Raw genomic sequence first — 72,089 nt, 5'->3', positions numbered from 1 at the left:
TTCTGGTTTTGTCCCTTTTTGTCCCTTTTACTCCTTTGCCTTTGGGGACGTTTGGGATCCCTTTACTGTGTACATAGTATTTTAACTGTGATATATGGAAAAATATATATTTTGATATAATTCGATTGGTTTTGGGTTCTTCAATTTTTATAGTTTTTTTTTTCCTTTGCCCTAAGGGAAGAAGGGAGGGGGAAGGGGTTGTTACTATGAGTTTGGGCATTTGGCAGGGAGCCAGGTCCAAACCATCACAATCTGTCTTTTAATAATTGGTATATATTGGGTCAAATTTTCATATTGGAATTGTTGCCTAAAATCAAAGTAAAAAATTCTCTGGACAGTTTGTTAAAGTAAGGTAGAGAGCAGTTTGAATTGAGAGGGGGTTCCATTTTCAAATGACTTAGGAAATCAGAAGCTTTAGTTTAGATAAAAATTGTATCTTAATCAACAAAGAATTTGCTTTTTGGCATAGTAGTTGACTTTTAGGACTACAATTAGTTTCAGGATGTAGAATGTAGATGAAACATGGGAACTAATAGAGAGTGAACTGTAAGTACACCTGCAAGAAATTAGTTTATTGTCATAGTTGTGATTTTGGCAAGGAATTTTTCTTTCCCTTCCCCCTGCCTTGTGTGTGTGCTCTGTATATGGGCAATCAGGTGAGCAAAGGAATCGGCCCAATCCACTAATGACCGAGATTAGTCTCCTTGACAACAAAGGGGGAGGAGTTGTGGGGGGTTGGTGTGTGGCTGGTGTGTGCCGGTGAGGGAAGGACCTGCTGCAAGCTGCAGAGCTGCCTGGTTTCTGCTTTCTTCCTGTCGGAGGGGAGTTTGATGATGTTCTCAGTTGTTGCTGGTTGCAGGCCCTGCTTAAAGCTAATCCTAATCTGCTGAAGTTCATGAGTTTTCTTCCATTGGGAGAACTTTCTGTTTTATTGCTGGTTTTTTTTTTTTCCTTCCCCCTTCCACCCCCCAGTCCCTCTCTCCTTTCCCAGTGAGGGAAGGGAAGGGGAACCGAGGTTTTTTTGGGTTTTGGTTTGGTTTTTTTTTCCTTCCCTCCGACATACCTGGAGAGTACTTTTTTTTCCCCATCCCACGGGGCGGTGACTAGGGATTCCATAGCGCCGCCTGGTGACGGGCACTGGACATTACAAGTTCTGCTCCTCCAGTGATCCAACAGCGCCACCTGGTGACTACAATAGGACATTACAAGTTCTGCACCTCCAGTGACCCGATGGCGCCACCTGGTGAATGGTACAGGACATTACAAATTTTGCATCTCCAGTGACCCGACGGCTCCCCCTGCTGACGGTGGTTGGAACTGCATCAAAGAGTGCAAAAAATTGAACTGTTTAATATTGCTTTTGCCAGTTTATCGGTTTTGTTCTTAAAGGGGATTATTGGTGGGTATAGGAGTATTGCTTAGTTATTTTACTTGGGTTTTTTTCCGTGTTCCTGTTAATACACACATACCTTTAAATAAAGAGCTGTTATTTTCCCTTTTCCATAATTTTTTTCCTTCAATCGAAACCTCTTAATTTTGGATTTATAATTGCTTAGAAAGAGAAGTTTGGGTCTTTTCCTCCTAATCCATCCTCAGCAAAAGACCCTTGTCTCATTTAAACTGGGACACTTATATACTTCAAAAAACTTAATCAATAAGAGATTGTTTTGCTAAGAAGTAAATTCAATTAAAGATTGTTTAAGTTAATGAGAAATTCTAGTTGTCTTTAACCAATGATGAATATATGTGCCCTAGTAGGTACTAAAACATTTAGTTTAGGGGTTAGGGGTCAACTGGATCAATCATAGATGCTAGGAAACCTGCCAAGTGGAAAGAAGACACAACTGACCCCCTCAGAAAAAATGAACACAAGATGGTGATCTTGCTTTATGAATGAACTCCAGGATGATATTTGACACCCGAATTATGACATAATTCGAGGTTGGACTTATGGGAAGGAGTTTCAATGAATACTGTATTTAGACCCCAAATTTGTACTGCTTCTTCAGTTCATGTATGGCAAATCAATTCCCCATGAACACCCAGCTGGCATATTAAAGAGATGTCTGATCCAATGATTTCTGGTCATTGGATTTAGTTCCTTTGTTTCAAGGTCTTTATTAAGGCCTTAAGGTGCATAAAATACATTTAGCACAAGCATGCAGAATAGCTGTCACAATTTTATAATACTGGCTAATTATCATATCTAACCATTACATCATGGTCCAAAAACTGTCCATCCCCCAGAATGCCCTCATGTCCTCCCCTAGACATGCCTCCCCAAATTGGATTGCTGGTCCCAAAAAAGCAATACTTCGTCCAACCTTCATCTTCATCATTCCTCTCTGTCCTACTTGCCCTCTTTCAAGGATTCTGGGACTTCTTTGATAGTTTAGTCTAAACTTATAACAAACAATGCATATATATTATGTTCTATTAGTGTTTAACATCCTGCTTTCCAGACGTTGCTGAGCTTTTGGGGTTGGAAATCAGTTTGAAGAAAACAGAAATTTTCTATCAACCTGCACCTCAGGAAGTCTTCCATCATCCCCATATCACCATTGGGGAAACAGAGCTCAAATCAGTCCAGCAGTTTAATTATCTGGGAAGCACCATCTCCTCGGACAATAAGATTTATGCAGAAATAGACAACAGGTTAGCAAAGGTGTACAGAGCTTTTCGTAAACTCCACAAAAGAGTTTGGTGAAGCAAACACCTGAAGAAAAGCACAAAGATCCACCTTTACAGAGTCATTGTACTGTCTACTCTTTTATATGGGTCTGAATCGTGGGTCATTTACCGCCACCACTTACAACTCTTAGAACACTTCCATCAGCGCTGCCTCCATACAATCCTAAACATCCACTGGATGGATTATGTGACCAATGCGTCTGTCCTTGAACAGGCAGCAGTCACGAGCATTGAGGTCATGCTGCTGAGAACACAGCTGCTCTGGGCAGGGCACATCTCTAGGATGAAGGACTATCGCCTCCCTAAGACTGTGCTCTATGGGGAACTTGCCACTGACTGGCCCAAGAGAGGAGCCCTGAAGAGGCGATACAAGGACTCCCTGAAACAATATCTCAGCCTTGGTCATATTGATCATCATCATTGGTCTACCCTGGTCTCCAATCGGGAGGCCTGGAGACACACTATCTATAACGCTGCTACTTCTTTTGAGAACACATGCAGGATCACTCTTGAGGAGAAAAGACAACGCAGAAAGAATCACATCTTGTCAATATCTACTAGGGAGTCTTTGCTGTACCTTCTGCACTTTATCTCACATTGGTCTTTTTAACCATCAGCGCACTTGTAACAAGCTTGGGTAGAGCCCTTCTCAAATCTTTGTTCGCGAAGCCTAACCATGATGATTAGGTACATCTACAGATTGGATGGTTTTGCTAAAATCTTTCCTTGAAAAGGACATTAAACAGAATTTCAAGAATTTGGCACAAAGGGTGAGAAAGGGTAGTTAAGGTGTTAAAAGCTTCATTAAAATTCTTTATACTAAGATCTAAGGATCTTAAGGATCTTAAGGTATCAGAGAACGACTGAAACAGTTTAACAGAGCTATACTAAATAGAGAGATTTTGTCTGTGTGCTTCCATTGTTTTCGGAAGGGAGGGGTAGTTTTCAACAAGATTCCTTGAAAGAGACCACAGTTCCCCTTTTGAAGACTGGGGACAGCAGCAAGAGCAGGCATGTCAGTTACCTCTGCCTTTGTTTGCTGTGGGAAGAACCAGTCTGCATGTGTTGTGCTGGAGGAAAGTGGTATTAAGTTCACAATAATTTCAACATTAGGGCCTTACCTATTTACAGGTTTAGCTTAGGGAAAAAGAGAGCAAAATAAAAGAGTAAGTAATAAAAGACTGTCCCAGTTTAAATGAGACAAGGGTCTTTTGCTGAGGATGGATTAGGAGGAAAAGACCCAAACTTCTCTTTTTAAGCAATTATAAATCTTTGATTGAAGGAAAACAAATTATGGAAAAGGGAAAATAACAGCTCTTTATTAAAGGTATGTGTGTACTAACAGGAACACGAAAAAAACCCGAGTAAAATAACTAAGCAATACTCCTATACCCACCAATAATCCCCTTTAAGAACAAAACCGATAAACTGGCAAGAAGAAAATCAAACAGTTCAATTTTTTTGCACCCTTTGATGCAGTTCCAACCACAGTCAGCAGGGGGCGCCATCGGGTCACTGGAGATGCAAAATTTGTAATGTCCTGTATCATTCACCAGGTGGCGCTGTTGGGTCACTGAAGGTGCAAAAAACTTGTAGTGTCCTATTGTAGTCACCAGGTGGCGCTGTTGGATCACTGGAGGAAGGAGAACTTGTAATGTCGGGTGTCCATCACCAGGCGGCGCTATGGAATCCCTAGTCACTGCCCTGTGGGATGGGGAAAAAAATCCAAAACAGTACTCTCCAGGTACAAACCAAAAACCAAAAAAAACCTCGGTTCCCCTTCCCTTCCCACACTGGGGAAGGAGAGAGAGAGAGGGACTGGGGGGTGGAAGGGGGAAGGAAAAGAAAAAAAACAGCAATAAAACAGAAAGTTCTCCCAATGGAAGAAAACTCACGAACTTCAGCTGATTAGGATTAGTGTTAAGCACGGCCTGCAGCCAGCAACAGCTGAGAAGAGAACAGCAACAAACTCCACTCCAACAGGAAGAAAAGAAGCAAACCAGGCAGCTCTGCAACTTACAGCAGGTCCTCGCCTCACTGGCCCACACACACCAGCCACACCTCCCTTCCCCACCTCCTTCCAGCCCCACACACCAGCTCCCCCTCAACTCTTCCCCCTTCGTTGTCAAGGAGACTAATCTCTCGGCTATTACTGGGCCAGGCCGATTCTTTTGTTCACCTAATGGGCAATATACAGAGCGCGCGCGAGCACACACACACACACACACACACACACACACTGCAGGGGGAAGGGGAAGAAAAAATTCTTTGCTAAAATCAGAACTATGACACTGTGTTAACCCTTGTGTATCCCAGGTCATACTCTGGGTAATTAAAGAGCAAGTTTTTGTAGGTTTATTGAGTATTGCAATTACACCTATTGTGAGAAATTAACTAACAGTTAAGATCAGGATATATTTGTTCATTCTTGAGCTATAAGTTTCATTTATTAGTTCATTATTTATCCCAGTCGCTGCTTAGAAATAATGCCATGAAATATATATTTTTGGAACTGTTCACAGGAGTTTAAGATGAGTGAACAGAATGAAAGAAATTGTAGATCAATTATCAGAACTTTTCTATACTCCACTCCTTGAGACTCATGGGGTGGGGCGGTGGCTCATGAAGATAAATGTCACGGTTGGGGTGGAACACGACACGGTTTCAGGCAATCAGGAACCAGGAACAGGAACCTTTTATTACAGTAGTACAGCTACATTTATACAGTTTTAGGTGACACATGTACACACACAATTGGTTTATTAGAAACATAAATAACCCACAATTGGACATACATCTGCGCATGTCTGAAAGCAATGACTCAGCATTCTTGACAGGAAATCCATTCTGTGTCACAGTCCTTTCTGTCTGTGGCTGACATCTTGCCAGGTGTAGACGTTCCATCTTCAATTCCTCAGCTTACACTGAGACCCCAGAACCAGCTGGGCTCTCCCATAGATAAAGTCAATGATTGCAATCAAGTTTAGATTCTTGACGGTTGGGATACAATGTTTAAGCCAGGACATGATGTGGGAATTGTCATTATCATAACAAACAGACTTCTCGAGGCAATTGGACAATATTAATCAAGGGTGACCTGTGTGGGAGGGGTTGTAGCAACCACTGTTATATTAATCATCATTGTGTATTGTACCTCATATGGTGCAAATCACTGTTTGTCACCTCCATGTTTTTGTCCTCAACATTAGCTAACAATGTGCCAGAACATGACTGTTTTCAGATTATCGAGGAGACTTATTCCAGCAGACCAGATCTAAAGGACATGCCTCTGGAGAATCCAGATTGGGATTGGAGCAGTTTCATACAAGACAGTAAACAAATGACGAGATATGCCATAACAACTATAAATGTGGTAATCAAGGTGAGGGCCTTACCATCTGATGCATCAAGGCAGAAAGCTTTTGGACTGTGGTAAGAATTCCTGAGATGAGATCTAAGGTCAGAGGAGAAGTAAAAAAGGCTCAGGGAAGAAGAACAGAGCAGTAAACTCACTGCAGATAAAATCCTAATGGAATCAGAAATGAACAACATTAAATGATTTATCATTTCTATTTGCAGAATATAGGTTCTAGTATTGTAACATGGCCATTTGAACCATCCTAAGCAGGACCTTGGTTATAATAGCAAACACAACTCCAAATACCTGAGGGGTAAGTGAACAAGAAGGAAAACCAGCTCAAAACACAGAGCTATAAGTTTGTGAGAGGGGTCCTATTATGGTTAGGAGTACCTGAATTAGAAAAAAAAGTCAAAATGAAATTTCCAACCTTCCAAAGGCAGTCAAACAGAACTGAATGGGGGCTCTAGATCATCTTGTGGCTTCCAATTTGCTGTGTATATATGAATCAGACTTTGAGAATCCAAAGTGAGATAGAAAAATTATAAAAAACTCATACTGGTTTTTGCTGCATTGATTGCTTATATAATTTGCAATGCAGGGTCGCGTGAAGAGGGGTATGGGAGTGGGAGAGGGTTCTTTTTAAAACTGTCCCACACCATGCATCAGGGTCTTTGTTTATGGGTCTTCCTGCCCATTGCCCAACAGAACCAGTAGCCACCTTTTCGTTCTCCTGTTCAACACCCCGAAGAGAAACCTTTCCCCTGCCTGGCACTGCTGTCAGGGATCAGCCCGAGTGTGGTGGTTTTCCCCAACTGGCCTGGGGGATTCTGGAAGAGTTAAAGCTAAGTAGGAACCTTTGTTCAGGGGAGAATTACGCCCGGACCCGGAAGATGCAACAATATGGTTTTCAGGTAAAATGTGCTGAGTCATAGTTGACTGACATGCGCAGTGAGCAGAGTTATATAACGTTGTTAACGGTCAATGGAGGGATATTTATGTAACTTGGGGACCAATACAGAGTTAACATGTGTAGCCTAAAAGTGTATAAAAATAGCAGACATCGTGCAATAAAGTGTTCCAGCCTCTGGATCCATAAGGGTTTGTGTCGTATCCCGCCTCGACCTACGACATCTGGTGACCCTGCCGACGCAATCAACGGAGGAAGAGTGAAGAGAAGAAGCAACAAAAAAAGATCTGGACTTTGCCGCCGAGCGAGCCCTGATCAGTGATTCGCAGAAGATGAAACGGAGAAGTAGCGAGGTAGACCCGGGGGCCCGCGCAGCCTGTTGCGGTAGCTTCTGCCTCTGTTCGCCTGCTGAACTGAAGAGGAAAGGTCTCTGCCTTGCCTCTGCCTCCAGTTTTGTTACGGAGTAGCCAGGCTTTTTGCAATAGTCTGCCGTAGCAGCTTAGCTTGCTAGCTTGGAGCCGAGGAGATCGAACTTGGAGTCTGCGTGCCGTTGTCACTTGCTTTTTGAAAACTCCGCCTCTGTTACTGTTGCTGGGTTTCTTTGATCATCTGCTGCGGAGCTTCCCCTCCTCCCTGTCGTCGCCGCTTTTGTCAGCCGAGCTGAGGAGTTTGAGCTGAGCTGCGCCTGCTGGGTTGTTGCTAGGTAACAACAATTGCTGAGTAACAGAGTTGTAGCTCGGGTTTTTAACCCCTGCAGCTGCGAGCTTTAGTTGTTATATTGCCATTCTACTGTTTTGTATTCTGTTTTTGCCGCTGCTTAGTTTTTCCTTTGCTAAACTGCCTTACAGTGTAAAGTAATTTTTGTAAGTCAGTCCTCTAACTTGGTCAAGTAAATAGTTACACGTCCCAAATGAGGACGGAGAAAGACAGCTTCGAGATAGCTGTTGGAGACGGGAAAACTCCGGTGCAGCTAATAAGAATGACAGGGGAGTCGTTCAAAGGCCGACCAAAAATATTTTTGAGACACCTGTTTAAAAAACAGGTGAGCCACCGGAGCATAAATGGGTTCCATGTTGTCCAAAGAGGATGAATCTATCATCCAAATGTGGTAGCTCCTGTTGGAGGAACATGGGATCAAGATGAGTGCCTTGTTCCTACAAAAAATGTTGAAGTGGAGCAAAGACCAGGGTTTTCAGGCAACGTCTGAGGTTGCCTTTAGTGAATCTGTGTGGGATGATTTAGGCCGTCGGCTATTTGAAGCATTCACACACGGAGATGAGAAAGCAGTAGAGTTACTAACTACATGGTGTGTGTTAAAAGAAACACTGCAAGAACATAAAAAATCAGGAGGTTCTGGGACAGTGTCGGTTACTGTCCCTGGAGAAGCTTCTACAGGAGCTTCCACAGAAACTCCTAGGGAGACCTCTGGGAATGCTCAAGGGGAAAGTTCTGGGAACTCTGTAACTCCTGATATCACAAATCCTCCCCCTATAAATCCTGCTGTTGCCAGCTCTTCTGCTGTGACTCCCTCGGCCCCTCCGCTCGAACCTTGTGAGAGCGAAACTCCCTTAGTTTCGCCTCCTCCCCCTTTTGCGGGGAGGCAAAACTTTCAAAAGGAAAAGGGTTTTTTTCAGCAAAAAGGGGAATGTTATGGGATGATTCGGATGAGATATATGGACCTAGATCCCCTGCGGTCAAGGGTAGGTCCTATAAATCTCCGCAAGAATTGGCAAAAACTTCTCCTGCAAAAATCAGCCAGGCCAAAGGTAAAAAGGCTCATAAGCAATACCTCCTAGAGCCTTCCGATCCTCCTATGTATCCTTCTCTACCATCAGAATCTGATAGCCATTCTGATGAAAGTGAGGAGGAGACATCTGAGGAGGACGCTTTCGTGCCTGTACAATCAAAAAAGGTACAAAGCAGTATCGTCCATCATAAGCCTTCTAGAAAATGGAAGTTGCCCCCTGCTCAAGTTACCGTCCGACCCCGTGATCCTTTAACATTCTGGCAAAATGTTAAAGCTCAGGTGATGGAAGAGGGAAATTGGGAGTTAGCAGATCAGATTGATGCCCCGTGGGAGGGCGCTTCTCATCAGATAGCCTCCTTACCAAGTGGGGAGGCCGGGGCTTTCCCGGTGGTGAGGGGGGATCCAGCTAGTGGACAGCCTGATGAGTACCATCCGTTTTCATGGAAGGTGATTCAGGAGTTACAAAAAACATCAGTGCAGTATGGGTCCAACTCGGCCCCTACCATGCGCATGCTTAGGCTATTGGCTATGGAGGAAATGACCCCGTATGATATACAGGTGCTTGCCCAGATTATATTTCCCCCGGTGCAATTCTCAGTATTCCAGTCAGTCTGGTTTAAAAGGGCTGCAGCACAGGGACTAAGAAATTTGCAATGGCCTCAAGATGACCCCTGATATGGAAATGGTGGTGATGTCCTTACTGGTAGGGGACAGTTTTCTAACCCTCAGCATCAGGCACAATGTCCTCCTTTAGTATTAGAGCAAGTTAAAGCTGTAGGCATGGAGGTAATTTTCTGTACTCTTGAGCTATCAGCTCCTAAGCCCAGATATGCCTCTATTAGGCAAGATGCTAAAGAGCCATATTTGCCATTTGTTGAGAGACTGCTGGCTTCTGTGGAGAAGTAGGTTTATGATGCTAATCTGCATGACGCCCTAGTGAAACAGTTAGCAAGAGACAATGCCAATGCAGACTGTCGGAAGATCCTTGATACTTTACCAGATGATTCCTCGCTTGATGATATGATTCAAGTATGTTCAAAAATAGGATCAGTGGACTACCAGATGGCTGCATTGGCTAAGGCTATGGCTGCGGTTAGTACCACAAGCCATTGATGTGCCTCTTGCGGTAAAAAGAGCTCCCGGAAATCAAAAAAGAATTCACCCACACAGTCAGTAATAACAACTTGCCTTAGATGTGGGAAAGTAGGGCATTTTGCTAAGAACTGTCGGTCAACTCATCACGCTGATGGACATGTGCTGTTGGGAAACGGGAAGACAAGTGCGCTCTGACACAAGTACCTGCTCTGATTGATCAGCTAACCCAGCACGTCCAGAGACCACAGGCCTATGCGACTGATTGTCAAAAGAGACGAGGGGAACGGCCGGGATGGATGTATCCACAGCTTCAACAGTAACCATTTCCACGATGGGGGTTCATAAAGTCCCTCTGGATGTTTGGGGACCTATTGGGAGGGGTTTAAGTGCATTGCTAATTAGTAGGTCGAGTGCTACCATCCAGGGGATCATGGTGCATGTCGGAGTAATCGATGCCAATTACACATTAATAGAACAGAAGAAAAACTAGAAAGATTTCATATGATGTTTAATTAAATAGCGTATTTGCCTCGTGAATAATACTGAGGACAAAGTTATTGTGGCCCAGAAGAAATAGGAAAAAAAAATGGATTTAAGGAAATGGCAGCAAATTGTTATTACTCATAAGCATAAAACCTTCAACAACCTGATCCAAGTTGATTTTGCTTTGAATTGGGGATTGGACCACCAACTTCAGAGATCCTTTCCAACCTAAATTATTCTATGATTCTAATGATTTAGAGTTTATGAAGCCAAAGGATAAAAGCTAACATGCCTCTAACTTGCTAAATATTCTATTTCTCTAAAGGAAATCAAATTTTACTGGGTAATTTCAAATAGCCCGGTAAAAGTTTTGTACAACAAAGTTAAATTATTTTGGTCCACAGAATTATGACATTATTGTGCAACAACTGCAGCTTAGTCACACAGAGCAAAACTAGTATCTCTTCAAACAACCTGTTTGAAAACTCTCCAGCCAAGTTGCAGGGGATACAATTGCTGTAGCTAGTAAAAGAAGCTGCTCTTTCTGAAAGCCATTAGGTTGTTATGAGATCCTCATTTAATAGAGAGGAAGGTATATTCCTCTCATCCTCACCTGATAAAAATTCAAATTTGGAAGAAAACGTCCCTGTTCTGTAAGGGGCTCCAATCCCATTTGGTATAGTGGTGTCCCCATATTCATACTCCTGGTCCCATTTTGTAATTAAAAGGCTAACCACAGAGGCTAAACTCAGCACCACATTCATCTACCTATACTAAATATGCAACTTCAAAGGTAGTCTAGGTTTTAGTAACTATGCCAGGGAACAGAACAAATGGGAGAGAAAAAAAAAATTCAAACATTATTATATGTTGTATATTGCTAAATTAGGAACACTTGACACATAAAAAACTAATTAGATTTAGTCCAGTAACTTCTAGACATAAACCACTCGTTTCACACTGGCAGATTTTAAGCTTTAACAGAGGAGATAGCACCATGTATTCTATCAAGGGAAAGTAAAGGAAATTCCTCTTGATTATAAACAGCAGTTTGCTAACAGAAGGCTATAAGTTCACACATTCATTACAAATTTATGTTTCAAAGCCATGAAAATCAACTAGAAAATTTCCAATAATCTCAATGATTTCTCAGTCAAGCCAACATTGTCTAATCCTTCGCCTTTATGTTTGATAGCTATTAGATGGGATCCTGGATTATTCACAACAGAAACACAAGAGTCACTAACTTATAGATAACAGATTTGCCTCTCTTCTACTAAGAATCAGTTCATGAGTTTAAAGACAAAACAATAAAAAGGCTAAGTAGGTACTGAAGTCCCTGATTTACTTAAAGTTAAAACCAGAAAGTCTATGGAAAAGATCCATGAGCCAAATTTGCTCTCTCAGTACATGTGCGAATTAGAACTTTCCTATACCTGAAAAGTATTCACAACATCTCCACTTAGGAACTTAGTCACCAATAATTTATTATTAATCTGTGTCGTAGTTTTGCTCTGGGTCAATTTGCTCTTACACCCCACACAATTACTGTAAGTTGAGAGAAGGTTTATGCAGATAAAAGAGACTTGATTGGGGAAAAAAGTAATATTAACATTTATTACTAATAAGACAAAAACTAAAGTATATTTACAATAATTTTACTGGTGAGGAAAAAAAACCTTCAAAATTCCAAACCATCATGTTTAGCATTCAAATCAAGTATTTTCCCTTAAGTTATTCAAAATATATTTGTTTCAGTATAACTGTTTATTATCATTTGATTGTGTTTGTAATAGCAATAGTTCCCACCTACTTATATATAGTAACAGTTTGTATCCCTGCAAAACAAAAAGATATTCCAAGAATTCACATAGTTCTTTCCTAGGGTAAAATTACTGTAGCAATAATATGGAAGACAAGGAGAGTAGAAAATAACAAGTACCAACTTTTATTATGTGATGTACAATATGGATCTGAGATTATCCTTAGTCTGGCTGCAAATATATTTCATGTTAGGTATGCTGCTAGGAATGAGCCCAAACCTACTTTTTTGCCCTCTAGTGATACAGTATCCATGAAGGAATTAAAACACACATGATGGTACATGAAATTAAGTAGTCATGGAAAATCATACCCATGGCACAGTAAATTTAGGAAAGGTAAAGCCTGTGCTTAAAAAAGCTAAAGTTCAAGCTTTCTCCTGCACTTGCTTCAAAACCCCATGATATCTGAATAAAAGCACAGTTAAGCTTTTAATTGAAATGCAGTGCAGAGGTAACTATAACAGATGTAGTTGTCAAAAAGACAGCTTACTCTGATGCTGGGTGCAATCAATAAGGAATGGGGTTATCTGCAGCAAACTTCAGCAAAATACTAAAGGGTCTCACACAGCATAACATTCACTCATCACTTAACCTCCAGAGACACAGTCAGAAAGTTATCATTCAAATTTTTGAAATCTCTTCAGTAAATGCAGCATTCAAGTTATCTGATACACAAGATCACAAGAAACATTGTAAAACTGAATATAAGTAAATTGGCAAATATAGAGAAGACAAACACTCACTGGAAAGTTCTGGTTATATCCTGATGGATAAAACTCAGGTGCTTTAACGGACAACTTTGATGTTATTACAGGAGCCACAGCCACCTGAGATTCAGCCATTTCCAGTCCAGAATCAGGAACTGAAACTTTCCCTTGTGATCCAGATGGAATTCTTGCCTGTTGCAGGGTGTTCTGAAAAGTTTTTGATAAATAGTTTCTGTTAATGGTTTTTCTTAGAAACTGCTAAATTAGTATGTATTCACACAGAGTATACACACAGAATACATCACTTTTTGGACTTTAAATATACTTTTACTTATACTATAAATATACTTTCCTCCAAGTTCAGAAGGGATGCATCCCAATGCAGAGGAAGTCAGGAAAAAATGCCAGAAGGCCTGTGCAGATGAACAAGGAGCTCCTGGACAAACTCAAACACAAAAAGGAAGCTTACAGAAGGTTGTAGCAGGGACAGGTAGTCTGGGAGGAATACAAAGAGATGGTCTGAGGAGCCAGGGATCAGGTTAGGAGAGCCAAAGCCCTGACAGAATTAAACCTGGCCAGGGACATCAAGAGCAACAAGAAAAGCTTCTATAGGTATACTGTACCTGACAAATTTGGTGGCCTTCTATGATGGGGTTACAGCGGTGGTAGATGAGGGAAGAGCAACTGATGTCATCTACCTGGACTTGTGCAAAGTGTTTCACACTGTCCCACACAATATCCTTGTCTCTAAACTGGAGAGGCATGGATTTGATGGATGAACCACTCAGTGGATAAGGAATCAGCTAGATAGTCATGCTCAAAGAGTTGTGGTCAATGGCTCAATGTCTAAGTGGAGAGCAGTAATAAGTGGAGTCCTCAGGGGTTGGTGTTGGGACCAGCGGTATTTAACATCTTTGTCGGTGATGTGGACAGTGGGATTGAGGGCACCCTCAGCAAGTTTGCTGATGATACCAAGCTATGTGGTGCAGTCGACACGCTGGAGGGAAGGGATGGGCCATTCAGAGGGACCTGGACAGGATGGAGAGGTGGGCCAGTGCGAACCTCATGAAATTCAACAAGGCCAAATGCAAGGTCCTACACCTGGGTTGGGGCAAACCCAAGCACTAATACAGGCTGGAGAATGGAACCCATTCAACGAGAGCAGCCCTGGGGAGAAAGACTTGGAGGTATCGGTTGACAAGAAGCTCACCATGCTCCAGTCATGTGGGGTTGCAGCCCAGAAAGCCAACCATGTCCTGGGCTGCATTAAAAGCACTGTGGGCAGCAGGTGAGGGGAGGGATTCTGCCCCTCTGCTTTCACTCTGGTGAAACCCCACCTGCAGTGCTGCCTCCAGCTCCGGGGCCCTAAACACAAGAAAGATGTGGATCTGCTGGAACAAGTCCAGGGGAGGGTCATGAAGATGATCACAGGGCAGGAGCACCTCTGCTATGGAGACGGGTTGAAAGAGTTGTGGTTGTTCAGTCTGGAGAAGAGAAGGCTCCAGAGAGACCTTGTAACAACCTTCCAGTACCTGAAGGGGGCCTACAAGTGAGCTGGACAGGAACTTTTTACAAAGGCATGGAGGGACAACACAAGGGGAAATGGCTTCAAACTGAAAGAGAGTAGGTTTAGATTAGTATTAGGAAGAAATTCCTCCCTGTGAGGGTGGTGAGGCCCTGGCACAGGTTGCCCAGAGAAGCTGTGGATACCCCATCCCTGAAAGTGTTCAAGGCCAGGTTGGACTGGGCTTGGAGCAACCTGGTCTAGTGGAAGGTGTCCCTGCCCATAGCAGGGGATGGAACTAAATGGTCTTTAAGGTCCCTTCCAACCCAAACCATTCTATTATCCTATACTTCAAAAATATATATTTAATATGGATAAAGCTTTCACTTGAGCAAACTCTAGGTACCTTTCTACATGACAGAAAGTGAACACAATCAATGTTCATGTGAAGGTGACCAAAAAAAAATAAAAGGGGGAAGAGCACCCTCTCTTTCCCCATGAAAAACTAGTAAATCTTCTTATTATATGCTTTCTGCTTTTTGGTTTTTTTCTCATAGATTTTATATGTAATGTCAAGACTTTAAAGGTCAAAAAATAGAAAACATGACTATTTTTTACATAATCCTTTAATACACTTAACTGTCATTATTTTTGTACACAATTTGCAAAAAAATCCCATGAAACAGTATTTTTTAAACCACATTTTCCAAATCCATGTTTATAGATTAGCTCCTACATTTATTGAAAACAGAATCTGATATCTATCTGAAAAAGGTAACCAACAAACAGTGTTTTATATTAGTGTTGGGTTTATTTTTTGGTCTAACCTTTAGTCCAGAGTTAGAGAGTTCTTCAATAAGGGAAAGAATGAGAACATCTGCGGGCAGATTAACAAATGGATAAAACACTTACATACAGATATGTGGACACAGAAAGGGACGGACAGACAGAGAAACGTTGCAAGCATGTTGCAATGCCACACCGTACCTTTACTTGGGCACAGGTCCATAGCCCAAAAACATGACTGCTCATTTAAAAAAAAGTGCATTTGCCAGGCAGCTCATCTCCATGCGGTGCCAAGAGGAGCCGGTCCTCAGGCTATGGTGGCCTCTAAGCCCCTAGGTACGTGGGGTGGGAGAAAGGACGTCTCCCCGTGACTAGGCCGAAGGGAGGTGTGTGGGGGAAGCCCCCAAGGCTTCACTCAGTGGAACGGTGACGGGAATGGGTGTGAGGGGTGCAGGAGTAGCAAGTAAAGCAGGAGCAGGGCAGTATGCGCAAAGAAGGGGAGCACAGCGGACTTTAGGGGAGCCCTCCTCGACACCTTCGACACCGGGGGCCTCTAGAAGGGTGGCCAGTACCTGCGTTTCCGGTGCCCAGCGGCGCTGTCTTTGGAGGTCGCAAAGGTTCCTGCTGCAGGAAGGGGCCGCCTGTTTTGTGCTGCTTTTCGACCGAGACTGAACTGTGGGAACTGCTGCCCCCAAGACAGACCCCACCTCCACGCTCCGACGCGCCCACGCCGTTAAGAGCATCTCCTCGACCCCGGCCCCGGCCAGTACCTGGAAATCGATCGAAACTATCTGACAAACTCGGGGCGAGGTGGCTCAGGCGCTCACGGAAAGGAGCCAGCAACTCAGCCCCACTTCGCCGCGGCCCGAGCACTTCAGTTTCAGTTTCACCCCCCCACACCCCGCCACGATGGTCGCAACCCAAAACAGCTCACAACGCCCCCTCACGACCTCTCATTACCCGACGCTATAGCAACCTTGGTGCCACCGGGACCTACCACCGCCCGCCGCCGGGAAGGGGAGGAGCACGGCCTGCTAGGAGACCGCGGATCTGTCCCATCCCCTGCCATTGCCTCCCGCAGGCGTGGGCTAGACGCGGTGTTTGTGAGTGTTGTCCTTGTTAATGAGGCCACCTCGGCTTCTAGGGGTTAAAGGCTCTCGCCCGGATATCGGGCTGCGTAGCCAACCTTACCTATTCAGAACTGATGAGTCAGCTTTCCCTTTCCCCCACAACGTGGCCTCGACTTCCAACAACAAACAAGCGTGGGGTTTGTTTGTATCAGCAGCAGGTTCTGGGACCGCGGAATCTATCTGAATCACAAAATATGCCGAGTTGGAAGGGACCCACAAGGATCATTGAGTCCAACTCCTGGCCCTGTACAGGACCATCCCAAAGAGTCAAACCATGTGGCCAAGGCTATAATCCAAATGCTTCTTGAACTCTGACAGGCTTGGTGCTGTGACCGCTGCCCTGGGGAACCTATTCCAGTGCCAAACCACCCTCTGGGGGAAGAACCTTTTTCTAATATCCAACCTAAACTTCCCCTGACACAACTTCAGGCCATTCCCTTGAGTCCTGTCACTGGTCCCCACAGAGAAGAGATCAGTGCCTGCCCCTCCTCTTCCCCTCCTGAGGAAGTTGCAGACTGTAATGAGGTCTCCCCTCCGTCTCCTCTTCTCCAGCTGAACAGACCAAGTGCCCTCAGCTGCTCCTCATATGGCTTCCCCTCAAGACCCTTAAAATCCTTGTGGCCTCCTTTGGACACTCTCTAATAGTTTAATATCTTTCTTTTATTGTGGTGACCAAAACTGCCACAGTATTCAAGGTGAGGCCGCTCCAGTGCAGAGCAGAGGGGGACAATCCCCTCCCTCGACCAGCTGGTGATGCTGTGCCTGATGCCCCCCAGGACATGGTTGGCCCTCCTGACTGCCAGGGCACTGCTGACTCATGTCCAACTGACCATCAACCAGGACCCCCAGGTCCCTTTCCGTGGCACTGCTTTCCAGCATCTCATTCCCCAGTCTGTCCAAACATCCAGGGTTGCCCCATCCCAGCTGCAGAATCTTGAACTTGCCCTTGTTGAACTTCATATGGTTGGTGATTGCCCAGCCCTCTAATTTGTCAAGGTCTCTCTACAGGGTCTCCCTACCTTTGAGGGAGCCAATAGCTTCTCCCAGTTTTGTGTCATCTGCAAACTTGCTTAGTATACCTTCCAGTCCTGCGTCCAAGTAATTTATGAAGATGTTGAAGAGCACAGGGCCTAAGATGGATGCCTGCGGAACCCCACTAGTGATGGGTCACCAGTCTGATGTTACCCCCTTCACTATTACCCTTTGTGCTTGACCCATGAGCAAATTGCTCACACACCACATGATGTGTTTATCCAGCTATGGGCTGGATAGTTTGTCCAGAAGGATCCTAGGAGAGACAGTATCAAAAGTTTTACTGAAATCCAAAAAGATTATATCAACTGGCTTCCCTTGATCAATTAGGTGGGTTACCTTGTTCTAAAAGGAAATCAGGTTTGATAAGCAGGACTTTCCCCTTATGAAGCTAATCTGGCTGCAACCAATGACTGTGTTGTCTTTCAAGTGTTTTTCAATACCTCCCAGAATAATCTTCTCTATAGCTTTACCAGGCACTGAAATGAAACTGACAGGCCTATAGTTTCCAGGGTCCTCCTTCTTGCCCTTCTTGAAAATCAAGATGTTTTCCAGCTTCCAAACAGCTTGGACCAGTTATGGAATTTTTAAGACCACTCCAAAATCATCAAGAGAAGTTTTGCAATGATATCAGCGGCTCTTTGAGGATTCTGGGATGAATCCCATCAGGACCCAGAGATTTGTAGGGATACAGCTGGAGCAGCAGATCCTGCACAATTTCAGGGTCACCTGGGAGCTGATCATTCTCACAGTCATGGTCCTCCAGCTCAGGGCATGGGGACCCCCTTGGTCCGTCATCCATGTTGAAGACAGAGGCAAAGAAAGCATTAAACACCTGCCTTGTCTTTGTCTCTGTTTGGGAGGTGACCATCCTCATCCTTGAAGGGGCTGATGATATTTCTATTCTGCCTATTGCCATTAATGTATTTGAAAAAACTCTTTTTATTGTCCCCTACATTTCTGCCCAGCTTCAACTCCAATTGAGCTTTGGCTGCATTAATTTTCTCCCTGCAGTGACAAGCAGCATCTCTGAATTCTTCCCATATCACCTGACCTTGCTTCCACTGGGCACACACGTTCCTTTTTTGCCGTATCTCCAAGAGAAGATCCATGCTCTGCCAAGCCGGCATTCTGCCTCACCTGTTTGACTTCTGACATCTGGGAATTGCTGCTCCTGTGCCCTTCAGAGGTGATGTTTGAAAAGTGACCAGCACTGATGGACCCCAGCACCTACAAAAACTTTTTCCTGGGGGACCTCATTCCCTGAGCAGCCTGAAGTCTGCTCTCCTCATGGCCAGAGTTGAGATTTTGCTGGCACTATTCCTCCTGTCAACAGAGATTTTAAACTCAATTGCCTCGTGGTCGCTGTGGCCAAGACAGCCACCGGTCTCCACTTTGCTCATGAGATCCACTCTGTTGAGAAGCAGCAGATCAAGGAGGGCATCTTTTCGAGTCGGCTCCCTCAGGACCTGTTCCATGAAGCTGTCATCCAGGTTTTTTAGGAATCTTCTGGCCCAGGTTGTACCAGCTATGTGATGCTCCCAGTTTATTTCTGGCAAGTTGAAGTGCCCCATGAGGACAAGGGCAGTTGACTTGGAAGTGTCCCTTAGTTCCTCAAAGAATAATTTGCCGGTGTCATTGTCCTGGCTGGGAGGTCTATATCAGACTCCCACAATTATATCTGCATTATTTGTTTGCCTCTTGATTCTTACCCAGAGACTCTCAACTGTGCCATGGCCAACTGTGAGCTCCAGACATTCTAATCCTTCTATTACATATAGTGCCACCCCTCTGCCTCTTCTGCCCTACCTATCTCTCCTGAAGAGCCTGTAACCATCCAACAGGGCACTCCAGTTACAGGACTCATCCCACCTGGGTTCACTTATGCCAGTGATGTCAAATCCCTGGGACTGGGCCAAAGCTTCAAGCTCCTCTTGTTTGTTCCTCATGTTGCAGCATTGGTGTGGAAACATTTCAGGTGTGGTACCTTGTAGCAAACACCTCGTGGGGCAGATTGAGGGATCCCATGAGTGTTCATTTCCTCAAGTTTTGGCACACCATCCCATCACTCATCACTGGCAATCCTGGTTTTGTCCCTTTTCCCCTTCCAAGCCAGTTTAAAGCTCTGTCAACGAGCCCCACTAGGTCCTGCACTAGAACTCTTTTTCTCCTTTGAGAACTTTGGAGAGTTTTCCAGTAATGTCCCTTACCCTAGCTCTTGGGAGACAGCAGACTTCCCTGTGAATTGGGTCCAGTCTGCATACTGGGCCCTCTGTTCCCCTTAGAAAGGAGTCTCCTATTACAACTACCCTTCTTTTCCTCTTAACAGAGGAGGTCTTGATGAGGGGTATGGGTGGCATTGCTTTAAGAGGCCACTCTATCCCAGAAGGACCTTTGCCCACCTCATCAGTTGTCTGGCCTTCTAGTTCCAGAGCCTCATACCTGTTGTAGAAGGTACCAGTCCTACTTGTCAAATTCTGAGAAGGAGGAGGAACCTTCCTCCTGGTATGGGCAGCGACCTGCTTCCAGCTTTCATCTTTAACAGACCCTTGACTAACAGTCCTTTGACTAATTACCCTGCAGGATTCTGAGTCCACCTGCTCCTCCACTGCAATGGAGATTTGAGACTCCTGAGAGTCTTGAGACTGTAGTGTCTCTGGAAATAATCAGTCTCTCTTGCTCATTCACTTTAATATTATGAAGTCTGTTTACTTCCTCCTGTAGCTCCTTCATCTGGCAACACAGCTCTTCAACCATGGCATACCTTCTGCAAAATAACTGTTCGTTGGCCCCAACCTTGCAAACTCCTGCAGCTACAGAGGACTGAGTTTTACAGCATGTTGAAACCATAACTGAGGAAGCTTAAACTAATATGCTAATAAGACTTGGGCTGAAAGGATCTCTTTGTTCTTCCTTACCAGCTACTGAGTCTGCTGCCTCTATTGGCTGCTCACGGATGGTCAAAGAGGACCCCTTCCTGCTTGCCCTACCTGCACAACCTGCCTTGCAAACTGACGTGCCACACCCTCACTGACATGTTGTGCCCCTGTTTGCCTGCTGCTGTTGTGCAAACTGCTGAGCCACACCCTCAGTGACATTCCACACCCCTGTTTGCCCACTCCTGGTCGCTGTGCCCCGGGTCGCTCCCTAGAGCCATTTAAATCTCCCGTGGATGCTCCCAGCACTGCCCCCTCCTTACCTGGTTGGCTGCCGAGGGCTTCTGGGTCCCGACAAGGTTCGAGGCTGCTGCTCAGGTGTCCCTGATCTCGGGAACTTCCCTGTACAGCCTGATCTAACCCTCACTCCCGGACTTATCACAATCACTGCCACTGCCGCCTTGACGACGATATGCTAAGATCAGAGCAGCCAGGTCACCTGGGGCTCACACTACTGGCAGCTGTAATCTTTTTGCATATCTCGCAGCTCACCCGGGGATAGGGATTGGGTGATTATCTCTGGCCCTTCCTCTTCCTCTTCCTCTTGTTCTGAGGGCCCCGCTACATCTTCATCCCTCACTAAGCAAACTGATTTGATCTTGGATTTCTTCTTCTCTGTAGGTGTTACGACCCACCCCAGAAGGGGAGGGTAACCCAGATGTGGTGGGTTACCCTTGGCTGGATGCCCTGTGCCCATCCAGTCACTCTATCACTCCCCTTCCCAGCTGGACAGGGGACAGAGTAAGATGGAAAACAACTCGTGGGTTGGGATTAGGCAGTTTATTTAAAGCAAAAGCAAAGTGAAAGCTTGTGCAAGCAAAAGCAAAGCGAAAGATAACACGATGTGGGAACAAGCTGAGTCACTCTGCACCTACATTTAGTTAATTGGAATCAAAAGGGAGTATCAACCTTGGCTAAGTGCTTTGAGAGAGAGAATGTTATGCCTCAAAGTGGAAAACCACTTTAACCAGCCTGCATGATAAGCGTGTGTTTTTCTCTAGTGGCTGAACACAGCCACCACATGATGTGAGTGTGAATGTGTGGGATCAAGGCACTGGTTTGGGACAATCCTGGGAATTCTGGTTAACTAAAAGAAAAACACCGGGTACTGTTTATGAGAGAATATGAATAAAAGGGGAATGCTGAAAAGGGTTGGTGGACAAGTTGTTGGGGTTTCGACCCTGGCCAGATTTTAAACACTTACTGAAAATTGCTTTTCCCCCCTTGACTTTTCTCAGAGGAGAGAAAAAAACAGTCAGAGAATTCTTGAGTAAAGACCTGGGAGACTCGCTTACTAACTAATTTTCATGGGCAAACAGACTCAAAGTGAATAGAACTTAATTTTTTTGCTAACAAACTTAAACTAAAAGCTAAATTATTGCTAACAAAATAAGAATTAAAAAGAATAAACCAGTCTTAAAACACAACACCTTCCCTCCACTCCCCCCTTCCCTCCATGTTCTCAGTCCTCGCCCCAACAGCACAGGGAGATGGGAAGGGGGGGGTGGTGGTAAAGTCACAGCCAGTGTCTGTTTCTGCCTCTGTTAAAATCCATCTCTTAGACAGGAACTCTTCTTAATTCACTGTCCTGGGGGGTCACTCTTCCATCGGGCACAGAGGTCTCTCTCTCTCTGCATTCTGATTTTCTCCATGGGCTGCAAGGGGACAACTTGCTTCACCATGGTCATTACCACAATTACAGGGAATAATGGCTTTGAGTCCTTCCCCTGTTTCTTGTGGAGTCCCTCCCCACAGGAGACAGTCCTCAATAGACCTCTCTGGCACATAGTTCTATGTGCCCTCAGGCCATAGTTCTTCCATAATCTGCTGTCCCTTGGGTCATGAATGAGCTGCATCAGCATGGATTCCCCCACAGGGTCACAAGTCCTACCCGGGACAACTTACTCCAGTGTAGGTTTCTCTCTCCATGGGCCACAGGTCTCCAGCAGGACTGTTTCATCTTAGGCCTCCCACGGAGTCTCAGCTTCCTCGTGCATCCACTTATTCCGGTATAGGCTCCTCCATGAGCTGCAGAGGGGGATGTCCGCTCCCCAGCAGTCTTCCACAGGTGGCAGGGGTCTCGGCTTTCAGTCTTTCCCCTGCTGGAGGGGGACAGGGAGGCCTCTGGGCCTCTTCCTCTCCCCTCTTGCTATACTGACCTTGGAGTCTACATTGCTATCTCATGTTTTCCTCTGCTCTCCTCTGGGCTGAAATTTCTTCTGCGACACAGGCTTCTCTTCCTGTCTTCTTAAATATGTTATCACAGAAGTGAATATCATTGGCTAGTAGTAGGAAGTCTGTCCTGGAGCTGGCTATCAGTGGCTTTTTCATAGAACAGCCAAAGCTTCTAGTAGCTTCTAATCAAAATCATCTCTGTGGCCTCCTATTACCAAAAATTCAGCCACTTGAACCCATGACACAAGTCCTGAAATCAAACTCTGTGTGTGCAGCCTCATTTTCTCCTTCAGTGCCCATACATGGTTTATTCTCTACTTCCCATCAGCAGCAATGGTCAGCCACTTCCGAGAAGCAGGGCTTCAGTACACATAACGGTTCCTCAGCAGGCAGCCATTGGAGACAATGAATGCCTGCCTTCCTGCTCTTTGTCTTTTCTTTTACATCTGAGATGACGTCATATGGTATGGAATATCTCTTTTGTTAGTTTGGGTCAGCTGGCCTACTTGGGTCCCCTCCCAGGATCTTGCCCTTAACTGAGAATGTTACAGTACTGATGCTGTGCTCAGCAGTAGCCAAAACATGGATGTGTTATCAACACCCTTCTAGCTACCAATGCAAAGCACAGCACTGTGAGGGCTACTGTGGAGAAATGAACTCCAGCTCAGTCAGACCCAATACACTCAGGTTCTTGTTAATAATCCCTTGGGATGGATTAGAGTGAAACAACACTGAATAATCAGTGTTTGTAAACATATATATGTAGGGTTTATTATAGAACAATTTTGTTTCAAAGGTAAACAGGTATGTTGCCGTTTTGGGTTTTATCATCTATAGTAATACAGCAATATTAAAGCATAAAGATAACGCTTAAGGAAATGTATAAGGAAAGGAAGAGGAAAAAAAGGATAAAAGTGGAAAGATATATATAGTCACCACCCACTGTATCCAGTGATGAAACTTGATATTTGCAGCTTCCATGTCTATTGGTTGAAGTGGTGGTCGCAGTCCTGTCAAAGTGATGGTCTTGATCCATTGGGGCTGGAGGAAGGCCCCTCCCCAACTCAAAAACTCCATGAGTTATTATACACTTCAAGCTCAGCTGGGAAGGCCTAGTACCTCCCCTGGGGTGGGGACTTTACAGTGGATGATGTCACGGGACATGTCACAAGTCTTCAGATGCTCCCCAGAGAGGTCTTCACAACAGAGCCATCATGCAAGGAAGGATATTGGCATAATAAGAAGGATTATCCCACTTGGAAGGATTTGTCTCTTCCCTCATCTGGCAATCCAGTTTGTAGCTTCAGATATGCGTACCCTTTGGCACCTGGGATAGTTGGACAATAGCACCCATTTATCTGATCTGAAAGTCCTTTCCCAGTAGGCATATTCAGGGAGGGGTAGGCTTTGCTGAGTGAGCAACTGTTTCTTTTCAGTTTACTATGGCAGTCAAAAGTCTTTTGGTGATCTTACAATGTTTAAACCATTAACTATTTCAGTCTCAGACAATAGGGGTGACTGCTACCAGCATGGGTTGATCCTCTGGTTCAGCTGCAGTTTGAGTGGCCACAGTGCCTGTTGGTCTGCTTTCCTCCTCCCCCTCCTGAGGGTTCTGTTTAGTGATGTGCAGTGTCTGATAAATGGTAGCCAGGGCACAGCACACCTACATAAATTGCTTCTCTCTGGAGTTGCCAAATCATTCTTCTTGCAAATATTCTGTCACTTTATCAGGGTCCTGTAGTTGTTCAGGGCTGAACTTCCAAGCCATTGGAGAATTTCCCCCAAAACTTGCCCATGTTCTCCCACATTCCATGCCACTCATGACTATCCACCCTTGGGCCAGATCTCTGAATGACCTCCCTAGAAATCTCTTTCTTGACATGGTGTGGACCATACTGAGGAGACCTGGCAGACTTTGCAACAAGAACATGCTGTCCTTAACATCCAAAGGGAATTCTAAATTTTCAAAAGCTGTTGTAAGAGGCCTGAGGGGGAAAAAGGGGGTGAAAGGCTGGAAAAAAATCATACTCCCCTGTTCCCCCCACAGGCTGGGTATGATTATTAATGAATTCCCAGAGGTAGTACCCAAGGCCAGGGCAGGAGAACAACACTGAATACACATCCCAAATGATGTTCATTGCCCTTTATATTATCATGTCAAACTGATATCCCACAGTACAACAACAAAGCCATCCCAATCCCTCTCCCTACTATGAAAAAGAGCACCGCAAGGAGCACACATGGGAATATATACTGTGTTAGGGACCACACCCACATGAACAGACCAAGCAACATTGTGACCAGTGGCTCTATCCCTAATACACAAATGCTTAGATCAAATTTGTTTCCAACCCTCTCTAAGCAGATCTGTTGTTATCTCAGCCCCTCTAGTCCACCACTGGGCACCAAATAAGGCTGCTGTAGTTTAGGAATGGTATTCTCCAGTTTAGTACTCCCACTAAAACTACGCACCACTCTCCCTTCCCCCTGCCTCCAATTGTAGGCCCAAAAGGCAAAGATCACAGGTCAAGATAAAAACAATTTACTGGAAACAGCAATGAGATATGAAACAAACAGTAACAGCAACAATACTAATGACAGAGGGGATAAGAAAAGAAATGATTCATACAGAAAAAAACCCCTATGATAGACAATACTAGACAGTTCCCTCTGCCATGTCCCTTTCCCCAGCCCCCAACAATCATGTGAGGTGGTATAGAATAACCTCTGGGTCCTGGCCACACCCCCTCCAGGCTACTGCAAAAATTAACTCTGTCCTGGCCAGAAATAGGACAGTAACTTTCCAAGTACAGTAGTTAGTAGTTTCCATGGAAGCTATGCAATCACAGTTAACTTGTATGCACATTTTGCAACACAACCAAACACAACTGCTCTCATCCAAACTTTAATAGTGTATCTGTAATGAAACAATTGATATGGAATCACCTTCTACTCTACACAGTAAGTAGTTCCCAAGCAGTCATTAAATTAAGATAATGAAGAATGTCTGTTAAGTGAAAAGAATTCACACTTATGACCAAAGGTGAAAAGTTGTCTATTTTAATAACGATAACCCAGGGCATTTAATTCCACATAGGTATATAACAATGAATGAGATTTTCCTTCTTGAAATATTGGCATATTAAACAGTGATGCCAGTATATAATGATAATTTTCTTAAAGCCTCAGGATCTTGAGACCATTGATCGAGAACCTCAACTTTCTTTTCCACATTAACATAAGACTTTCTTTCTGTTGCAGAATGTGGAATATGTAAAATTTTCTTAAGAAAGGATGTTCTTTGATGTTTGTATATTTCAAGCCAAATCAACAAGAAGAGAGATTTATTCTGTGAAACAGAGAGCAGCCAACAAGCTTAAGCAATGTCCAGGTTCTAGAAAGACAAATTACTTGTTGGTAGAATTACCTTGTTAAGGTTTAGGACTGGACATGCTTCAATTACCTCAGACCTCCTAGGGGGAGGTTAACAAAACTTGGGAAGAAGGATGTAATACTGATAGTGGACACAAAGAATGTAGAATTTACAGGCCATGAGGACATTTGGTAGAATTCCCAAGCCATGAGGACATTTGGTAGAATTCCCAAGATAAGGAAGAAACTAATAAAGCCAACTCAGCAACTGTGCTGAAATAAGCTCCAACTAGGAAAAAGGTGATGCTAACAGGGCTGACTCATGGCCCACTAACCCAAGAAACCCACCGACCCAAAAGAGGAGAAAGACTGAGTATGGGACTGATTAGTATGACAAGGAAGAGAATCATTAACCAATAGAAGATAGAATACTAATTAATAAGAGAACTATGTAACTTGTAGCTAATGAACACTAATTATATAAATAGTAAAAAGGTTTGTATAAATAGTAAAAAGGTTTAATAGTTGGTGTACTTGATTTGTGGAATACCACCGAGCACCCAGGTTTGCACAACTCTGATATAAATAATCAATGTCTCTCTCGAGTGCCTAATTATTGGCTTGTTGCACACCAGGTAATGAATCCAATTTTTGTAAACAACATTCCCGGTAACATAAAGTCTAGAAATGTGACCAGATGTCACAATATAGGCTTTAAAATCATAACTGAAATAACAAAAAAACACTGAATAATCTTTATTTAGTTATTTTAGTAACTAATTTGTAATTGTTAAAAGCTTGGTAATACTGCTTAAATCTAGTTTTGACAATTGCTTACACAAAGGAAGTCTTTGAAAACTCATCAAAATCTCTTACAATCGCTCATTTCAGTTACAGATTGTAGACTTGTTAGTTTATCAGTCTTCACTTTCAGTAATAGTTGCCTAGGAACAGATTTCCCATGGACCTAAATATATCTGTGTCACTTTTACTATCTGGCCAACTTTGTCTCTCACCAAAAATCAGTCTGATTCATGCCTTGGGGAAGTAACAAATATTTTACCCCCCTCTTTTAATAATTAAAAATAGTAAAATTTAATAATAAACTAAACAGGAACATAACTTCTAAAGGAACCATTTTAGAACAAAATCATATTTTTTTAAAATATGAGACAGGGCTATTCTGATTTTTATAATGTTTCATACTGTCAGACACAAGTGTTTTGCTGAGGATGAGTTATGAGGAAGTCCCAAACTCCTCCCTCTAAGCAACTCTAAATCTGAAATTAAGATGTTCCGACTGAGAAAAATGTGGAAAAAGGAAAAATAACAGCCCTTTATTAAAAGATATATATGTATTGGCAGAACAACGAAAGAACACAAAATAAAACAACGAAACAATTATCCTATACCCCAAAATAATCCCCTTCAAAACAAGCAAACAAACAACAACAACAAAAAAGTAAACAGTTCCATTTGTGCCCTTTGGTGCAATTCTAACCACAGTCAGGAGGGGGCACTGTTGGATCACTGGAGATGCAGAGCCTGCAGTGCTGTGAGTCAGTCAGCAGGGGGTGCTGTTGGATCACTGGTGGTCACCACGTGGGGGAGGAGAGGCCTCCCTATCAGTTCCTCACTGATGAAAAATCCAAGCAAATTCCCAGCTGGCAGCCAGGCCGAGAACAAAAAACCACCTCGAAGCTCCTGCCACCCAGACCCCGTCCCAGCTCAGGCAACAACAGAGTCACCACTGTTTTTCAGGAGAGGAGGAAAAAAAAAAAAAGTAAAAAAAAAGAACTCACCCCTCCCCACAGACAAGATCTTGAGGGTCATCAAATTGGATTGTGGTTTTACCAGCCACTTCTTTTATGTTCATTAATGGCCCAAGCCACAGCCAACTCGCTTATTCAACATCCCTTGAATGTTGGGGGAAGGGAAAAATTCCTGCTTAGTTTCCCAGAACAAACAAAACTATGACATATACATACTTGCATATTTTTTATACCCTTATGAGTCAAGAACAGAGTTTGAAGCAACACCACAAGCCTTTGACTTTGGCTGTGGAAGTAACAGGTGGAAAGGTCAGAAAGGGCCAAACTGTTCAGGGAGACAAACATCAACTGAGGTGTATTCTGGGCACCCCACTTCTCAGTTATCTTCCTAATCTTGAAAGGAGATTGTGATCTAGAGTTCCCAAAGCAAGTAGAGCAAGACTCTGGACTGAAATTGAACATAAACAGCTGAATTAAATTGTCAATGGACATGTGAATTGAATAGTTTGCAGTTAATGTGATAATATTAACAAAATGCACTACATTGTGTTGGAAATTATATAACTTTCTTAATTACTTTTCTAATTAATAGTTTTAATTAACTTTTTAATTATTGTTTTAATTAATCATAAGCAGTGTATTAGTCTTAAGTAGTGTAATTTTCCACTTTAACCAGCACATAGCTACGTTTCTTTTCACAGACTGTTATTGTTAATTTGATTATTAATCACTGAAACTTTAAGTTTTGCTAAACTAACCCTGATAAGCTTCAGTGAACAAAGCCTGAGGGAGTTAAAGGCTGGACACCTGGACTCTCGAATGTATAGCCCTCCAAAGTCATATTGGATATGATAAGATAAAGAAGAGACTAACAAAGATGATCCAACATATGCTGGAGACTCTGTCTGAAAAAAGGTGATAAAAGGGACTGAAAAACGTGGACTAATTAGCATGAAAAGTGAGAAATCAATAACTAGTAGAGGATAGAATACTAATTAATGAAGAGAATTATGTCACTTAGAACCAATGAACGCTAATTTCTTTGTTTGCTAAAAATGTATAGATAAGTGAGAAGTTTTAGAAGTGGTGTGTGTGGCTGGAGTCATCCGCTATGCACCCTGTCCGGAATAAAGTAATGCCTACTCCCTAATATTAAAAAAAATAGCATTAAAGAGTTTCATTCATCCTGTCTCCTTCAGTTTGTTCCTGTGAGCATGGAAGTTATTAAAAATTAAATCAATAGAGCATTTATTATCATGTAATGTATAAATTCTACATAAAATACATTATTCTGAACAGTCATATCAAGTAGACCTAACAGTGCAACAATATTGTCACATTGGAGGGTTAACTTTGTTGGCTTAAATTTACAATTTCAACTGCAGATTTTCCACAGAAACCCCTTTCTTGTGGAAAACAGCTGTATATGCACAGTGTGGTGTGATGCTTTTAAAAGCAGTCACCTGTATCTACAGGTTTCTGTCCCAGTTTAAATGAGACAAGGGTCTTTTGCTGAGGATGAGTTAGGAGAAAAGACCCAAACTTCTCTCTCTAAGCAATTATAAATCCAAAATTAAGAGGCTACGATTGAAGGAAAACAAATTATGGAAAAGGGAAAATAACAGCCCTTTATTAAAAGGTATGTGTGTATTAACAGAAACACAGAAAAAAAACCAAGTAAAACAACCAAGCAATACTCTTATACCCACCAATAATCCCCTTCAAGAACAAACCAATAAACCAACAAAAGGAAGAGTAAACAGTTCAATTTTTGCACCCCTTGATGCAATTCCAACCGCAGTCAATAGGAGGTGCTGTTGGGTCACTAGAGATGCAAAACTTGTAATGTCCTGTATCATTCACCAGGTGGCGCTGTTGGGTCACTGAAGATGCAGAACTTGTAGTGTCCTATAGTAACCACCAGGTGGCGCTGTTGGATCACTGGAGGTGCAAAACTTGTAATGTCCAGTAAAAAAACAACAACAAAACAACAACAAAAACAACCCCTTGGTTTCCCTTCCCACACTGGGACAGGAGAGAGGGAGTGGGGCGTGGGGGGGGAGGGAAGGGAAAGGAAGGGAAAACAGCAATCAAACAGAAAGTTCTCCCAATGGAAGAAAACTCACGATCTTCAGCTGGTTAGAGTTCGCTTTAAGCAGAGCCTGCAGCCAGCAACAACTGAGCAGAGAACAGCAGCAAACTCCCCTCCGACAGGAAAAGAAAACCAGGCAGCATCTGCAGCTCACAGCAGGTCCCAAGCCCACTGGCACACCAGGCTCTCCTCCCAACCTGTGTGCCAGCCACACCCCCAGCCCACCAAAATTCCTCCCCCCTGTTGCCCAGGAGACGAGAGAAAAAAGTAGACTTTAGATCCTTCATCTGCCTGTTTCCTAGGAGACTGATCTCTCAACCATTAGTGGACCGGCCAATTCTTTTGTTCACCTGATAGCTACCTAATGACCTATACACAGGGCACACACGGCAGGGTTAAGGCAAAGAAAAATTCCTTGCTAAAATCGGAACTATGACAGTTTCCTACAATGTGCAGCTGCAATCTTGGTCATGTTATGGTTACAGCATGCCACTAGTTCCTGTAGGGAAGCAATTACAAGAGAATATTGTCTTTTTGAAAATGTTGTTTCCAATCTTTTCTGATTTCTGAGGAAGGTGTGATGGGTCAAGCACAAAGGGTAATAGTGAAGGGGGTAACATCAGACTGGTGACTCATCACTAGTGGGGTTCCGCAGGCATCCATCTTAGGCCCTGTGCTCTTCAACATCTTCATAAATTACTTGGACGCAGGACTGGAAGGTATACTAAGCAAGTTTGCAGATGACACAAAACTGGGAGAAGCTATTGGCTCCCTCAAAGGTAGGGAGACCCTGTAGAGAGACCTTGACAAATTAGAGGGCTGGGCAATCACCAACCATATGAAGTTCAACAAGGGCAAGTTCAAGATTCTGCAGCTGGGATGGGGCAACCCTGGATGTTTGGACAGACTGGGGAATGAGATGTTGGAAAGCAGTGCCACGGAAAGGGACCTGGGGGTCCTGGTTGATGGTCAGTTGGACATGAGTCAGCAGTGCCCTGGCAGTCAGGAGGGCCAACCATGTCCTGGGGGGCATCAGGCACAGCATCACCAGCTGGTCGAGGAGGGTTGTCCCCCTCTGCTCTGCACTGGAGCGGCCTCACCTTGAATACTGTGGCAGTTTTGGTCACCACAATAAAAGAAAGATATTAAACTATTAGAGAGTGTCCAAAGGAGGCCACAAGGATTTTAAGGGTCTTGAGGGGAAGCCATATGAGGAGCAGCTGAGGGCACTTGGTCTGTTCAGCTGGAGAAGAGGAGACGGAGGGGAGACCTCATTACAGTCTACAACTTCCTCAGGAGGGGAAGAGGAGGGGCAGGCACTGATCTCTTCTCTGTGGGGACCAGTGACAGGACTCAAGGGAATGGCCTGAAGTTGTGTCAGGGGAAGTTTAGGTTGGATATTAGAAAAAGGTTCTTCCCCCAGAGGGTGGTTTGGCACTGGAATAGGTTCCCCAGGGCAGCGGTCACAGCACCAAGCCTGTCAGAGTTCAAGAAGCATTTGGATTATAGTCTTGGCCACATGGTTTGACTCTTTGGGATGGTCCTGTACAGGGCCAGGAGTTGGACTCAATGATCCTTGTGGGTCCCTTCCAACTCGGCATATTTTGTGATTCAGATAGATTCCGCGGTCCCAGAACCTGCTGCTGATACAAACAAACCCCACGCTTGTTTGTTGTTGGAAGTCGAGGCCACGTTGTGGGGGAAAGGGAAAGCTGACTCATCAGTTCTGAATAGGTAAGGTTGGCTACGCAGCCCGATATCCGGGCGAGAGCCTTTAACCCCTAGAAGCCGAGGTGGCCTCATTAACAAGGACAACACTCACAAACACCGCGTCTAGCCCACGCCTGTGGGAGGCAATGGCAGGGGGTGGGACAGATCCGCAGCCTCCTAGTAGACTGTACTCCTCCCCTTCCCGGCGGGTACCAATCGCTACCAAAACAGTGCACCCTCAACAATACCGCACGAACTGGGACTCTGTGATCTCCATCCATGAGATGATTTGTGAACTGGAGAGCTTATGAAGGGGTTTGAGCTGCTTCAGAAGTGATTTGCACCAAAACATAGCTCCTCCTGGCACCCCAAGTGCCAGAACTGGGCTGAATGTTCAAAGTTCCTTCTAAACATCGTGCCACTGATGCCACATGGAGTAAGTGGATCGCTCTAATCACACAGCAAACTCAAATAGGAAACCCCAATCTCCCTGGGATCTTGGAAGTCATCACAAATTGTCCCAAAGGCAAAAATTTCATGCTATCATCATCAGAGAAGGCCAAAATATCAATTGGATGATGAGGAAGTATGACCAGAAATGGGAGCATTAAATTATAATACCATGTTGGAACTTAGGTTGTTTTGCAGAAGATGGGATAAGTGGGATGAAGTCCCATATGAGGATTTATTTTTCTTGTTAAAAAATGATCATGAAACAAGAAAGAATTGCAGATTATTGGTGTCTGATTCAAATGTGTTAATGATGATGAAAGAGAAAAAGAAATTATCTCGGTGCTGTTCTGCTTGTAGTATTGGGAAAAGATATCTGAAACCAGATAATGAGCAAGAGGATGTGTAATTGTTGATTTCTTTGAGAAGGGATCAGGATATTGATGGCAGGGACCAGGAAAGTATTGATGGGAGGGCTGGAGAAGGTGCAACATTTGGTCCAGTTGCAGGTAGAACTCGAGCACACCAAAACTGTTACAGGCCCCCTTGTTACAGGCTGTGGGACCAGATAGAGAGCCTGTATATATAAAGGTTCCTTTTTCAACCACTGATGTGATGCATTGGAAGGAGTCTGCTGGGTTGTACTGAAAAAATCCGAAAATGTATGGATCCTTTAAAATAATAATTAAAATTCATAATCCAGATTGGCAAGATTTACAAGTTGTCTCAGTTTAATGAGACACAAGTGTTTTGCCGAGGATGAGTTATGAGGAAGACCCAAACTCCTCCCTCTAAGCAATTGTAAATCCGAAATTAAGAGGCTCCAATTGAGAAAGTGTGGAAAAAGGAAAAAAACCCAGCCCTTTATTAAAAGATATATGTGTATTGGCAGAACAACAAAAAACCACAAATAAAACCAAGCAATACTCCTATACCCAAAAATAATCCCCTTCAAAAAAACAAAAAAAAAAAGTAAACAGTTCCATTTGTGTTATTTGGTGCAATTCTAACTAGTCAGCAGGGGGTGCTGTTGTATAACTGGAAATGCAGAACCTGCAGTGTTCTGTGCCAAAGTCAGCAGGGGGCACTGTTGGATCCCTGGTAGTAGCCACGTGGAGGGGAGGGCCCCCAGGTGTACTGGAGAAGCCAAAAATGGAAGTCTTCCCTCCCCATCAGCAGGAAAGGGGAAAAAGGAGGAAAAGTTCTTCCCAACTGAAACTCACTCTCTGCGGCTAGAACACGTGGCATGGCTTCCCCTCTCCTTCGATGAGCACAAGAACCACTGCCAAAAAAAAAAAAAAAAAAAAATGGGAACAGAGGAGGGGAAGGAGGTGACCTCCTTCCCACATAGTTCCTCTCCAATGAAAATCCAAGCAGGATCTGGACTGGGTAAAACTGAGCTAGCCGGGCAGCCAGTCTGAGAATAAAACTACCTCGAAGCTCCTGCCACCCAGACCTTGTCCCAACTCAGGTAACAATGAAGTCCGTGCCATTTCCCAGGAGAAGAAAAAAAAGTAAAGAACACTCCTCACCCCTCCCCAAAGACTCTTGAGGGACATCAACTTGGAATGTGGCTCTGCCAACCACTTCTTTTGTGTTAGTCCATTGTCCAAGGCACAGTCAACCTGCCCATTGAACATCCCTTTCACATAGTGGGAAGGGGGAAGGGAAAATTCCTGCTTAGTTTCCCAGAACAAGCAAAATTATGACATTATCCACCCCTAATTTTTCCTTTCCCATGCCACCACACTCTATCAAATTAACTTTTTGAACTCCATACATATATGCATTATTCTAAACTATATACACATTCACAAATATGTAGGTACAGATACAGATACAGAGTTATGGTCTGTTCACCCGAAGATAATATTCCCTTGAGGTATGCACCGGGTTTCTCCATCTTCCTGCATCCCCCACCATGTGCAACCGGGTCCTTGGGCAAAAACAAAGCCATGAATGGATTTGCCTTTGCTTGAGGCAGGGTTAACCCAAACTGTTTTACCTAACATACCCCTCATGTGAATCACTGGGACTTTGTCTACAGCTAAAGTGTGAAGGGACTCTGATTGGGCAGGGCCAGCTCAATTGACGGAACCTCTAGTGTTGACTAACCATGTAGCCTTTGCTAGGTGCTGATCCCAGTGTTTGAAAGTCCCTCCACCCAATGCCTTCAGGGTAGTCTTCAACAGTCCATTACACTGTTCAACCTTCCCGGCAGCTGTTGCATGGTATGGGATGTGATACACCCACTCAATGCCATGCTCCTTCACCCAGGTGGTAACTAAACTATTCTTGAAGTGTGTCCCATTATCTGACTCAATTCGCTCTGGGGTGCCATGTCGCCACAGGACATGTTTTTCAAGTCCCAGGACGGTATTTCTGGCGGTGGCGTTGGGCACCGGATGCATGTCCAGTCATCCGGTGGTGGCTTCCACCATGGTGAGCACATAGCGCTTACCTTGATGGGTCTGTGGCATTGTGATGTAATCAACCTGTCAAGCCTCCCCATATCTGTATTTACTCCAATGTCCACCATACCACAGGGGCTTCAGTCTCTTAGCCTGTTTAATGGCAGCGCATGTCTAACAGTCATGGATAACCTGAGAAATAGTGTCCATGGTTACATACACCCCTCGATCTCATGCCCATCTGTAGGTGGCATCTCTGCCATGATGGTCGGAGGCATCCTGGACCCATTGTGCTAAGACCAACTCTCCTTTGTGCTGCCAGTCCAGATCCACCTGTGACACCTCGACTTGTGCAGCTCGGTCTACCTGTTCATTGTTGCGATGCTCTTCACTGGTTTGATTTTTGGGCATATGGGCATCTATGTGATGGACTCTCACAATCAACTTCTCTACCCAGGTAGCAATGTCTTGCCATATATCAACGGCCCAGATGGGTTTCCCTCTAAGTTTCCAATTGACCTTCTTCCATCTGTCCAACCACCAGAGCATTGGTCACCATCCACGAATCCACGTAGAGGTAAGGCTTTGACCACTTCTCTCGTTCAGAAATGTCCAACGCCAACTAGACATCTTTGAGCTCTGCGAATTGGCTCGATTCACCTTCTCCTTCCTTAGCTTCTGCAACTTGTTTTGTGGGGCTCCATACAGCTGCTTTCCATTTACATTTCATCCCTACAGTGCAACAGGAACCATCAATAAAGAGTGCATAGCGTATTTATTCTTCTGATAGTTGATTGTATGCTGGGCCTTCCTCAACTTGTACCACCTGCTCCCCTTCTTCATCTGCTAGAATAAAATTCTCACCCGCCGGCCAGTTTGTGATGATATCTAGGATCCCAGAGTGATTTGGATTTCCAATGAGGGCGTGCTGCGTGATCAGGGTGATCCATTTACTCCATGTAGCGTCAGAGGCATGATGCGTAGAGGGTGTCTTCCCTTTTAACATCCAACTCAACACCTGTAGTTGAGGTGCCAGGAGGAGCTGTTCTTCTGTGGCAATCACCTCTGAGGCAACTTGTACTCCTTCATAAGCTGCTAGGATCTCCTTTTCTGTTGGAGCGTATTTGGCTTCCGGCCCTCTGTAGCTTCAGCTCCAGAATACAAGTGGGCAGCCTCAGGTCTTGCCAGGCACCTTCTGCCAGAGGCTCCAGGAAAGGCCTTTATCCCCAGCTGCATAGTAGAGTACATTCTTCACATGGTCCTGTCATGACTGGTCCAAGGGCTACAGCATGGGCAATCTCCTGTTTAATCTGTTCAAATGCTTGCTGTTGTTCAGGACCCCAATGGAAAACATTCTTCTTGCAGGTTACCAGATAGAGAGGGTTTACGATTTGGCTGTACTCGGGGATATGCATCCTCCAAAAACCTATGGGACTCAGAAAAGCTTGTGTTTTCTTCTTGCTGGTGGGTGAGGCCATTGTTGTGATCTTATCAATGACTTCAGTTGGGATCTGTTGACGTCCATCTTGCCACTTTACTCCCAGGAGCTGGATCTCTCAGGCAGGTCCCTTGACCGTACTCTTTTTGATGGCAAACCCAGGTCCCAGGAGAATCTGGATGAACTTCTTTCCTTTCTCAGAAACCTCTTCTGCTGTGTCCCCCCATATGATGATGTCATCAATGTACTGCAGGTGTTCTGGGGCTTCACCCTTTCTCTAGTGTAGCCTGGATCAATCCTTGCAGGTGGTGGGACTGTGTTTCCACCTCTGGGGCAGTCAGTTCCACGTGTACTGCACGCCCCTCCACATGAAAGCAAACTGAGGCCTGCACTCTGCTACCAAGTGAATGGAGAAGAATGCATTTGCAATGTCAGTAGTGGCATACCACCTCACTGCCTTAGACTCCAGCTCGTACTGGAGCTCCAACATGTCCGGCACAGCGGCACTCAGCTGCGGGGTGGCTTCATTCAGGCCACGATAGTTCACAGTCAATCTCCATTCTCCGTCAGACTTACACACAGGTCAGATAGGGCTGTTGAAGGGGGAGTGGATTTTGCTGATCAGTCCTTGACCCTCCAGCTCACGGATCATCTTATGGATGGGGATCACAGAGTCTCTGTTTGTTCGGTACTGCCGATGGTGCACTATTGTAGTGGTAATTGGCACTCGCTGTTCCTCAACCTTCAACAATCCCACAGCAGAAGGGTTCTCCGAGAGGCCTGGTAACGAATTCAACTGCTTAACCGCCTTTATCTCCACAGTAGCTATTCCAAAAACCCATCTATGTCCCTTGGGGTCTTTGAAATACCCCTTCCTAACGTAGTCAATGCCCAGGATACATGGGGCATCTGGACCAGTCACAATGGGGTGTTTCTACCACTCCTTCCTGGTCAAGTTCACTTCAGCTTCCAACATGGTCAACTCTTGAGATCCTCCTGTCATCCCAGAAATGGATATACTCTGGTCCCACATGTCCTGAGGGCATTAACATGCACTGAGTGCCAGTGTCAACCAAAGCCCAGTATTCCTCAGGGTCTGACATGCCAGGCCATTGGATCCACACCGTCCAATAGACACGGTTGTCCAGTGCCTCTACCTGGCTAGAAACAGGAGCCCTCTAATAGTGGTCTTAGTCCTGCTTGTCACAGTTTTCCGTCTGTGAATACTGGCAGGAGGTACCTTCTAGCAGGTCAGATCCCTGCCCACGGGATACCGGTACTGCACTCACTTTCACAGACTTTCCTTTTTTGCTCTCTTTCAACCCTTTTATTCAGGTTGCCAGGGCATGGGTAGGTTTCCTGTCCCACTGTCCCATGTCTTCTCCATGGTCAGATAGGAAATACCACAACTCAGGTCTGTCTACCCTCTCTAGTTGGGGGGCATCTGATTCTCACTGGTACCTTATGGGAACTGTTTCTCTCAATCCTCTCACTTTCTCCTGTTTATCTTTCATTTCTGTAGTTTGGGTCTTGAGGTCATTTAGCAATGTCTCTACAGTGGAAATGCAGGCTTGTAATGGTCCTTGGATCATACTGTTATACAACCAAAGTTTGTTATAGACACCACTGGTTCTTGCTTCTCCCCAGTCTGAAATGATGTCAGGTAACTGATGTGTGCAGATGACCCCATACGTGTGAAGCTCCACCACATCTGTGGTGTACATTTAACCTTGTCAGGATCGTTGGTGGGTTGCCCATCCCTTCCAAACAATACCTCCAACAGTGCCATTTCCCTCAGGCATAGGATCCCCTCCTCCATGGTATTCCAGCCCTTTGCATAAGGGTGTGCCTGCAAGGAATCTCTGTAAATGAACCTCTTCCTCACACTGTCAAGCAGTCATGCCCAGAGAGACAGGGGCTTTGATTCTCTTACAAACACCTCCTCAATGCCCACATCCTGGGCAATAGACCTCAAGAACCTTGCTTCACCATCCTCAAGGTTTATGGCATCACCCGTGGAGTCCTAAACTCAGACCATCCAGGCCAGTATCAGCTAATTTGGATGACGAATAACGTCCGCCCATAAACTCTGGAGGTTGTTATACGATAAGGACTCAGTGATGATTTCTGACTTTGGGCTAACTGCCTATGAGGGTCCTACCTCCCTGTCATCATCAAGTGGGTGGGTTGATTTGGTCTTATATTTCCTCTTTTGGATAGGGGCAAATTCCATTGACATGTTCTGTCTCTTGGAATTGGCCTTATCTGGAGTCACCCTGATATCAGGCATCTTGTTTTTGTCTTTTCCTGTTCCCTGGAAGTGCAGCTTCCGGTAGGCAAAGGCCAAACCCCTACTTGCAACTGCCAGCTGCCTCTCCATGGGTCTATCACAACCTCTCTCCCTCATGGCTTTCATTATCTTTGTAGGGTTTTGGAGTTGTTCTAGAGTGAGCCTCCATGTTGTAGGAGCTGAACAACTTTCTAGGAATTTACCCATATCCTCCCATAACCCATGCCATTCGAGGTTTTTCACCCCTGGGGCAGGCTTCTGGGCATGTTCTCGATAATTCTTGTCCCTAGTTTCATATATTAGGTATACCATAATGGCACAAACTTGCACGAAAAGCCCAAAAAGTAAAATGTCTCCGACATCTAGGAAGAATTTAAACTTCCCAGAGGCCATTGTATTGGATCCAAAGGGAAAATGGATGAAGGGTTGGGCAAATATACCCCCCTGCATTTCTCCATAGGGATGGGTGCCATTATCCTTAAACCCCCAGAGGACATAGTGTAGGCTAGAGCAGTAGTGTATCCTTGAGGACATATCCTGGACGAAAATCACAGGTGCTGAGTGTCTCAGTTTAAATGAGACAAAGGTCTTTTGCTGAGGATGGATTAGGAGGAAAAGACCCAGACTTCTCTTTCTAAGCAATTATAAATCCAAAATTAAGAGGCTCCGATTGAAGGAAAACAAATTATGGAAAAGGGAAAATAACAACCCTTTATTTAAAGGTATGTGTGTATTAACAGGAACACGAAAAAACACAAGTAAAACAACCAAGCAATACTCCTATACCCACCAATAATTCCCTTCAAGAACAAAACCGATAAACAGGTAAAAGGAAAATTAAAGAGTTCAATTTTTGCACCCTTTGATGCAGTTCCAACCACAGTCAGCAGGGGGTGCCATCAAGTCACTGGAGATGCAAAATTTGTAATGTCCGATTGTAGTCACCAGGTGGCGCTGTTGGATCACTGGAGGAGCAGAACTTTTTAATGTCCAGTGCCCGGCACCAGGCGGCGCTGTGGAATCCCTAGTCACCGCCCCATGGGATGGGGAAAAAAAAAAAACAATACTCTCCAGGCATGTCAGAGGGAGGGAAAAAAAAAAAATCCAAACCAAAAACCAAAAAAAAACTCGGTTCCCCTTCCCTTCTCACACTGGGAAAGGAGAGAGGGAATGGGGGGGGAAGGGGGAAGGAAAAAAAACCCAATAAAACAGAAAGTTCTCCCAATGGAAGAAAACTCACAATTTCCAACTAATTAGAATCCACCTCAGGCAAAAAAAAACCTGCAGCTGGCAATGGCACAGGGCAAAAAGAGACAGTAGGAGCTTCTCTGACTACGATGTGTCCCGCCATCCCAGCCCCAGCCCCCACACCGTAGCCTCCCCCCAACTCCTCCCACTTTGTTGCCCAGGAGACAAGAGAAAAAAGTAAAGTGCAAGTCCTTATCTGCCTTGTTTCCTAGGAAACTAATGTCTGGTCATTAGCCATGAGGTTAGGTCTTTTGTACTCTGAAGTGCTTATCTTGATAACCAGGGGGGAAGGGAGAAAATTCTTCACTTGGCTTATGAGAGTTAGCTAAAACCACGACACTGAGTTTGCCGTGTCATAAACCCAATCCAAAAACTCAAAGGTACTTATTGCAAAGAGGGTCTTAATATCCAAGCTGAAATGCATCAACAGGTGGGACAGATATCTTGGCATGGTTATATGCCAGAGGAAAGCAATGACCCCAAACCTCACGGTGCCTACAGGTTCAAAACCACTTACAAATCACACAAGGGCAGTTATTCCTTTTCCACTTTTCTTCTCTTGAGGCCCACATTGGGTCCCAAAAATGTCTCAGTATAATGAGACACAAGTGTTTTGCTGAGGATGAGCTATGAAGGAAGACCCAAACTCCTCCCTCTAAGCAATTGTAAATCCGAAATTAAGAGGCTCCAATCGAGAAAGTGTGGAAAAAGGAAAAAATAACAACCCTTCTTTCTGTAACATTTAAGCAGATTGTAATATCTTCCTTTTACAGTTCACCTGTTGCAGCCTCTTATGTAAACTAGATCTTTTGTGTTGTTTTGTTCATGCATCCACAACCAGTCCTTCACTAGGAAGTGAACTGGGGGGGAGGGGGACTGAACATGAGTCTTGAAGGTGGAGGCCAGTGACGAGGGATGTCTTTCAGGGATCTGTCTTGGGACCGGAGTTCTTCAATATCTTCATCAATGACATAGTGAGATCGAACACACCCTCAGCAAGTTTGCAGATGACACCAAGTTGAACTGTGCAGGTGACAGAACAGACCTGGACAAGCTTGAGAAGTGGGCCCAGGAGAAGCTCATGAAGTTCAACAAGTCCAAGTGCAAGGTGCTGCACCGGGGTCAGGGCAATCCCAGACATTAAAAGCAGCCCTGTGGAGAAGAACTTGGGGGTTCTGGTGGATGAAAAACTGGATATGAGCCAACAGGGTGTACTCGCAGACTAGAAGGCCAATTGCATCCTGGGCTGCATCAAAAGGGCCTTGAGGGGAAGCCATATGAGGAGCAGCTGAGGGCACTTGGTCTGTTCAGCTGGAGAAGAGGAGACGGAGGGGAGACCTCATTACAGTCTACAACTTCCTCAGGAGGGGAAGAGGAGGGGCAGGCACTGATCTCTTCTCTGTGGGGACCAGTGACAGGACTCAAGGGAATGGCCTGAAGTTGTGTCAGGGGAAGTTTAGGTTGGATATTAGAAAAAGGTTCTTCCCCCAGAGGGTGGTTTGGCACTGGAATAGGTTCCCCAGGGCAGCGGTCACAGCACCAAGCCTGTCAGAGTTCAAGAAGCATTTGGATTATAGCCTTGGCCACATGGTTTGACTCTTTGGGATGGTCCTGTACAGGGCCAGGAGTTGGACTCAATGATCCTTGTGGGTCCCTTCCAACTCGGCATATTTTGTGATTCAGATAGATTCCGCGGTCCCAGAACCTGCTGCTGATACAAACAAACCCCACGCTTGTTTGTTGTTGGAAGTCGAGGCCACGTTGTGGGGGAAAGGGAAAGCTGACTCATCAGTTCTGAATAGGTAAGGTTGGCTACGCAGCCCGATATCCGGGCGAGAGCCTTTAACCCCTAGAAGCCGAGGTGGCCTCATTAACAAGGACAACACTCACAAACACCGCGTCTAGCCCACGCCTGCGGGAGGCAATGGCAGGGGATGGGACAGATCCGCGGTCTCCTAGCAGGCCGTGCTCCTCCCCTTCCCGGCGGCGGGCGGTGGTAGGTCCCGGTGGCACCAAGGTTGCTATAGCGTCGGGTAATGAGAGGTCGTGAGGGGGCGTTGTGAGCTGTTTTGGGTTGCGACCATCGTGGCGGGGTGTGTGGGGGTGAAACTGAAACTGAAGTGCTCGGGCCGCGGCGGAGTGGGGCTGAGTTGCTGGCTCCTTTCCGTGAGCGCCTGAGCCACCTCGCCCGAGTTTGTCAGATAGTTTCGATCGATTTCCAGGTACTGGCCGGGGCCGGGGTCGAGGAGATGCTCTTAACGGCGTGGGCGCGTCGGAGCGTGGAGGTGGGGTCTGTCTTGGGGGCAGCAGTTCCCACAGTTCAGTCTCGGTCGAAAAGCAGCACAAAACAGGCGGCCCCTTCCTGCAGCAGGAACCTTTGCGACCTCCAAAGACAGCGCCGCTGGGCACCGGAAACGCAGGTACTGGCCACCCTTCTAGAGGCCCCCGGTGTCGAAGGTGTCGAGGAGGGCTCCCCTAAAGTCCGCTGTGCTCCCCTTCTTTGCGCATACTGCCCTGCTCCTGCTTTACTTGCTACTCCTGCACCCCTCACACCCATTCCCGTCACCGTTCCACTGAGTGAAGCCTTGGGGGCTTCCCCCACACACCTCCCTTCGGCCTAGTCACGGGGAGACGTCCTTTCTCCCACCCCACGTACCTAGGGGCTTAGAGGCCACCATAGCCTGAGGACCAGCTCCTCTTGGCACCGCATGGAGATGAGCTGCCTGGCAAATGCACTTTTTTTAAATGAGCAGTCATGTTTTTGGGCTATGGACCTGTGCCCAAGTAAAGGTACGGTGTGGCATTGCAACATGCTTGCAACGTTTCTCTGTCTGTCCGTCCCTTTCTGTGTCCACATATCTGTATGTAAGTGTTTTATCCATTTGTTAATCTGCCCGCAGATGTTCTCATTCTTTCCCTTATTGAAGAACTCTCTAACTCTGGACTAAAGGTTAGACCAAAAAATAAACCCAACACTAATATAAAACACTGTTTGTTGGTTACCTTTTTCAGATAGATATCAGATTCTGTTTTCAATAAATGTAGGAGCTAATCTATAAACATGGATTTGGAAAATGTGGTTTAAAAAAATACTGTTTCATGGGATTTTTTTGCAAATTGTGTACAAAAATAATGACAGTTAAGTGTATTAAAGGATTATGTAAAAAATAGTCATGTTTTCTATTTTTTGACCTTTAAAGTCTTGACATTACATATAAAATCTATGAGAAAAAACCAAAAAGCAGAAAGCATATAATAAGAAGATTTACTAGTTTTCATGGGGAAAGAGAGGGTGCTCTTCCCCTTTTATTTTTTTTGGTCACCTTCACATGAACATTGATTGTGTTCACTTTCTGTCATGTAGAAAGGTACCTAGAGTTTGCTCAAGTGAAAGCTTTATCCATATTAAATATATATTTTTTGAAGTATAGGATAATAGAATGGTTTGGGTTGGAAGGGACCTTAAAGACCATTTAGTTCCATCCCCTGCTATGGGCAGGGACACCTTCCACTAGACCAGGTTGCTCCAAGCCCAGTCCAACCTGGCCTTGAACACTTTCAGGGATGGGGTATCCACAGCTTCTCTGGGCAACCTGTGCCAGGGCCTCACCACCCTCACAGGGAGGAATTTCTTCCTAATACTAATCTAAACCTACTCTCTTTCAGTTTGAAGCCATTTCCCCTTGTGTTGTCCCTCCATGCCTTTGTAAAAGTTCCTGTCCAGCTCACTTGTAGGCCCCCTTCAGGTACTGGAAGGTTGTTACAAGGTCTCTCTGGAGCCTTCTCTTCTCCAGACTGAACAACCACAACTCTTTCAACCCGTCTCCATAGCAGAGGTGCTCCTGCCCTGTGATCATCTTCATGACCCTCCCTGGACTTGTTCCAGCAGATCCACATCTTTCTTGTGTTTAGGGCCCCGGAGCTGGAGGCAGCACTGCAGGTGGGGTTTCACCAGAGTGAAAGCAGAGGGGCAGAATCCCTCCCCTCACCTGCTGCCCACAGTGCTTTTAATGCAGCCCAGGACATGGTTGGCTTTCTGGGCTGCAACCCCCATGACTGGAGCATGGTGAGCTTCTTGTCAACCGATACCTCCAAGTCTTTCTCCCCAGGGCTGCTCTCGTTGAATGGGTTCCATTCTCCAGCCTGTATTAGTGCTTGGGTTTGCCCCAGCCAGGTGTAGGACCTTGCATTTGGCCTTGTTGAATTTCATGAGGTTCGCACTGGCCCACCTCTCCATCCTGTCCAGGTCCCTCTGAATGGCCCATCCCTTCCCTCCAGCGTGTCGACTGCACCACATAGCTTGGTATCATCAGCAAACTTGCTGAGGGTGCCCTCAATCCCACTGTCCACATCACCGACAAAGATGTTAAATACCGCTGGTCCCAACACCAACCCCTGAGGACTCCACTTATTACTGCTCTCCACTTAGACATTGAGCCATTGACCACAACTCTTTGAGCATGACTATCTAGCTGATTCCTTATCCACTGAGTGGTTCATCCATCAAATCCATGCCTCTCCAGTTTAGAGACAAGGATATTGTGTGGGACAGTGTGAAACACTTTGCACAAGTCCAGGTAGATGACATCAGTTGCTCTTCCCTCATCTACCACCGCTGTAACCCCATCATAGAAGGCCACCAAATTTGTCAGGTACAGTATACCTATAGAAGCTTTTCTTGTTGCTCTTGATGTCCCTGGCCAGGTTTAATTCTGTCAGGGCTTTGGCTCTCCTAACCTGATCCCTGGCTCCTCAGACCATCTCTTTGTATTCCTCCCAAGACTACCTGTCCCTGCTACAACCTTCTGTAAGCTTCCTTTTTGTGTTTGAGTTTGTCCAGGAGCTCCTTGTTCATCTGCACAGGCCTTCTGGCATTTTTCCTGACTTCCTCTGCATTGGGATGCATCCCTTCTGAACTTGGAGGAAAGTATATTTATAGTATAAGTAAAAGTATATTTAAAGTCCAAAAAGTGATGTATTCTGTGTTGTATACTCTGTGTGAATACATACTAATTTAGCAGTTTCTAAGAAAACCATTAACAGAAACTATTTATCAAAACTTTTCAGAACACCCTGCAACAGGCAAGAATTCCATCTGGATCACAAGGGAAAGTTTCAGTTCCTGATTCTGGACTGGAAATGGCTGAATCTCAGGTGGCTGTGGCTCCTGTAATAACATCAAAGTTGTCCGTTAAAGCACCTGAGTTTTATCCATCAGGATATAACCAGAACTTTCCAGTGAGTGTTTGTCTTCTCTATATTTGCCAATTTACTTATATTCAGTTTTACAATGTTTTTGTGATCTTGTGTATCAGATAACTTGAATGCTGCATTTACTGAAGAGATTTCAAAAATTTGAATGATAACTTTCTGACTGTGTCTCTGGAGGTTAAGTGATGAGTGAATGTTATGCTGTGTGAGACCCTTTAGTATTTTGCTGAAGTTTGCTGCAGATAACCCCATTCCTTATTGATTGCACCCAGCATCAGAGTAAGCTGTCTTTTTGACAACTACATCTGTTATAGTTACCTCTGCACTGCATTTCCAATTAAAAGCTTAACTGTGCTTTTATTCAGATATCATGGGGTTTTGAAGCAAGTGCAGGAGAAAGCTTGAACTTTAGCTTTTTAAGCACAGGCTTTACCTTTCCTAAATTTACTGTGCCATGGGTATGATTTTCCATGACTACTTAATTTCATGTACCATCATGTGTGTTTTAATTCCTTCATGGATACTGTATCACTAGAGGGCAAAAAAAGTAGGTTTGGGCTCATTCCTAGCAGCATACCTAACATGAAATATATTTGCAGCCAGACTAAGGATAATCTCAGATCCATATTGTACATCACATAATAAAGTTGGTACTTGTTATTTTCTACTCTCCTTGTCTTCCATATTATTGCTACAGTAATTTTACCCTAGGAAAGAACTATGTGAATTCTTGGAATATCTTTTTGTTTTGCAGGGATACAAACTGTTACTATATATAAGTAGGTGGGAACTATTGCTATTACAAACACAATCAAATGATAATAAACAGTTATACTGAAACAAATATATTTTGAATAACTTAAGGGAAAATACTTGATTTGAATGCTAAACATGATGGTTTGGAATTTTGAAGGTTTTTCCTCACCAGTAAAATTATTGTAAATATACTTTAGTTTTTGTCTTATTAGTAATAAATGTTAATATTACTTTTTCCCCAATCAAGTCTCTTTTATCTGCATAAACCTTCTCTCAACTTACAGTAATTGTGTGGGGTGTAAGAGCAAATTGACCCAGAGCAAAACTACGACACAGATTAATAATAAATTATTGGTGACTAAGTTCCTAAGTGGAGATGTTGTGAATACTTTTCAGGTATAGGAAAGTTCTAATTCGCACATGTACTGAGAGAAAGCAAATTTGGCTCATGGATCTTTTCCATAGACTTTCTGGTTTTAACTTTAAGTAAATCAGGGACTTCAGTACCTACTTAGCCTTTTTATTGTTTTGTCTTTAAACTCATGAACTGATTCTTAGTAGAAGAGAGGCAAATCTGTTATCTATAAGTTAGTGACTCTTGTGTTTCTGTTGTGAATAATCCAGGATCCCATCTAATAGCTATCAAACATAAAGGCGAAGGATTAGACAATGTTGGCTTGACTGAGAAATCATTGAGATTATTGGAAATTTTCTAGTTGATTTTCATGGCTTTGAAACATAAATTTGTAATGAATGTGTGAACTTATAGCCTTCTGTTAGCAAACTGCTGTTTATAATCAAGAGGAATTTCCTTTACTTTCCCTTGATAGAATACATGGTGCTATCTCCTCTGTTAAAGCTTAAAATCTGCCAGTGTGAAACGAGTGGTTTATGTCTAGAAGTTACTGGACTAAATCTAATTAGTTTTTTATGTGTCAAGTGTTCCTAATTTAGCAATATACAACATATAATAATGTTTGAATTTTTTTTTTCTCTCCCATTTGTTCTGTTCCCTGGCATAGTTACTAAAACCTAGACTACCTTTGAAGTTGCATATTTAGTATAGGTAGATGAATGTGGTGCTGAGTTTAGCCTCTGTGGTTAGCCTTTTAATTACAAAATGGGACCAGGAGTATGAATATGGGGACACCACTATACCAAATGGGATTGGAGCCCCTTACAGAACAGGGACGTTTTCTTCCAAATTTGAATTTTTATCAGGTGAGGATGAGAGGAATATACCTTCCTCTCTATTAAATGAGGATCTCATAACAACCTAATGGCTTTCAGAAAGAGCAGCTTCTTTTACTAGCTACAGCAATTGTATCCCCTGCAACTTGGCTGGAGAGTTTTCAAACAGGTTGTTTGAAGAGATACTAGTTTTGCTCTGTGTGACTAAGCTGCAGTTGTTGCACAATAATGTCATAATTCTGTGGACCAAAATAATTTAACTTTGTTGTATAAAACTTTTACCGGGCTATTTGAAATTACCCAGTAAAATTTGATTTCCTTTAGAGAAATAGAATATTTAGCAAGTTAGAGGCATGTTAGCTTTTATCCTTTGGCTTCATAAACTCTAAATCATTAGAATCATAGAATAATTTAGGTTGGAAAGGATCTCTGAAGTTGGTGGTCCAATCCCCAATTCAAAGCAAAATCAACTTGGATCAGGTTGTTGAAGGTTTTATGCTTATGAGTAATAACAATTTGCTGCCATTTCCTTAAACCCATTTTTTTTTCCTATTTCTTCTGGGCCACAATAACTTTGTCCTCAGTATTATTCACGAGGCAAATACGCTATTTAATTAAACATTATATGAAATCTTTCTAGTTTTTCTTCTGTTCTATTAATGTGTCTCTCGTTAGCTTAGGTTGTATACCCTTAGAACATGGGTCTTTGAAGAATTTTGAAAAATCTGATTTTTTTCCCCACACATTCTTCCTAGATTGTGAAATTAATGTCAATCCTTGATTTTCAGCAATGTGTATCTTTCTCCACAATTCGTATCCAGGGCTTTTATCTTTCACAGATGCATGTTGATTCAGAGTAGAGGAGAGAATGAGACATTTTGAAGACAAAAAGTAAAGGATATCCCCTCATTAAGGGAGGGATGGTGGGGAGAGGGAGAATATAATTATAAACTTTATCAATGTGTTTATATCCACTCAGTAAAAGTGGTTTATCATTTTTAGCTCAATTTTTCATTACAGTAGATATATTTCAAATCTTTTTCACATTAAATAGTAGATAATTTGAGAATTCTGATATCTTGTATGTTACTCTTATGTTTTGAATCACTAATTATCAGTCAGTTCTTTAGCAGTGCCTCTTCAGATTCCTGCTTGCACTTCTGAGATCTCATATGAGGTACTTTTTACAATATTTTTTACAGTGTGAAAAGGTGAATTATTTGTACTGTATTATTAATAGTTACATCTGTGGTGGGTTGACCTTGGCTAGATGCCAGGTGCCCACCCAGATGCTGTATCACTCCCCTTCCCAGCCAGACAGGGAGAAAGGTGGAAAAACAACTTGTGGGTTGGGATAAGGCAGTTTATTTAAAGCAAAAAGTAAAGTGGAAGCTTGTGCGCGCAAAAGCGAAGCGAAAGATAGCGGGGTTTATTCTCTACTTCCCATGAGCAGCAATGGTCAGCCACTTCTGAGAAGCGGGGCTTCAGCACGTGTAATGGTCTCTCAGCAGGCATCCATTGGAGACAATGAATGCCTGCCTTCCTGCTCCTTGTCTTTGCTTTTACATCTGAGCTGATGTCATATGGCATGGAATATCTCTTTTGTTAGTTTGGGTCAGCTGGCCTACTTGGGTCCCCTCCCAGGATCTTGCCCTCGATTGAGGAAGGAATGTTACAGTACTGATGCTGTAGCCAAAACACTGGTGTATTATCAACACCCTTCTAGATTCCAATGCAAAGCATAGCACTGTGAGGGCTACTGTGGGGAAATGAACTCCAGCTCAGCCAGACCCAATACAACATCACAAAGTATGTTGCTTCCTATGCTATTCCTTTCATATACTAGCATTGTAATTATCCAGGACAGCATTGACTTTAGAGACTGTTACATACATTCATTTTTGAATGGACAAAATTAGCAGCTTTCTGTTCCATCAACAGGAGCATAGACATTGATAAAGTGGTATTGTTCTAGCTCCGTTCTTTAGGACTTAGGTGTGTTTACTGTCTGGTTTTTAACCTCAGTAACTGCAAACTAATGCAATACTATTTGAATAGTTTTATATCTTGTAGTCATTCCTCCATTGCTGAGATGCAAATTTTCTGACTTTAGAAGATCATTTTTCCTGGCTATATTTTATAAATGGGAACATTACACTCTATTGTATTTTTGTAATTTCTCCCCCTCCTGCATATTTTGGAGCACTTTTACACTGTAAGTAAGCTCAAAATATTTTGTTTCCAATTTTAATTATTTTTTCTTCTACAGTTCATATAGCTGAAGCACAGTTTGTGTGTGCATCAGGAAAGGGTATTGAGCCTCAGTTTGGTAATTTTATTCTTAACAGGTATACATACTTGTTATTTTGTCAGTAAATCTTACACTCAACTTGGCAAACTGATTTCTTTTTAATCTGTCTTTTGATATGTTTTGCTGGGAGACCCTAATCTCTATAAAAACATGTTACCTAGTTCTTGACTATTGGAGTTTTCTGATGCAGAGGTCTATATTTGCTAAAAATGTGTAAGTGAACTATGTAATAAAGCTCAACATCAAGTATGCAGAGCATCAGGAATTACTCAAGGCTAAGGGCTATATGGTTACTTTTGGAGATACTAAGTGCGACAACTTTATTTAAGGTTCCTTTTAAATAGCCGGTATATTCTTTCACTGCTATAGGATTCTTCCTTTGAAGATGAATATGATGGCTATCTGACTTTGGCAGAATATGTACAAGACTTCCTAAATCACCTTGCCGAGCAACCAGGTTGTTTTGAAACTGAAATAGAGCAGTTTGCTGAAACAGTGAATGGCTGGGTCGCTGCAGATGAAACTTTGCAAGAACTTGTTGAACTCGTATATCAACAGGTAACCTGTGTATTCTGTCTTAATGTGGATTTTATTCCTTTGTTGCCTAGTGTGTAAGATATGCATACTAGTATTATTTGTTATATCATTATACCTATGTAATATTTTAATGGTTTGAATTTTTCTTTTTAGACTGAAATGTGTAGGGAAAGATTTTTCTCAATAAACTGTAGTGATAACTCAAGTGTGGTATACTTGGTTGGTTGATAAATTTCCCCAATTTACTCTGTTTCCTTTGCTGTGTATTTGAATCTCTCAGGTTACATGCTAGAATTGAAATTACAGTAGTTTATTAAAGGAGTTATATTTGAATTGCTGGATTTATGTAGCAGAGACTGTCAGTTGTACATTTTTATTCTATCCTACAAAAAAAATTCTTCATAATAGATATTTTTTCATTCCTTGGTATTTAAAAAAAAATTATACCTACTATTTACATCACCCTTTGGGAAATGCTCTTTCACTGACAGGCTTTGTTCTTCATTTGGTATTATATCTATTTCAGAACATCATAATTAGGAAAAAAGGAAAGCTAGTCTGCTGGTAACTAGGTCTAATCCCATAGATGGTCATGGAAATGAGGACAGAGACCTTGAGCTGAACTCTGTACTAATTGGGGGAACCATTGGAAAGAGCAGCTTAATCTGTTGCTTAGCAAATGAGCTGCTGCTACTGTCTTCTGGGCTTGCTGCAGAGGATGAACTCACAGTTCTGCTTGCTATTTATTACATTAGGTGTCTCCCATTTTCCTGAGTTGCTTTCAACTCTACCTTGAAGAATGTAAACTTTATTCGCCTTTTAAGTGCAAATACTTGCAGATTTTTTTTTACTGTGAAATAATCTGGGGTATGTAGAACCTGCGAGACTGGTTGATCATTGTACAGAACTGTAGCATCTTAAATTTTTTACTATAATACAGAATTGATGAACATTTAATCACAACAGTTTAGTTAGACATGAAGATTACTTGTGCTGTGTTTGGCAGCATCATTTTTCCATCCTTTATTTGGACACATAGTTAATAGAAGATGAAAATATTCCATATAACTTTATTGGAAGAAACTTCATATATGTTAAATAAATTGGCTCTTGTTTAATATAAGTCTTTTGATGTTGCATCTTTTTCTCTCCCCCTATTTAAAACAAGTCCAATGGACTTGTTAATTATCTACTTCCCCCTGTTCTTCCTAATACATTTATGTCTTGACAGACTAAAGTGCCAGTTCTCTTGCTTTCCAGAAGCTGAACACTTTGATTTCATAGCTTAAGAATCTTGTCTGTTGTCTAGTTAATATGGTGTATTGTTGCTGTTACAGCAACTAAAATTTCTCAAGATACATATTGGTAGACTAGCCTTCATGCTTAGATTTTTACTTTTTTTTGAGCTTGAGATAAACTGGGATTACAAAGCAACAATAATTCAGGGAAGACAGTACTGTACTATAATGATTGGTTAGTAAGATGATATGAGGTGGGGTTTTTTGGTCTCTGTGTGCTCTGCCACAATACCCCAAATTGAACTGTTTCAGTATCTAATGCAACCACAAATACAGATTAACTAATTAGGAAGATAATGGTTTAAAATAAAACAGATGAGGTTTGAAGTAGTTGTTGGTTTTGGTTGTGTGGTGGTTTGTTTTGGTGAGGTTTTCTTTGTTTTGTGGTGGGTTTTGGTACTTCTTGTTTGTTTGTGGGGTTTTTTTTGGTTGAGGTTGGTTTTGGTTTGTTTTTCTTTTTTCCCCGTAGGAAAGTGTAATTTAAGTAACATATTTTGCCTTATAAAAAGGGGGCCACCTCTTCTAGTCCAAGCAACTTATTGAACTAAAGCACAAAAAAGCTTGTTAGCTATTTCACATGCCTCTTACTGGAAACTAAAGTTGTTTTGACTATCCTAATTACTTAAATTTGTTGTATCTTTCAAAGATATCTTAGTTCTTTCCAGCTATGTTATGCATATAGTACACTTATGTTGAGTGTATATTTTCCTCTGCCTGTAGAAGGTAACTAGCTATAATGCATTGACACGCTAATGGCAACATGATTTTTTCAAACATATTAGAAGCAGAAGCATGCAAGCACATTTATAGCACTGATAGATGATCAAGATGTAAAAGGAATGTTTAAAGATGATAAAGCCAAAGGAGAAGTTTAATGAATTCTTATCCATGAGGGGGGGGGGGTTGACAGAACTGTTTAAGTTACTTAGACCAGAGACTCTTTTCAGTGAAACTGTATCTGAGAAATAATATCAAATTCTTGTTAGAAGAGAGTTCAAAACAAATGAGCAGTAATAAATTACCAAAATAAGGGAATGTTCTGATTTAAGTTCTAAGAGAGGTTGAATGTAAACACTAATGGATTCCCAATTACTTTTATCACCTCTTGGAATTTTCAAGTACCAGTTGCAAAGCAAAATATTTTTCAGACAGTGTACAACTTATGTTGTGGAATTTAGTTGACACCACCTGGTTTTAGATTATAAAAGTGTAAATGTTTGTTGCCTAAATGACTGTGGGGAAAAAAAGACTCCAAGCCAAATTAGGTAGGAGATAAGGATACAAAAGCTTTAATGAGCCCCCAGGCTTTCTGGAATACCCTCAGCGCTTGCTCCCGAAATACAGATGTCCACAGTTTTTATAATGATTTTCACCCAATCCCCGTCCAGCTACCACCCAGCTTCTGCCCCCGCCACGCCTCTTGGGAATTGGTTCTGGGGGCATTTTGGGACCCCCTCTTCTTCATCTTCCTCAGAGCACGTAATGTCCTTGGAGGCCTTCCAGAATTGTAGGCCTGAAGGTTGTTGGGTCTATGGCTATATCTTGTTCCGTAGGGTTAGGGTGTTCTTCTACAATTCTACCTTGAAAAAGAGACTAAACAGGCTATGGAATTTAGGGAATTGATATGGGAATGGGTAACAGGGGTTTGAGCTGGTGTGTTCAAGGGTAAAGGGATAATATTGCTGCTACTCTAAAATCTACATTTACTACATAACTACTTCTAAGGTCTACAAAAATAAAAAAAAAATCAAAACATCAAAACTCCAAGGTATCAGTCCCCCCTTTAGAGACTGGACAAAACTCAAAAATTTTGTCCAATCTCTACTACTTACATCTAATCATTTTCCAAAAAGATGACCAACATCTACAGCATTGGTTCATACAATAAACTATTACACAAACACTAACTATGTACATTACCAATAGAAACAGTTGTTTAATCCAGGTCCAGTTTGGTAACCATGAAGTAAGTTTGTGGAGAGTGTCTCCCAAACCCAGTGAGACATTGTCCAGAGATACCTGATGTAGAATTTTGGTTTGGTTCCAAATTGCAGCCAAATTCATAGTGCAAATTCAGCACTCACTTTCACAAAGAACATTAAGTGCATTTTACTAAAGCCAAATGTAAATTTGGCTCCAAACTTAATTCATAGTTACCGACTGTACAAATAATATGCACAGCAGAAACAGTCTATGCCACATCCTCTTCCTCTGAGTTGGGTTCCGATTTGCTGATAGTTCCAGGAATTGAAGCTTTCTTCACTCTGGAGTAATGAAACTAGGGTCCTTTGTCAGTAACTTTGACAGCAGTGAGGGAAGTCAGTAGGATTTGGAAAGGTAGATTAGAGCCGGTGTTGTTTCTGGCTTGAGCGTGATGCTTACGGGTTCTGCTCGCTTGGACTTCCCAGGATATTTGTTAGTCCACATTAAAGGGATCACAGCATTCTCAACCTCTGCGGGGATCTCTCCGTGGTTCTCCTGTATGAAAAAGGTAGCTGCCTCGATATATTTCATGTTAGGGATGATAACTTTTATTCTCTCCCCTTTACAGAATTTAATTAAGAACATATCATTAGAAACTTCTGTGCCTGTATCAGTAAACTTTAATCTGCTCCTCTTCCGATGCTGTAATTCTCAACCTTGGTTCCCCCCTTCCCTCGTAGGATAGGGTGGTGCCGAAGGGATGGGGGTGGGTTCGTCCCCTCCCCTCGTGGCAGAGCTGGAGGATCCCGTTTCAGCCGGGGCAGGGACCCCGGCTGCAGACACCGCCCCCGCTCCTCCTCCCGCAGCCTTGAGGTCTGAGTCTTCTGTTCCCACAGCAACTGAGCCCGCGCTGCCTGTAGCAGCTCCGGCGGGGGCCACCGCCCCCCCGCCGCTACCGGCAGAGCCCGCGGCTCCAGCCAGGACTGGCCCCACAGTCCAGGGAGGCGCTACCGCCCCCCCGTAACCAAAAGGGCCTGCAGCCCCCACCAGGAACGGCCCCGCAGTCCAGGGGGTGGCTATCGCCCCCACCCCGACACTGGCAGAGCTCGTAGCTCCAGACGGGATCAGCCCCACAGCCTCGGGAGGGGCCATCGCTCCCCGATCACCGACACCCAGGGAGCTCGCAGCTTCAGACAGGACCGGCCCCGCGGTCTCGGGAGGGGCCAGTTCGGCTGCTCCGGGAGGGGTCGGCGCCGGTCCTGCCAGTGCCGGAGTTCCCGGCGCAGCCCGGGCAGAGACCGCCGCCGCTCCCGCGTCGGCCGGAGCAGCCGGCCCCTGCCCCGCGGGTTCCGGAGTACCAACAGCAGTTCCCGGGACCCCCGCTCCGGCCGGAGCAGTCCCAGCTTGTCCCGTCGTTGCCCCCGGGGCCCCCGAAGCAACTGGACCCGGCACCGCAGGTCCAGCTGGCCCTGCCGAGCCGGCAGGACTCACCCCAGGGGCTACCCCCGCTCCTGATGGACCTACGCCCGCCGCGCCCGCAGCCTGAGCCAAAGGGGGGGGGTGCGCTTCCTATTCTCATATTTGGGGGAATTAAAAGGTCCAGATTTTCATCTCCAGGGCTTTCAAGATTAGTTTCCTCCTCAGAATCATGCTTAGCACGATTTTTCTTTTTCTTTTTCTCCTCTAATATCATTTCTGTGAGTTCTGCTTCTATTTTAACTTTGTCCTTTTTTTATGCCTTTCTCAATTTTGGACGGGTTAAGAAAAGGTAGATTAACTCTGCATAATGCAACTCAGACCACATTTTCTCCTTATGAAGGATTGTCATAAGATGAAACACTGTATTTGCCTCAAAAGAGCCAAATTTCGGCCAGGCTATTCCTCTAATTTTCCCGGTATAGGGCCAAACATCCATAGAGAGTCTAACTACTTCCCGCCTTTTTAAAGATGTCTCAGGGCCAGTTAAATCATCCCAATACCGTAAAACCAAAGCGAGAGGGGTTCCCTCTGGAATTTCCTCTTTAGCTTGTGTACATCCCATGTTAACAAACAACACACGAGGAAAACGACAGATCTAACTTAGAACTCACAGCCACACACACCGCAGACCTTGTGTCTAATCCAGACACTACCAGGTTCAGGCAGAAACACAGATTTTCAAGTGGGGGGCGTTTCCCCTCTCCGGCCACACCCGGCCAACAAGAAACCCGAAATCCTCCTGCCTGCCCTAACTTAAACTTTCCGGGCAGTTCCACTGCCCACTCCGGCAAAAATCCCTTTGCCAACAGACTGGGAAAACACTGACTTTTGGGTCCAAGTCCAAGTTTCCCTTCCCAGCCTCACCGTATTCCCTAGCCCTGGGGAAACTCCTTCCTGCAGTTGCTAATTAAAATTCTCTAGGAGTTTTGTTCTTTATCTTACCTCCTCCACGTGCGGTTCCGAGAAACTGGGTTCCCCAAGATCAGAACAGGAATTCTTCAAGATATGCCGGCCGGAGAGAAATCCCTGCAAAACGGAATACCGATCCAGAGGAGTCACAGGTCTCGATTCCCCGTACGGAGTCACCAAAAACTGTTGCCTAAATGACTGTGGGGAAAAAAAGACTCCAAGCCAAATTAGGTAGGAGATAAGATAAGGATACAAAAGTTTTAATGAGCCCCCAGGCTTTCTGGAATACCCTCAGCGTGCGCGCTCCCGAAATACAGATGTCCACAGTTTTTATAATGATTTTCGCCCAATCCCCGTCCAGCTACCACCCAGCTTCTGCCCCCGCCACGCCTCTTGGGAATTGGTTCTGGGGGCATTTTGGGACCCCCTCTTCTTCATCTTCCTCAGAGCACGTAATGTCCTTGGAGGCCTTCCAGAATTGTAGGCCTGAAGGTTGTTGGGTCTATGGCTATATCTTGTTCCGTAGGGTTAGGGTGTTCTTCTACAATTCTACCTTGAAAAAGAGACTAAACAGGCTATGGAATTTAGGGAATTGATATGGGAATGGGTAACAGGGGTTTGAGCTGGTGTGTTCAAGGGTAAAGGGATAATATGCTGCTACTCTAAAATCTACATTTACTACATAACTACTTCTAAGATCTACAAAAATAAAAAAAAAATCAAAACATCAAAACTCCAAGGTATCATGTTCAACAGTAATAGGACTTGTTTTAGAAAAAAAGGACTCATCAATAGCTATTAACTGTAATTATACAGTTTTAATATCTGAATCAGAAGTTTGCTATTCTGCAGTTTGCTGGAGCATGTACAGGACAAAGTATTTATCTTTAGTTGCAGTTTTCCTGTGCTCTTTCCCTGGGCATTCATTATTACCAAAAATAGATTCTGGGATAAATAGCTCTTAGACTGAATGAAGGCTAATTATTTATTTATTTGTTTTGTTTTAACACACTCTTTTCTCCTTAAAAGAAATGTTTTAATGTTCACTCTTGGTTTGGGGTTTTTTTTGGGGGGTCTGTCTAAACAGTTTGGAAGTGACTTTCAGATACTCTTTGGTGTAGGTCACAATCGAGAAATAGAATTGAGGACACATGACATAATGCTGGTTGTTTTCTTAAAGCCACAAAACCAGTATAATGAACTTCAAAGTGATGAAATGCATATAGCAAAGTGTTGCTGAGATAGAAAAATTAACATGAGAAATAGTAATTATCAATCTTTTGCTCTTCAGTTGTCTAGTCAACTGTTGTTAAACACAGATTTTCACAAATCCCGTAAAGGTATTTCCTGATAACCTAATCATGACTTCTATGAATAATTTCTTTTCCACTTTTATTTTGGAAGGCCACAACTGTTCCAAATTTTTCCTACATGGGAGCACGGTTGTGTAACTATCTATCTCATCATCTAACCATTAGTCCACTAAGTGGGAACTTCCGACAATTGTTACTTCAAAGGTTAGTATCAGTGTGTTGTTTTAAACCCATTATTTTCTCAGGTTGTCTTCTTCTTTCATATGTAACTCTTAACATAGCATGCATATTTAAAATAAAAATTTAGATTGAGGATTACTAAAGCACAGGTACATACTAGATATCTCACACATATATTTTAAAATTTTAATATTTTTAATATGAAAATAGGACTCTGGGGTTCTATAGACTCCTTTGAATTGAGTATATTGGACTAATACCAAGTTACAGGGTAAATTTGAAAGGTAGTCAACTTTAAATGTATACTAAATGCGTGTATATGCACTGTCCTTGTCCTTTGGCTCTTTCCAGGGCTTATGTCATTGTGGTTTTTCTTTACTTTTCTGTCTGGACTTGCTGTGTAAGGTTTATTTGTTGGTTTGCTAACTGACTTTACAACTATGAAGTAGATGCATAAAATCTAGAAGGATAAATTTCTTCAATTTTCAGTTACTACAGAATTTGGGGGATTAAGGTTTAATAATGATTAGACTTCATAGTTGACAAAAATGCAACATTTTTAAATGGATGTATTTCCTTTTTAAATCTTACTGTTTGACACTTGAAGGAATAGCACACTTTATTACTACAGAATTCTTTAGAAAATTATCTTTTTTTCTTTAAGGACTTTTGACTGACCCTGAGATGAGCTCAGTTGGTTAGAGCATGGTGCTAATAACACCAAGGTTGTGGGTTCAATCCCCATTCACTTAACAGTTGGACTCGATGATCCTTGTGGGTCCCTTCCAACTCAGAATATTCTGTGAAATCTGGCTTTCTAAGCTCCAGACTTGCTTCTTATTTTAAAAGTTTCACTTAGTCCACCTATGTTTAGGAGTAAAGGCATGATAAAATTAAAAGAACACAGTTGTTGAATACTAAAAAAATTACCTCAGTGTGATGTTATCTTAATCCTTGCTGCATTTATATCTAAATTATACTTTTGTCACTTAAAATGGTAAGATAAAGAATTTATCAAATAAGTGTAAAGGTATCTAAGACAATGTGGGCAGCACCCTGAAAGGGAGAAAATGTCTTTCAGAGTACACCTACTTTATTTCTGTTGATGTTTGTCTGTCCATGTTAAACTTCCTGGACCCATATTCTAGTATATAAATTGTGTAATTGTCTTTTAATTTTTACATGTTGCAATTTGCTCTATTTAATTTTGCTGTCTCAGATATCTCAGTGCTCACCTAGGAGAACAAAAATCTGCATTGTCTTTGTAAAGCTCTCTCACCACCTTCACAAATCAGACTTCCTAGTATTCAGCATTTAATAGTTCTAATGCAGTGAATAAGTTCTTAGCATTCCATTAAATAAGTAGCATGTTGCATATGTTGAGTTGTCTACAGATTATATGATTTTTGTTTTACCATTTTCAGGTGTCAAACAGAGTATGAAAATAGAGATGAAGCTGCCAAAGGAGATGAGACTGCTCGAAAACAATTTCATGCCTTTGTGTTGTTCTTAGCTGAACTTTACCTTAACCTAGAGGTAAGAAGAAAGTTGCATGTCAGATGGTTCTTCATTGATTTTTGTTGTGTTTAGGTAAACACTAAAATGGAGTATCATTTGAGGTGTGGGGTTTTTTTGCTTTTGTTTTTTTAAAGGGAAAGGGGAATAAAGTCAAAGAACTTTAGAACAGTTTAATTATAATATGGGTCTAAGAAATAGATAAACAAAAAAGGACATCAGAAGAGAAATGAATAAAGATTAAAAAAAAAAGTGTAAGAATTCATAAAAAGAACCAACCATAAACCACCTTTGGAATTAAGCTTTTGGTATTTTCTTTTGTCTGGTAAAACCACCAGATGACTACACTTAGCCAACATAGAAGCAGATCAGTATCAATAACTCATGTAATTCAGTATTCAGCCACTAATAGGAACTATTCTCAAATGCTCGAGGAAGGCATGGGAATCTTCAAAATGAGCAATTAAAAATGCAGACCTTGAAAGATATTTCTTCTGAAGTTTGAGTCTTTGGCTTATGGATGAAGCATGAAATCTTGTATTTAGATCAAATTTTTTGTTTCTGATATGTACAAAAAAACTTATCTACACATAAAAGTCTTTGACTCTTATACCCATGAGTTCAGTAAGTTCACTGACTGCTGCAGTGTCCTTAAAATATATTTTTCACTGAATTATTTCAAAAGTTGCTCAAATTGGTGTATAATTTATTTTTAAAGCATTTTTTCTAATTTTTAAATATATAAAGAGTGCCTGCTAGAAGTAAGCTACGCTATAGCTGCAGAGAATGCATAATGTAGGATGGGAAAGAGCATGGGATTATGAGAATTTGGAATGATGTGGACTACTTGCCAGGCATTTTGCAGCTTTTATTAGCAATTTATTAGGAAAGAAACAAAATACTATATGGACATCATTATGTATATGTCAAAATTGCAAGGATACTCCTCTGTGTTCTAGAAATAGTTACAGTATTTGACATGTTCTTTCACCTGAAGAGTTCAACTATGTTAATCACAAACCAGATCACACAGCATTCAAGAGAGAAAATGAGACTTAATGAATTTCTAAAACTTAAGTCTTTTAAACGTAGTTTGGTTTTGTTTTTTTTAAATATATTTTGCAGATTAAAGGAACAAAGGGACAGGTTAAAGGAGCAGAAATTCTTCAAGAAGGCCTTCGGGAATTACTAAATGTGCTCTTCTCTAATCCTGTGGATAATAATTTGATGTGTGCAGTGAAACTGCTGAAGGTGAGACAGTAGTTTTAAAAGAAGAAAAAGAAAAAAAGTTTTTTAAGTTTTTTTAATATATCATCATAGTCCTGAATGAAAGAGGGAAGCTCATAAGCACTACTTTTTTATATAATAATATGGAGATCATAATATATTTTAATTACAAATACTAAGATACTTTGGTTTTTTCTTCTTGAGATTTTTTTTTATCTAAGTAAGAATAGAGTACATGACAGGTGATGGTGGAAAGTGAGGAAAAGAAGATATGGTCATATATAGTTCCTACTGGTGAACTGTTGGGGAAAAAAAATAAGAAAAAAAAATCAAATGAAAGTCTACTTCTTTGTGCCACAGGCTAGAGTGGATTCCTGGGCCACAAATTCAAGATCCAGGCTAATAGAGGTAGTCACATCACACAATTCCTTCTATAGGTCAGTACTACAGCATGGGGTTAACAGCTTTAATTAAATGAAGTAATATAGAGAGATTTCTGATTATGGGTAATTAGAAATTCAAAATTTATTAGGTAAAAGGAGGGAAGGAGTGTTTTTTGTATCTTAATAAGCATGAAAATTATTGGAGTTATGCAAGTGTCTGACATTCAAGAATGTCCAGCTCATATGCTTCCATGCCCTACGAATGCTTTAACTGGATGCCTCAAAAGTGAAATGAACAATGCATAAAGTCAGTGAGTTATATTTCTGAAACACATTAAGTGTAGGTCAAAGTGTCTTATGAAAGTATTTCTTATTGGAAAGATGAGAATTTTTGCATATTTAAATGAAGTACTTGAAGATTGGGAAGAGAAAATGGAGAGGCTTTGGATAATGGGAAGAGTGTTGTTTTGGTTCTTTTACCAAAAAACCCTACTGGACAAGGAAAAGTATGTAGGGAGCATTATGTTTCTTTTTGAGACAAGGATGTCTCTTCATACATTTGGGAGCAGTGGAGGAAACAAAACTGTAAATGAGGAAATATTTATGGGGGTTTATGCATTACATGATTAGTGGAGCAAGCTGTACTTTTTTCTTAGTACCATTATGAAGTTGATCAAACAAAAAAAAGTAGCATACTACTCTAAAAGTCAAATGGAAGTCTGTTTGTGTACATGTAAGAGCTGTAGAATTGAAGCCAAGGTGCAAAGAAGTAAGCAGTCCCTTTAGCTCTCCCTTTTCCACTTCTGGTGTGGGAGACAACTGTAATCAATTTGAAGCAGTTAGGGTTTATCACTTGAGGGGCTTTTTTTGTTTGGGTGGGTTTTTTTCAGCAAAAGGTTTGCTATAATAGTTATTTCCTACTGTATTGTCTGCAACATTACTACGATAGAAATATATTTCTCTTTCATGATGAAGACAAACCTCTTTGCTATTAAGTTTTGCTTAGAAAAAAAATACTAGGCTCTATGCAGGGAGAAATTTTATCTTTCCAAGCCATTTTTATAGTTGAGAAAACAATTTTTGAATGAAGGTCAAAAGCTAACCAGTATTTTCATGGAGTTTTTATTCTGGGTTTTTTTGTGGTTGGTCAGATTGTTTTTCTTCATTCTTCCCCCTTCTGACTATTTTATCTTAAATTCTGAGAACTTCTTTTGATATGGTGAATAGAAAAGAGAAGTTTTACATCCTCCAATTTAAACCCTTCATTTGAAGTTTGTGTATTTATGAAAATTGCATCAGAACAAATGTGAGGTTATGTTCAAGGAGTATATTCACTCCTGGAGTCAATCCTTCTTTAGAAAGTGCTTCCCTGGGCAAGGCCCACTGAAGGACCTTTCAAAAAGACAGTACACAAATTGGGAATCAGTGCTGCTGTGTGTAAGACCCCAGGCTCGCCCCATGAGCTCATCATAGGGGTTTTACGCCAAAAGGGTAAGGCCCCAAAACCCACCCAACAGATTTATTAAAGGATGTTAGACTTCAAGCTCTGGGAGCTGCCTGCTTACAGGCTTGGCTGGGAGTTTTACTTTAATATATAGATATAGAGTTCTTTATTACCTTGAGATAGCATCAAGAGAATAAGCCATGGGCTTGTTCCCAAGGGATTTCTTTATTAATTTAGGGGAGCAAATAAGGGAACTTGGCCAAAGTTCAAAAGGACACCACACAAGCTAGACAAAAATGTTCCACCACAATATTGAGTCAGCATATACTATTAATCCACAACCCTTAAGTCAAAATCCATCAAATCCACAACACTTAAATCAAGATCCAATCCCTCCAACTCCAAGCCACCCTAAGCATCAAGAAAGGAGCAAAGAAAGAGAAGCAGAGGGAGCAAGAAGAAAGAAGGAGAAAGAGGGAGAGATAGCTACCACTGAAACCTTGTAGAAGACCAGCTCTCACAAGTCCAGTGGCAGGGCCATGACACAAGGCAGACACATGCCTATGGTTTAATCTGCTCTGTTCCCTATGGCAAACCCCTCCAGGTGGGGTCTTTGACCCACCAGCCACTCTGGGGTTCCAGACCAGGGTGAGGGGTAGTGTTCTCACTGTCCCTTCCAATCTGAGGCTGGGTTAGGGGCTGCAGGAGGTGTGGTGTGTTATAGTTTTCCCGGGCTGTTTGTGATTGACAGCTACTCCAGAGCTTCCCCATGTGGGGTCCAGGGGCCTACCATGAGGGATACGATGCCACCCCACCTCCATGAAGTTTGACCCATCCCTTCCCCCTACACACACACACTCCCCACAAGGTGGTTCTGACCCAATAATAATTGATCTGGTGTCTAACATAGGGGCCTTAGGTTCTTTTATACCCTGAGGCCATGCATGGGAAAAACATAACGTTTTTCAGGAGGTCAAAATAACACACTTATACTGACAAATTTTAGAAAATAGGGGAAATTCGCAAAAGTTTAAATCAAACATTCAATCAATATAAAGCATTTCACAAAGCATTGACTTAGCAAATTCTAACGCATCCAGGTTTAAGTTACCCAAAAATCAAGAAAAGGAAATTAGGAGAAGAAGTAAAGAGAGAGAGAGAGAATTATAGATACCACCTTAGATCCAGCATGTAATAGAAGGGTTAACTTTGTTCATAAAATCTTATGTGTATGAGGGAGTCAGAAACTTTTTGTTGTAATTAAACAAGAGGAGTTTCACAGACAGCTTACTAATCAAGCAAGTGTCAATAAACAACTGATAAGAACTGCACCTTTTCATCTCTGACAAATACCAGACGACCACTTACCCAGCCACCAAACTCAAACCACAAACAAATTTACATCCGAAAAGCCAATGCCAGACATCACTTAACATGTACTTAACAACCACGAACGTGTATAAAAAGAGACACTGACTTCATTTCGGTGTGTACCTCGGCAGGGCGCTTGCCCTCCAGGCCACCCAGCGCTGTTTTGCTTTATTATCGCTTGCTTAATAAATTTATCAATGTTTAATTGGAATTGAGTTGTCTAAATTCTTATACTAACTTATAACACAGCATAGAACCAACTCCCATAAATCCAAGAACAAAAGGGCCATGACCTGTGGGGGACCTCGTGGTATTGATTTTATTTGTTCTGGACTCCTGTGACCACCCACCTCCAGGTGGGGCTTCCAGTCTGCCAGCCATTTGGGATCTGGGTTAGGGCCTCCAGGGGATGTGGTGTGGGGTTTTAGGTGTGCCAATGGCTAATAGCCATTCTGGGCTGGACTAGAGGCTCCAGGGCAGGGGGATATGGGGCAGTGAACTGTCCCACCTTGGCAGAACTTGCCCTGCCCCCCCCCACACTTTAGTTGTTTCAAACCATTGATAATTTCTTTCAGTCTCACACTGTGTTTTCTGATTGTTCTTCAAAGAAGATGGAGGGCTCACTATTTCTGTGAATATTCACAACAATATTTATTTTGCTTCATTGTCCATTCCAGAATAAAAGTCAATTTTGTGGGTGGGTGTGGGTTGTTTGTTTGTTGTGGGTTGGGGGAGGGGGGAGAGGGGTGATGTTTTGTTTGTTTGTTTTTTTAATGCAAGTGTGTTCTGATATCTCAAAATATCTACAAATGTCAAAGTGTATTTGTAGCTAGACTGGGCTACCTCATGAAAACTTGGATTCACTACTGAAGCAATACATGACTCCTGTTGTCCTTTCCATTTAATATAATGACAGATACAGGTTTTTCACCTATTTGCTTTGCAATATATTTAATTAAACCTTCTTGGAGCTGTTATATGATTACCTAGGATCAGTGCAGGACCACAGTAGAAAACTGGGAGTATGAAACAAGTGCTGACCAAAATGCTTGTTTTTGTCTTTGCATTTTATTCCTTCAAATCATCAGATGCCATTCCAAGCATTTTTAGATCATATAGTATTTATGTTGAGTAGATTAGGAATTGCTATTAAGTTTGACCATAGTGGCAAAATTATTTTTTCTAGTTTAACTCATCTCCTACTCTGCGATTATTAGACAATGAGTTAAGTACCTATTCTTAACAGAAAAGGCTTTCATCCATAGCAGTTCTAGACTGCTGCTAAAGCTCTCTCAGCAACAGCTTCAGTCTCACAGATTTTATGTATTAAAACTCAAGTTGGCTTGGTCAGATAATTCTTGGTTCCTCTTTATATATAATAATGGCCCGTCTTCGCGAGCGAAGATCCGGGGAAGGTTTTTACACCTTCCAGCCTGCGCATTGGATTTTTTAGGTGAGACACAGTGTGCGCGGAACTGAGCCCACCCTTTAATCCTAAGGTTCATCTGCCGGGGCCAAGCGAGCTTGGACAGTGGCAGCGAGGTCCTTAGGACGTAGATGGGTTGCCTTTAAGGGCTAACGAGCCCCATCTGCCCGGGAGTGGCCCTGACCGGGAATCGAACCCGGGTCTCCGCGGTGATAGCGCGGCGCCTTTACCACTAGACCACCAGGGGCTCCTCTTTATATATACCCAGGTGAAATTCTCTCACGTGTCTGATGCTAGGTACGTTGACTGAAGTCTTTCTAAAACTTACTAACCTATTGTTATTATGACGTAAGCCTGTGGCATCATCTGCAAAAATATGGTCTCTTTTTTCATAGCATATATTTAAAGCAATTAAGATCTAACAAATGCTGTTAGTCCTTTCAACAGGATTCAGAATGCAACCTCCATGTCCCCCTGATGCACAACTTCAGAAAGATGATGAAATGTAAGGCTTTTTTACAAGAAATCACCGCAATATTAAAAAAAAATGCATTTTGTTGTAACGTGACTTTTTTGCAGTGTAATTAAATCACTGGAGAGTTTTTTCAAAATCATGTTTCAAGACTGAAAGGAGGGAAGTGACTGTGAAATTCTAGGCAACATAAACATTGGACATAGAGTTACCATACTGTCTGTAGTCTAAAATAAACTATTAATCCATTCAGCAAAAAGATGTAGATTTGGACCTTCAACCCTCAGGTAGTCATATAATGTATCTAAATGTTATGGATTGTTGAAGAATCTCTTCTGTTTGACAGTTTTTTAAATTTTTATAATTCACTTTGAAAGAGAAAAAACCCCAAACAAAACCTAATTCCTTATCTTCAGTTGACAGGCTCAGTTTTAGAAGATACCTGGAAAGAAAAAGGAAAGAATGATATGGAGGAAATTATTTGGAGAATTGAAAATGTTCTGTTGGATACAAACTGTAGCAGGTAAGAAGATAAATTTGCTTGCAGTGTTTTGCTTTTATATTAAACAGAATACCTTAAAAATCTTTGAGAATAATGAGCATGTCCAAAATTAAAAACTTTCATTTACGAAAAATAAGGTGATATGTTGATCATTTTCCATGTAGCAAAAAGTAATTTTCAATTGTGGGGGGAGTGGTTCTTTCATTTTTGGTTTTGTTTTGTGTTTTATCTTTTACTAGAGATTAATGTTCCGCTTAATGAGATAGTGGTGTATGTTCATTTTCTGTTTGTTTTTTCTGTTTGTTTGGTTTAGGTCCTTCCCCTCCCCTTCCCCTGTTAGCCAAACATTAGCCCAATTATTGTTTAGCACAAATCATTCTAACTTTCGTGCTACTTCTGTTTATTTCAGGGATGTGAAATATATGCTTCTGAAAGTAGTGGAACTCCGATCAAGTAACTGGGGTAGAGTTCTTGGAACTTCTCCACATACAGAAATTACCCCTGAAAATGACCCTAACTATTTTATGGTAAGAATGTACTGACATTTCAGTTCCTTAATTTATAGTGAGTTTAATTCATAGACAATCACATTGCTGAAAGCTACAAACATCTGTCTCTCTGAACTCATATAACTTATTGTATAACTTTATTCTTAGAATGAACCAACATTTTACACTTCTGATGGTGTTCCTTTCACTGCAGCAGATCCAGGTACGTCACCTGTTTTCTCAGTCTTTAAACAAGTTGTAATTAAGATTATGTCCTGTTGAAGTACATAAAAAGCTGTTCTTAAAATATCTGAAACTCATACTACTTAAAAGACAAAATTGTCTGAACTCCTGACTTCGTGTAACACATGCCTTATTCTGTGTTAAAAGAAGGTGAATGTTTGAAATAGGGAATGTGCAGTTGAGTTCATATAGTTCAGAAGAATTTGTGCCATGGTCCTCAGCACTTGTTCTCTCCAGGAAACCAGAAGTCTTCAGATCTTCTTTTGTTTGTCCATTGTTAGTAGCAAAAGGGTTTGTTTCTTCCTTGATTTGTTTCCTATAATCTGAGCACAACATGGCACATCATTTGAGGCAAAGATGACTGTGACTACCTTTATGTTTCTTTGGGAAGATAGGTATCCTTCTTAAAAGTTGATTGATGTCCTAAGAAAACACTGTAACGGGAGTTTTTTCTATAACATGTTTCATGCCATTTATGGATTCATTAAATAGACTATTTTCAAACTGTATAGATGTATGTTAATTTAGAGGACATATATTACTTGGTCTCACTTTTACTATGACAGATTACCAAGAAAAATATCAAGAACTGCTTGAAAGAGAGGATTTGTTTCTAGATTATGAAGAAAATGGAACAGATTTATCAGGACCTGGAGATCAGTATGTTCTCTTTTTGAGTGATAATTGTGGGATGGGTTTGGGGTTTTTTTCTTAACACTAGTTATTTTTACTGCAGACTTAGGAATCCAATCTTGTAAAAAATGAAATTAATAATATAATTATTATTTAACTCTACAATGGAAGTTATGTATTTGGGTGTAAGTTGGTTTGCAATCACACAAGTTTGAAACAAATTTTATATTTATTAAACTGAGTGGGGCAAATAAATTTCAGATATTTTTTCACATGTGCAAACATACTCTCTCCTCCATTTTAGAAAAAATAAATTTGCAAGCAAAATGATGCATCAGACCTTCAAGTGTTGGTAGTGAGGCAACCTGAATTCATTCTACCTAGAGATAATTACAAAACTTTCAGTGTCTTTCAAAGGGAGAAGGTTGTTAAGGTTTTCTCCTCAGGATAAGTAGTTTTCCCTCAATTAATTGTAAAAGGGAAAGCAGTAGATGGGAATATAGTCTCACTTTCTGACACTGGTTTATAAGAATTTGATAGGAAACCAGTGAAAGAAATACAGTCTAAACTAAATTGCTCTGAGCTTTGTACTGACCTGGTTGAAGGAGGACTTTCAGATCATGGTTTGATACCCAAAATTGTTTTCAGTGTTGTGTTTGTGTGATAAGAGTGCTGGTCTGGATCTATATTTTTGTTAGTAAATTAGAAAACTTTTAGATGGCACCTAGCTAAGGGGAGTTACAGGAACTTTGGAAGAGAAATTAGTGATGTCATCAGAAATCAACGAGCTTATACTGTGGAAAAAACAAATAAATAAAATGCAAAATGAATGCAGAGAGCAGTTAAACACAGCAAATCTGAAGAGTAACATGTGAAAGACCGAGTCAACTTCCGTGCAAGGTGACTGTGGAGCCTTCTTTGAAGGCTTAAGAAAAGCTTAGAGAAATCTATCCTGATCCTCTATCAGTAATTTCTCATGACTGATATCAGGGAGAAGGGTTCTTGAGTTTCTTCTCAAGTCTACACTTATGCGGGAAAAGAAGAACAAACAAAATAAATATGTAGACTTTAATGCTCATGCTGACCCCCTTGTTTGGAACTAAAGCACAGAAGGTGCACCTGAAACTAATGCACACTTTATGAAAGTCAATAGCTGCTGACTTCTTTTAAGGCTGTTTAAAATTATATACACTATCATGTTCAAGCTACGACTCCATTGTCCTAGTTTATGGTGATGAACGCTCCAGTTGGACCTAGAGAAAACAGGGAACACACAAGTTACTTCCCAGTAACTGCGAGGAGAAAAAAAAGCTGTTAAGTGATCCCTATCACTTCCCATCTTGATTTTGAAACTCTTTGGTAGTCTCCACTCTGCACAATACTGATTGTCGCTGTAGTAATTTGTACATATCTATGCTACTTTGGGATTTCTCTTTGTTTTCCTAGTACCCATAAGCTCTGTTTTATTCTTGATGTCTATGTAAATATTTCATGTATTTACCGTTTCTGAGAATATGTACATAAATTTAACAATTTTGGTGTTTATGAGTTTTTTTATTTATTTTTTTAGGTATTTTAATGACCTTGATAACAAGATGGATCCAGAAATTGAAGAAGCATATGAAAAATTCTGTCTAGAATCAGAACATGAGAGAAAAAAGTGAGGTGTTGTACATTAATGTTAGTTTATTAAACCAGTTAGAGGGAGACAAAAAACATTTGTACCAAAAAGTTCATTTTTTCCAAGTACTAAAGTTATTCAATTTCCATTTTATTAAACAGAATCTGCCAAAAATTGTAAACTTATGCCCTGTAACTTAGTGTTGTGTATATATCGGAGTTTATTTTATGGACAGGTACATGAACAATGCTTGGGCTGCAATAAAATTGATTTTTAAAGTATCATAATGGAAATGAAAATTTAATCAGGAGCTATTCCATAGGATTGCCCTTGTGGAAGAAAAAGAGGAAGAAAAAATTAATTTCAGTTTAATTGCTTACTTGGTTTAGTATACATTAGGACATATCCTTTTTACCATATACAAGATCTGGTATTTATATTTTTTAATTTTTTTTTAACTAAAGAGTATATGGTCAATTAAGTTTTTGGTTTTTTTCTGTAGATCATAATCATGCAATCATGACAAGTGGTTTGTGAAGGGGGTTTTTCTGTGGGGAGTTTTGGTTTTGTTTTGGTTTTCTTTTTCCTTTTCCTTCCTCTTCCAAAACACATATGTGTGAGGTCTGGACTCTTTCCTGGAATAAACGTGTTATATATTGATATGTGAAAAAACAACCAGTATTTTGGAAGTCAGGTTCTTTCAAGACCTTTGGTTTGGGTAAGCTTATTTTCAACTTTTACAAGCAAAAACCATCCTCTAATTTGCTGTGTTCTTCAAGACTACATGAATATAGTTATGTTTTAACCCATGCTTCTCCAAGAGTATATGCAGTATATGCAATATTGATATATTTTTTTGAAAGTATCTAAAATGTCTAACCTTCCAGCAATCCTTCTTCCTATTAGCTGTTATTGGTTAGACTGAGTAGAACCCCTTGTCAAAACCAAATGAGAAATATTTCCCAAAAGGCTACTGTAAAGAACACGTTATAAAAATGCATGTAAATAATTGTTATGCATTTGGTGAAATGACCTGTGTGTCTGCTAACACAGTGAGCACTGACTGTTCTCTGGATGTTTATTTAACATACTCATTTAGGTTGAAGCTTTGGAAAAGAAAATTTAACCAGCTTTGTTTCCTTTGGCATAGCTTTCACTATCTTGCCTTTTTGCTTAAAAAGAAATTTTTTTTTTTTTTGCTTTCAAATATGCATTATAGTAAGGTAAGTGTCTTCAAGAGACTCTACCCTACATGATTAGTTTTTCAGCTTTTGTACAGTGGTTTTTTCTCCTAAAAAGTAGCTGTCAGACTCCAGGTGTATACTCTGTCAACTTGTGAAGACAGTATGTCTTAGATGTAGATAAGAAATACTCCTAAGTCATCCCATACAAAAAATTTTGAGAACTAGGAATTGTGTATTTAAGGCAATTCAGATCAAGGTTTGCAAGAAGCTTTAAGCCTGTATTGCAATAAGGAAAAATTTGGTTTAACTTTGTCCTGCTGAGTAAGGAAGACAGGATAATCTTTGCCTTAAATGTTTAACAATCTGTCCTACTTGTCTTAAATCTCACAGGAGTCTAATACTAAATTAATGATGGTGGAATGAGATGTGAGAGCAAAAGAAAGAAGCAGGTTTTTTGCTGTCACTATCACCATTTGCTGCTTCTCTACTCACTTTTAACTGCCAGTTGTTCTGTGTATGATAGAGGTGAGTCTTGAGAGGTTTAAAGATGACTTCACCTGAATTTTAACATTGACAAATCTCACCAATTTTATACAGTGCACTGCGTAAAAGTGTTTTTCATCTACAAGTTTCTGAACAACACCTCACAAATAAACAACGCTTTAATTTTTTTTTCTTTGGGGCATAATGGTAATCCAGTGAAGGCACAGAAGCATGGAAAGTAAACTTTAGGGTTGAAGTGAAGACTTCTTTATCATTGGTTCTGGAATATTTACCACTCTTGACAAATCAATTGTGATTTAAGAAAAATGTGTAGCATTTGAAAAATTACACTTTGCTTAAAGTTGTTTCAAACTGGGCTGCAAGAGGTGCTATTTTGTGTGTGGTTTGCTTTTGAATGAGTTACATATTCAGAAATTAAGTCAACTTTTTGTCATGGTTACAGAAGGTTTTTATTTTATTCCCTTTTTCCAACTTTGTTTTGGAGGGACTGTCTTGTTAAGAATGAACAACATCCCCACCCCGTTTGCCTCACGGGGAGGGGAAGAGGGAAAACAGAACTTTTTCTCTTCCCCGGACCACGTGGGCAAGTGCCTGGAGAGTCCATGTGGTGCCATCCTTCACTGGGGCCCCTGCCACCACCACTGGACTGCTACCGCATCCAGGGATGAAGGTTAGGGTTTCACAAAAGTGAAACTGACTCAAGACACACCGTACTGGACTGCTGCCACTGCTTGACCGCTGCCACCACTACCTAGACTGCCACTGGAATGCCACTGCTGCTCCCACCACACAAAACCGCTGCCTATGCAGGGAGCCCCTGCCACTGCTCTGCAGCTTAGCCAAGCCAAGTGGGGCAATGCCAGTGCCGGATGCAGCACTTGGCAGGGAACAAAGAGGCTCTAAACTAACACCACTGCTAGTCAAGATCTGAGCTTGACCAGGTGCCGTAAAGTGGGCAGTTTAATAGTATAACTCCTTGTGAACAACACAGTTTTCCTGGGTTTTTGCTTTGTCTCTGTTTCCCTGTTGTTTCTTTTGTTTGGTTGGGCAGAGGGAGGTGATTGGCAGAGAAAACCCTCCACCATTTTTTTACCCCTTTGTTCCCAGGGGACCACATGGGTAGTGGATTCCCCTCTTTGTGAGTAAACCATTTCTTTTGTATCTTTATGGTTGCTGCTTGTCATGGTTTTGCTGGTTCTTAGAAACTAAGCAGGAATTTTTCCCTTCCCCCTGCCCACTGTGTGGAGGGGATGTTGAATGGGGGCAGATTGGCTGTGGCTTAGGCAGTTAAGTAACACAAAAGAAGTGGCTGATAAGACCACATTGCTAGTTGATGGCCCTGAGGATCTTGTCTTTGGGGAGGGGTAAGGAGTTCTTTTTTACTTTTTTTTCCTCTCATCTCCTTTCTGCTGGAGCTGGAACAAGGTTGGAGTAGGAGCTCTGAGGTGGCTTTGTTCTCAGCCTGGATGCCAGCTGTGGATTCTGCTTGGATTTTCATCAGAGGAACTGTTTCGGGAGGTTTTTCCCCTCCTTCATTCCTGCTTTTCTTTCTTGGCAGCAGTTCTTGTGCACATCAAAGGGAGAGGGAAAAACTATACCACACGATTCGGCCAGCAGGACAGAGTGAGTTCCCGTTGGGAAGGACCTGTTTTTTCCTCTCCCTCCTCTCTCTCCTCTTTCGCAGTGGTGGGGGAGGGAAGACCTCCATTTTCGGTTTCTCCAGTACATCCAGGTGTAGCAGTAGTATTAATATAATAAATAAAGGGTCCTAGGGACCATAGAGAGACACCAATGTGGTGTGTAGCAAAAACATGCTTTATTGAAAGAGAAAAAAACTTATATAGTAGTTTCAAATGGTAACACGTGACGTTTTCAGCCAATCCTATACAATCATTTAACTGCACATGTGTGATAGAGTATTTAAGAACTACAGCTACCAGGATGCTTTACCAGCACTCATCCTGTAACCTGAAACCCCACAACTCCCATTTTTATTAATAACAAGATATAAAACAGTGCAATTTTAAAATCCTTAACTACTTTTTAACGGAATATTTTTGACATAGTAACTTTATTTCTTACTTAAACCTTATTTACCTAAGAGTTTTATGCAACCAACAAAAACTTTATTAAACAAAAACCTTATTTACCTAAGGGTGTCGCGGTTGAGGCGGGACACGACACAAAACCCTTGTGGATCCAGAGGCTGGAACACTTTATTGCACGATGTCTGCTACTTTTATACACTTTTTAGGTTACACATGTCAACTCTCCACTGGTTCCCACATACATAAATATTCTTCCATTGACCACTAACGGTATTATATAACTCTGCTTACTGCGCATGTCACGAAACACATTTTGCTGTGTTCAGCACATTTTACCGGAAAACCATATTGTTACAACTTCCGGGTCCGGGTGTAATTCTCCCCTGAACAAAGGTTCCTGCTAACTTTAACTCTTCCCGAATCCTCCAGGCCAGCTGGGGGAGAACCACCACAATTCCCCCTGTTTTTGTATTAAAGAAACCGCCAACGAGTGTCATCCATTGCGGGGCCCCTTGCAAGGGAGACAAACCACGGCAATATCGATAATACAAAAACAACTAAATGAACAGGCAAGAGTTACAGCCCAGACAGTGCATTCATTATTAGTCCATGGCAGTAGCATTCAGTTGTCAGGTGTGGCCATAGATGGACTTCACGTAACTTGTGGGCATGGTTCATCCAGTACAGGGCGGACACATCGAGCAGGTACCCAGCGCGGTCCTTCATCTGTGGAAACACAAGCATACCCTCTACCCCAAGT

General features: G+C 42.3%; 1 protein-coding gene across 1 annotated transcript; it reads left to right on the top strand.

Annotated features, from left to right (window-relative positions):
* Nucleotides 1-34,112: 34,112 nt before the first annotated feature.
* LOC126635179 (polyadenylate-binding protein-interacting protein 1-like) lies at nucleotides 34,113-70,232 on the top strand. The gene is made up of 14 exons (XM_050306139.1): nucleotides 34,113-34,215; nucleotides 34,642-34,761; nucleotides 41,332-41,629; nucleotides 42,525-42,528; nucleotides 44,228-44,398; nucleotides 48,999-49,187; nucleotides 56,180-56,292; nucleotides 57,693-57,804; nucleotides 58,909-59,034; nucleotides 64,523-64,629; nucleotides 65,018-65,135; nucleotides 65,265-65,319; nucleotides 65,906-65,999; nucleotides 67,543-70,232. The coding sequence occupies exons 1-14, from the start codon at nucleotides 34,113-34,115 to the stop codon at nucleotides 67,634-67,636; spliced, it is 1,704 nt and encodes a 567-aa protein (XP_050162096.1). The 3' UTR covers nucleotides 67,637-70,232.
* Nucleotides 70,233-72,089: the final 1,857 nt, after the last annotated feature.

This window comes from Myiozetetes cayanensis, unplaced genomic scaffold, assembly GCF_022539395.1.
Source record: "Myiozetetes cayanensis isolate MyiCay16 unplaced genomic scaffold, myiCay2020 scf113, whole genome shotgun sequence".
Lineage (NCBI taxonomy): Eukaryota > Metazoa > Chordata > Aves > Passeriformes > Tyrannidae > Myiozetetes > Myiozetetes cayanensis.
Note: the sequence above shows the minus strand (reverse complement) of the source record. Positions and strands in the feature narration are given on the sequence as shown.

Bases quoted from the DNA above. Each gene is read 5' to 3' on its own strand.
- LOC126635179 (XM_050306139.1), top strand. From the start codon at position 34,113: ATGTCGCCACAGGACATGTTTTTCAAGTCCCAGGACGGTATTTCTGGC. The intron at 44,399-48,998 runs GTGAGTGTTTGT...TCACTGCTATAG, and splicing joins GATATAACCAGAACTTTCCA to GATTCTTCCTTTGAAGATGA. The intron at 65,136-65,264 runs GTAAGAATGTAC...CTTTATTCTTAG, and splicing joins ATGACCCTAACTATTTTATG to AATGAACCAACATTTTACAC.